The following is a 72,089-nucleotide window of genomic DNA, read 5'->3' on the forward strand; positions in this document are numbered from 1 at the left end:
ACATAAGATGTTATGTTCAATGTTCTTTTCGTGAAATATTCGTTAAATTCGTAGATTTTTTTAAGCGTTAGTTGGCAATTTTCTAATAGTTGACATCTTTTTGGTGACAAATTGGCAATATCCCGTATTTAGAGACTTGATTTACATGACATTACACTACAGTACGATACCAATATAACGATAACTTCGTCTACAACGATATTTTCTCGAGTCTTATTTGGAAATGCCTGTAGTTTAATGTTGAACAGCTGCCTTTCGAAACAACGATAATCCATCTGCAACGATAATTTTTCTTGGTCCGCAGAGTATCGTTCGTTATATCTAGAGATTTCGCTGCACATTATTTTTCTCTTTGATTACGGTGAACATACGAGACGTATTTCCCGAGACTTCCCGAATTCTTTTGTAGAAATGTCCGGCTTTTTCAAGCATTTTCTAACAAAGCCTACTTTAAATTCTTAATCTTTCTGAAATCACGGATTTAAATTATTTTTCAACTCGAAATTATATTATGATAAGTACAACAATTTATGTGTATATATTGATTATAATTTTTGTTAATTGCATTTTTAATTGGGTTGCTATATTTTTTTTGGAAATATATGACATCCATATTTTTATGGGCATCTTTTTCTCAGTCACCTCGTTGGGCATTTTGCCTGTTGTGGTGTTGTATTTGTATTTGTATCGTATAAATGTAAGAATATTCCTTTCATGTATTTGTCACGTTGAACGTTTCATTTTGTGCAATTCATTTCAATCCATTACAATTTGCAGCAATACTGCCGTAGGCAATTTTTAGAAGTTGGTAAATGTAGAAGTTTATTAATGCTAAATGAAAAAAAAAGGGGGGAAAAGTAGAAGAAAGGGAAGGGAAAAAACAAATGAAAGGGAAAACAGTATCTTAGATAAGCAAATAAGAGGTACAAAGAACATTTTTCTCCTTTCACCCTCACCTTATTTGTTCTCTTTCGCTCTATGTATGCATATAGTTGAAAGATACATCACATGTGTAGGAAAAAAATTACTAATAGGAGTGTAGATATAAACAGAGGTAAAAAAGAACAATTTTGTTTCGCAGGGTTACACCAAAGCTTCACGATGATGAGGAGAGACGAAAGAAAACAGAGAGAACTTGCTTAAATTTATTCCACTGACGTTTTGACGCAATATTATGTTCTTGATCGTAGAGTGGTTAGTGAGGAAATGGCTTAAGTGTGAATGGAAATTCATATTTAATGATCTTAAAATAAGTAAAATTCTCCATTAATGGCGGGCTCCCTACTTTCCCTGGGCCAAGTTGCCCAGTTCACCCGCTAAGACTCTTCTGTGAGGATCAAGATACTGTACTTGGCCAAGCTTCATGGAGTTTCAAGGATTCTAAGGAAGAAGGAGGAGAGGCACACAGGCTAATTTAAGGTCTGAAAAAGTACACAAAGAGAATTCTCTCCAAAGAAATTTCGAGTTTTAAACCTTCAAAAAAGAGTATCAAATTCACAGAAATTGATTAAAAAAAACAGCATTTAAATATTTTTTTTCAATATTTTAACTTTTTTTCACTATTATTATTATTTTTCAGTTTTCGATCATTTTGGGCCACATATTCGCCCTGGGAAGAAGCTCAGGAGATTTCTAATGTGAATTTCTACAACAGCGCGTGTGCATAAACCAATAATAATCATTGAACTAACACTGAAGAAATTATCAGTTTGAAACGACCTCATAAACCATTGGCTTTTTGCTAGTGACGGGAACTCTGATGAAAAAAATGCTTCAACCGGATTGTGTCGGGAAAAAAGTTGTTTGTTCAGATTTCGAAAACATGATTCGTCCGGAAATTAAACCGTTATGTGCGTTCGTAAACCGAGACTAGTTCATAAACAGAGTAATTTTTTGTTGTTCGTAAACTGAATTGTTCGCAAACCGAGATATTGGTAAACCAAGGGCTAACTGAATATCGCATAGTTTTCTGCATGCTATATGGTCATCTCAGTTATTATACTAGAAATCAATCATTTCGTACGTCAGGTATGGCAACGCAGCTCACGGACAATTTTTGAGCATGCGCGTGTTTACCCTTTTTTTAACATTTCATTGTTTGGAGCCAAATTCAAGTGGACATGGACGGTGCTATCAATGATCGCGTAAATATGAAATTTATATTACAATTAATTAATGAAAATTCATGTCTATAATGTTGTAAATCATCAAATACATTGACGTGATCTGTTTTAGCTCTTGCACACATGTTGATATTTCTTTACATGCCGATGTTTGTTTTTTAGAAATTAACGGAAAACGTGGAGGGAAAGGAAAATAGTTGAAAAGTTGTTTACAGGCAATTAATTCAACATGTATAATAACAGCATGTTTTGAATAGTGACCCATGTTGATTGCGTGATGAATGACAAGTACATGGAAGTTACTTTGAAACCGTTTCTTGAGAAAGAATCTCCTATAATGGGCACTTCAAGTTATTGGACAAAATTTTCGGTCCCCATGGGCAGGGTTTACAAGAAATTCACATACAATTCACCGCTAGGGAAATACATCGACGGAAAATTCACTGCTGCGAAAAATCACAGACAATAGTTCGACTATTGGAGTAATATTGGACTATTGGATAATACTATTGGACTATTCAATAGGAGTAAGTGAGCGAGGAATGACAGAGTGAGTGAATCAGTAGATGATGCAGTTGTCAATTACATTGGGTGAGTTTACTAGATATTTTCCGGCTAGTGAAGTAGCTGGTGAGTGAACTGGTTTCAACTAGCGTAGCAAATTTCAATAACACAGGACTAGTAAAATTGCTCACTAGATGATTTATTTCATTTTATTTTCCTTCCTTTTTTGCATATTGTCGTCTTTCTCTTTTGTTGCGAGCCAGAGCGAGAGAGAAAAAATTGCCACACCCATATTGTACCTGAGTGGTAACAAAAACAGTGGCATGTAGCGAGAAAAGTAGCCTACCCTTTAACTTTTCTCCCACTAGCAGAGCAAGTGGCGAGTTTACTTGATAATGTTATTATACAGAGCGAGTAAAACTGCAAGCGAGTAGTTAGTAAACTTGCCCAATGTAATTAAGTGAGACCCATAGACTTTAGTGAGTGACAGAGTGGTGAGTGAGCAACCTAGAGGAGAGTAAGTGACCTAATGAGTGAGTGTCATGGTGAGCATCCTAGTGGTGGAAGCATTTTTATGGTTTTCTAATGTACCCACAGTTTCACTCAACTCTTGTAGGAGGCTTTCATCCACTTATCGAAATGAGCACATGTAATACATAGCTGCCAAGTCTGAATTTCTACTCTATCTCTCGGATCCCCGAAAAATTCTTCCATCTCCCGAATTTCACCTGATTGTGTAAAATCCCCACATTTAGGGAAAAATTATTCCCAAGAATTTAGCCGGATAAAAAAACTTGTTTCATAAGCGTTAATTGTCACATTTTGTGAAATCACAAAGAAATATTTCATTTTTGGGGAGAAAACAAAAAATTTGCCAATCAGCAAGCATCAGTCTGGCCTTTTTTAAATCCAAAATTGGCATGCTTGCGTTATCTGCTTTATCATGTGTCCCGTTTTGGGCCTGACTGCAATTTTTTTTGGTTTGCAAGATTGATTTTTGAGAGGTACAGTAATTTCTCCTAAGGACTTTAACCTAGTGGTTGGCCATGATTAGCGATGGTTTGCATGGTGTGATGGTTTATGCAATGCGAAACTATCCCTAAAATTTCCCTTTTACCAATGAAAAATCCCTGAAATGTTTTTAAAAGATTTCTTTTACATTTATTTTTGTACAGGATTTGGATCTGCACGAAGACCTCCCAAATTCTCACTCTCTAAAGTTGGCAGCTATGGTAATATATTTTTGATGGATGGATAGCTTATACAATAGCCTATATAATTGTTTCTTTGATTTGCAGGTTTTCTCGAGCTCGAATGTCTCGAAAACATCAAAATTAATCTCTGTGAAGATGGAGAAGTCTCCTTTGCCAGTACATTCTTTGAAAAATAAAGAAAACAATCCACCGAAAATTGGGCTGAATGTCGCAGTTAAGCTTGAAAAAACCCTTACAGCGATGGGAAAACCAGGCAAAAGTATTTTTTTCCCTTCTCCTATCCATCCATTTTTTAAACATATTTTATTCTATGTATTTATAAATGGATATTTTAATAAATTTTTTTTTAGTCCGTCGCTACCTGTCACCTTATTATAAATTAATGCACATTCAGATATTTCATGTCTTTTATTAGAACCCACTGTTGAAAAAATGGCCCATAGATATGGACTCAACCTTTTTCCCCTCAAAATAGTGAAGTTCACATCTACAGATTGTTCACAGGAAGTTATGGTGCATAAATTCTGTACACATGTAAAGACCATAATATATGTAGCAACATATTCTGTTCATCCATGCTTGTTAAGAAAGCCTGCCTGTGAATGCCGCACTATTCAGGAATGGGAAATTAAGTTCTGATGAATGGGCGAAAAAATAATTCCCACTTTGATACCCCAGGTGTGATTATCGATTACAATGTATGTATGCATCAATATGAATGTTTTTAACCTTTGCTATAATATTTTATTGTTTCAAATTCTCAGTTTCTGTAATGTATCTCCCCATCGTTAGAAAATGTTGAAGATGTTCTTCCTCCCAGAAGATCTAAAAGACTAGCTGCAATCCGTGAGAAAACAATTCTTGTAGCCTGTAACGTATCACGCTTGGGTGAGTTTATGTAATTGTTACTAATGAATGTGTTACTATGTAGTTGTTATGAATGAATTTGTTACTATGTAGTTGTTATGAATGAATTTGTTACTATGTAATTGCATAGCTGCCAAGTCTCCTGAATTTCTACTCCCGGACTCCCAAAAAATTCTTTTATCTCCCAAATTTTACCCGTGATTGCAAAAAATCCCTACAGTTTGGAAAAAAAATAATTCCCCTAAGAAGAATTTACTTTGAAGAACAAAAACTGCTTCATAAGCTTTGTGTAAATTTTCGTCATTTCGTTAAATCACAAAAGAATATTTCATTTTTGGGAGGAAACACAAAATTTGTTAATCAGCAAGCGTCGATCCGGCCTTTCGAAATCCAAAATTGGCATGATTACATGTATCTGCTTTATCCATATGTCCCGGTTTCGGGCCCGATGGAGATTATTTGGTTTGCGAGGTTTGATTTTTTTAACCCAAGGACTTTAACCTACTGGTTGACCATGATTAGTGATGGCTTGTATGGTGTCACAGTTTTTGCCAAGGGAAAATATCCCCTAAAATTTTGCTTTTACCAATGAAAAATCCCTAAAATATTTTAAAAGATTTCTTTTACATTTATTTTTGTATGGAATTTGGATCCACTCGAAAACCTCCAAAATTTTCATTCTCCAAAGTTGGCAGCTATGCAATTGTTACTAATGAAATTAATTTTTTTCCTTGTATATGTCATGCTTGTTAATCAACCAATAAAATTTTATTTACAACAGTGATTCCCAACATGGGCGTTAACGCCCCCTTGGGGGCAATGGAATGTTCCAGGTGGGCGGTAGAAGCTACGGGTATAGCATGGGATCCTATGGGTTAGATTGCGTTAGGGGACGATGGGAGAAAAAAAATTCAGAAGAAAGGGGCGATGGGACAAAAAAGGTTGGGAAACTATGATTTACAAGATGTGGTTCTATTATGTTATTTTAGTACCTAGGTCCCTATGGCTCTATTGAATGTTATATCCCTATTTTTGATTTTCATTCACTGGATTTATCTAAAAACAAATGATCTCTCATAAAAAAAATCTAACCTTGAGACATTTTTGCGTTTAAAAAAAATCATATTTCCGGACTCCTCCCGATTTTATTTCCTATATTAAATTGTACTCTGTTTATAAAATGCTTTCCCACTTGATAGGCTTATGTTTCTTCTGTACGGTCGTCCCAATCACATTTTTATTCAGTATTCTTCAGTCTTTGTGCACCCACGGACTGGTAAAAATTGGTGAAGATTTCACAGATCAGCAATGTAGATTAAGTTATTTGTAGACTCGCTGATGGCAAAGACATATAAACATTAATATAGGGACATATTTTATTTATTAAATCTAAAATTCTGTAGTGGTTACATGAACTGAATGAAATGCTTACAGACTGGCAGAAAATATTCATAAATCAGCGGTTGAAGAACACTGATCTATTAATTGGCATCCACTTTAGCATTAGTATAATGCAGTACGTCTGTATTTCTTAACAGATTTAATGTAGGCCTATATTCATATATACCTAGAACCCTACTAATCGCCACCAAATGTTTATTAGCAAAAAGTTCAAATTACCAGGCTTTGTCTTTAAAAAACATAGCTTTTTTTCATAGATCAGATAATCTGATCAAATAATCTGTTTAACAATCACCGAAACGATTGTTGGGAAATTAAAGTGATTTCCTTTACCTTGCAATGTTATATCATTGCTTCAGCCAATAAATCAAGGGGCGTTACAATCCATCAAACAGGTGTACGGAAAATGTTGATTCAATATCTCATTGAAGATGAGAATGAGTTCCTTTCAATTTCCCTAAAATGGGATTGGTGAATATTGTCTCAAAAAGGAACCTAACTCTTTCTTTAGATTGGACACGTTACTGTTGCAACAGGAGAAGCTAAAGCCATAAAAGAAACAATACTTAATTTTTTTGTATCCAATACTATACAATTAAATGGGCTAACAGTAATTGGATGCGATGGAACACAAATGTTAATACTGGGCACAAAGGAGGTGTCATTTGCTTGATGGAGATGGAGCTCATTAGACGGTTACAGTGGTGCATTTGTTCGCTTCATACAAGAACCAAATTTTTCAAGAACCAAAAATACACTTCAAAGCAAAGGATTATTTTGAACTTATCAACAATAACTTGGACACTTTGAACCACCTCTTTTGATGAATGTGAGTGTGAAGAAATTGAGGCCATGGTAAAAGTTGGAAATACGGAGAAATGGTCAAAATATCCATGTCATACTTAAGCTGTTGAAAGATGCATTCGCTTAGTGTCTGAAGCTTCGAAAAGTGTATGTGGAGAAGAGAGAGAGACACACATTCATATTGAATAGAATAAAATCAAGAAACCATATGAAATATTTTAATACCAAAAAGAATTACAACATTTAGAAATATGTAAATCTTCAAACTAACAGAATTAGTCATTTTGTAAGTTCACTTTATATAAATTGTATGATTTATTGCTCTGATTTTAAAATTTATGATTCATGTATGATTATAAAATTATTACTTGTAAGTAACTAGTACATTTTAATACCTGAATACTCTGCCAAATTTATAAAAAAAATTTATTAATTTTCAATTTTTAATACATTTTCATAAAAATGTCAATTTTTAACTATTTTTGGGGCGCTTGGGCCACCAGAAGATATGAATGGATTTCAATAAAAAAATTATGTAAAGTAATATTCCCAAGACACAACTTTCCCACCCCATGCCAAAAGCCATTTCGGAAAAAAAAATTTCCTATACTTTTCGATCCACCCTAATGGCGACACAATTTTATCTAAAAAAATCCACAGTTTTCCCTGTTATTTGTATGGCATGTTTTCTTCAGTGCAAAATATATCATGTGATAAACTATAGATTTTTTTAAGTTTGTAAATTGGCACCTGTAAGAAAGGTTCTACTGTACTGTATGTTTATCAGTTTGGAACATGCAACCAATTCTCTCAGAACAATTCAGTAGTTTATACAATATTTATATGCAGTTCAGTATTAGTCATCTAGGGCAAGGGATTCTCAACCTCTTGTGTTTCCACGACTTGTACTAATTTTATAAAAAGGCCATAGACTCTGTTTCATACAGAATGATCCAAAAGTCACGTAATTCGTTCTAAAATGTTGTTCTAAAATTCTTTCTAATTCTGGATCAGTAGAGACGGGCACTCACTCTGCCTGTGGTCTCCACCATTTCTAGTTTCTCAAAAACAACACCAAACAGAAGATTGTTGTCTTATTATTGGGCACAGAAATATTTAAAAATTCATTTTTAAGTGCCACAATAGTGGTCTCAAATTAAGGCGTTGAAAAATATTATTTAACCAAAAATTTCTTTGCTTCTGGCAGAAAACCATCTTGATCATGCAACAAACTGAGCTGCTGAAAGTATCAGTACACATGAAAAATAAAAAATCAATTGCATCTTGAATAGTATAGTGTTTCTGTCAATCACAAAACTATCAAAAACAGTCAGTAAAATTTGATAAACAAAATATTTTGTAATTGGTCGCTTGACTTTTGGATCACTCTGCAAAATAATATTCAGTATATTTTACTATATAATAATGAAAATCAAGAATGTAATTTCTTTTTCATCCAAGCTCACAGACCCCCTCTGTAACCTCTCCAAGAACCGCTGATCTACAGTGCAAAAAATGACCATTAGAATTAGGACAAAAATGGTTATTCATTGTTATATATAACATCATTGTAAGTTCACTGGCAGCTTTTGCTACATCTAAAGTGAATCATCTGACAACAATTTCATGTTATGTTTACTTTAACTCTTACCATTTTGTTCTTTCTGACAGTTCATAATTATTGGAAGACGAGTATGTTTTATTAAATTAAATTTGTTTTACCATTAAAGAACAAATTGAATCCGCTTCTGCCATCAAGCAAACAAGGAAGAACAGATTGGCTGTAAGAAAGGTAAAGAAAGAGATTGATCTTGATGAGGGAGGATGCCTTTCCATGTCGGAATCAAATAACCCCCTGACAAGACAGCAGCACGGAACCAACAGTCTTGATTATATCTGTGAAGCTCTAAAATCTAATATTGTTCCAGGTAATATAGATTCCATTTTTTGGTTTTTCCTCTTTTTTTTTTTTAAATTTCAACAATACGACCCCTTTATATGTCTTTATATCTCCCCTTCCCCGATAATTAATCCCATAAAGGCTTTGACTTTAAACCATTAGAGGAAACCTAATGATACCCTGACTAGTACCTAAAAATTTGTGGGAAAAAAACATACTTAATTCTGGGTCATAAAAAGGCATTTGAGACAGAGTGGCGGGCCATGATCTGGTGAGGAGGAGGTCACAAAGCATTCAGTGTCACTTAAATGAAATTAAAATATGAAGTTTCTGTGTAACAAAATTACTTTTTTCAATCAAACAGTTTGTTATATAAAAATAAATTTTAATAAAAACTAAATAAACAGTGAGTGTCTGCATAAAAGTTTCTTTATATTGGAAAATTTAGAAGTTCTGGCATAAAATATAAAACTATGTTTATCCTCAAAAACATTTTTCCCCCTCTAATTTTTATTTTAGGTGTGTAAGCCTGTTTCTTATGTGCTTAGAATTGGAATATAGCACATCCACCTGTGACGTTTTTCATGATCTTGCATGCGTGGAAGCATTTTCCTCTTAGCAGTGTGGAGAAAACAATGCTCAAGAGTGTGTAAATTAGCTTTTTGTAATTAAATGTGGCAAGAAGTTTTTCTATGTTTTAGAAAACTTCAATACTCTAGTAAATACGTGTTTTCAAATGAAGATTTCACTAAACTAACGATTTAATAAGACAATATAGTGAAACCTTAGGTCCTATAAGGACCTAATGTTAACCCCTTATAGGTCCGACCGTCCATGTGCAGTCCTGATCAGTGCACACAAGCTCCAGGGAAATATTGAGATATTCATTGCTTTTATAGTCTAGTGGTCTGGGGCGCTCTCCCGGAAAGAAAGAGGATGTTTGCTCGATTCCCCGCAAAGGCAGTAGAATTTTCTTTCTTTCCTAAATATATCTTTGCATCAGCCAGCTGTTAAAAACATTCGTATAGTGAAACATCTCTACAATGATACTTGATGTAACAATAAATCTCTTTACAACAATATTTTTTTTACTCCTATGTCTATGACAATTCTGTTAGACACATTAAACATGATGCAGAATTTTATAGAGGGGTGCAGGTTCATTTATGTTACTATTTTATTTACTTATGCTAGTTTATTTTAATGTAATTTTCAATTTAATTTAATCCTATTGCTAATAAAGAACCAGATTCCACTCATGTAGTCGAACAAACAAGAAAGGGTGGACCACGTGTAAGAAATATAAAGAAAGAGAAAGTTACTGATGACCAAGAATGTTTTATCATCTCGACATCCAATCACCCTACGACAAGACAGCAACATAGAATCAGTCTTGGTGAAATCAATGGAGATCCAAGATCTAATGTTCCAGGTAAATGGAAATTCCACTTCCACATCTCAAAAATATTTTGTATCATTCTTGCACGAGCATTCTGATAAGCTTATTCAGGGTTCGCACATCCTTACAAACTCCTTAAAAAGTCCTAACTTTTCATTTTTCTCTGGAAGGGCCCTTATAGCTCCTTACTTTTTTGCAGCCACTCCTGAAAAAGTCCTTATTTTTTCTCTGAAAGGATGATCTTTCTTAGAATAGGCATTCCCCATGGTGATGAATAGCATTGCCTATAGAAAAATAAGAGGAAGCTTTCCTGAATATAAAGAAGGAGAAAAGAGAAAAACCCTCCTTTGTAATAGGAAATGTGAAAGCAGGGGATTGGAACATCCAATTGTTGTGCTTACCTGCCAACTGTTAAGATTTTATCGTATTTAGTATGATTTTAGCAAATTAATACGATTATACGTTTTTGCTTTTAAAAATACAATTTTTTACAGAATCGCTAATGTTGAAGTTTTCTGGCCTATGTCGCAAACTGGTCAACGTTAAAAATCGATGGTCCGTTGAATGACATCACTCAGCATCAACCAGTAGCCGAAAATTCCCCACTCCCAGTGGTGAGAAAAAGTTGAACACCGCTGGGAGTTTTTTATTTTTTACTGATGCGGCGGAAAAATGTTTCGAGCCGCCTATATTACACAGTATACTGAGTGGTGCCTCAATCCTTTAGCATCCATTTGATGGATCAATATTTTTCCGAAATTTGCATGCCATTCTAACCCTTTATGCTTTCATGAATTATACAGCATTTTATTTATTTTTTAATCCAGGCCGAATTTTGTAAATGAACTTGTGCCAAAAATTGAGTTCATAATTCACGCATTTTTGGTAGATTTACAATAATATACAATTATTTTCCGATATTTGAGTATTGTCAATTTTTTCATGTCTTAAATTTATAAAATTACTTTTTGGATTACTTTGGATTTTTGGAAATTTTCGACAAAAAATAATATTGCTCCTGATATAGTTCTATTAATATTGATCATTCAGGTGACTAGAATGTCTAATTTTGAATTATGAATATCAGTTTATTTTCAACCCATTAGCATCCATCTAATTTTGAAATTAGAATTTTTTTTTTCACGTGATCGGGCGACTGTGTCCCAGTGAGCGAAATCATATTTCATTTTAGATAAAACATTATGGTAGAACAAAAGATAGACACAAGCAAACAATTTTTTCGTTTTATTTTTTAAAATTAAACTATACCTTCTTTTCTCATGCAGAATTACTTTTCTAATTGTAATTATATAACTTCCTAATCAATTTTTAGGATCCCAACTAACATCTTTTTTCCGTGAATTTGAAAATGGGCTGTGTTACGCTTTTTATGAATATAGTAGCATTTTTCCTTCAGAGTTTGGCAGGTCTGGTTGTGTGTGTGGGAGGATCATGAACAATCCAATAATTTCCTGGGGGCTGGATGCATCTCATTGCTTTTTTTTTTACCACGTAAAATTTGCAACAACGAAAGCCTGAAATAAATGACAAAAATAAATTTTTGCCGCCTGGCAGTCCAGTGGTTAGGGAGCTAGCTTCTGACTGTGCAGGTCTGGGTTCGAATCCCAGGTCGGGCATAGATGTCTACTAACACTAACAAATTCCCTGGACAGATCGTAACGATCTCTTGGGAATGCATGCTGATTACGTTATTTAAAAAAAAAAAATCCAGTCAGGTGGCCCTGGAATTTGTTGTGAAATTAATACAAGTGAAAAAATTTTGTGACCCTCACGGGGGAAGTCGATATGGCTCCAGTTCGGGGTTCCCGATAGGGAAGTTGACAGGTTTCATTTCCAGGGGCCCTGGATGAATCTCAATTGTTTTTTGTTGTGTTACATTGTAAAATTTTCAATAGCGGAAGCCCGAGATAAATCCAGTCTGGGGCCTCCACTAAGAATCTGCAAATTGGGTCTTGGGTTGGGACTCTGGATTTTATTCCTTGGATAAATTAATACAGATGAAATTTTTTTTTTTGCCTTCACAGGACCCGCTTGTCTGATAGACCTCCAGGTTGGAGTCCCCGATGGCGAAGTTGACAGGTTTCATTTCGGGCCCTGGATGGATCTCATTGTTTTTGTAGCTTTAGCATGAATCCATGTATTGAGCCCATAAAAAATCTGCATATTGGCTTCCTGTGCCTTGGTTGGAGCCCTTGAATTTTAGTTGTTGCAGGGGTGCCAGAACTGTGCAAAACTGCGCCTAAACGGTTCTCTTGCATCATGGCGTGCCAACGTGCCAAATCCCTGCGCATCGCGTCAATTCTTGTTTGTGCTTCGTGGAGGTACCTCTAATGCATTGTAGTGCGTAAAATACCCAGAATTTAGGAAAAAGAAGCATGAAAATTTTGTTCACGGGATGCGTTCTTTTCGAGATAAGGAAAAAAGATATGGAGGGGGGAAAACTTCAATTTTTTTCACTTCCTACGATCTATCATAATTGCGCTATCTCATGGCCTTGGAAAGTAGTCCAATAACGGTCCTGTACTGTTATTGGTATAACCCGCAGTCTATCAAAATCCCTGAATGAATATGCCGAATTTTCCGATTTTTGAGTGAGTTTTTTCTGCTGTGGGTTATTACTGAAAATAACTAGTTTTGCCGCTACCAACCTGCATTCAAAGACAGCGTATCTACGCCGTAAATTCTCTTTATTTCCCACAAGATTACACATGTGCCTTTTCGAAGAATCGAAAAGGGGATTGGTGTACTCGTTTAAATTACCGAAATTTTTTGGAGATCGTTGGGAAAAAATGGGATCTGTAAAAACTCTAGCTAAAATATCCATAGTTTTGTCGTCCAGCCACTATGCGGTTGTGTGGTTATCATCGGCGGTTGCAGATCGTGAAAATTGCACATCGCGAAAATCGGGATTTGGGGAAAAGGGCGGCTCGAGAAAAAAAATCTCTACCCATGCAGAACCTATTTTTGGTGCTACTGACCACGTTTTTTTAGGTCGACCTTTTCTCCCTTTCAACTCCATATGACACCCTTCCTTGAGCGACGCCCAATATGGCAGCACGGTCCGCCCCTGCGTTGGTGGGGGAGGGGCATGCTCTTAAATTAATAGTCAAAGGAAGGAATTTGTACTAGGAGCATGCTCTCATTTTATATATACATAACTTCTGTGAGATACCTATTGTATATAAATGTCCTACCTTTCCAAAACATTGAGAGAATGAAATGTTTGCACCGTCTTATCCTTGTTTTTTGCTCTCCCTCATGTATTGCTGGGATGCTGCTTAACATTTTATCACCAACAGAACTATCAATTATGTGTGATGAATGGTTTGCACTACAATGCGAAGAATTACATGAAGTGAAATCGGTTCAGAGAATAAATATATATTGGGCAGACATATTCAAACTTTGTAACCGTGAAAGCAGCCCAAAGTTCAAAATTTTGCCAGTTTTGATGAAGGCTTTTTAATCTTTAGTACATGGTAATACAGACAGTGAAAGAGAGTTCTGTGTTAACAAAAGTATGTTTGAACAGTGAAAAATCTGTTCCATCAAATGCTTTTGGCAAAACTTTTGGCATTTCACAGAAAAATTACTCCTTATATTGTAGATATAGGTAGTTTTTAGTTCTGCTCCATTTTCAAAATTTTTGCTCCAAAAATTTAAGTTTGCTGCTCCAAAATGGATGAGGGGCACTTGCACCCCTGTCATTGGTAAAATGAATATGAATTAAAATTTTTTGTGGTCCTCATGGGGTGGGGAGTAAAACAGGGCTCCAGGCTGGGGACCCTCACGGGGGAAGTTGACTCGGTTTTGAAGGGTGCTTGATGAATCTCATTGGCTTTCTTTTTGCTGCTTTAAGATTGTAAAATTCCTAAGTAAGCTGAGGAATAAGTGCTTTCACATGCCACTTTTCATATCACTCTGACAAAGTGGGACGAAATAAACAAGATGTGATGTGACGAAAAAAAGGGTGTTGCCGCATTCACAAATGCAGATCATGTGAAGCTGTGATGATTTGTAGAAGAAAAAACTTTGAGTTTTCTTAAAAATACATTTTGTGCCTTAAATGAAAGGATTTGAATGAAAAATGAAGTTAGTTATTTTGTAGCTTTTTTATAAGCATATTTTCATAAACAGTTTACAGTGATTTAACTCTTATTTGGTTAACATCTGTTATCTCTCTCGCAGAAGTGGTCACAGCTAAAGCAAAATAAAAACAAAATTTATTGCAAACTCACTTGTACATGACTTCCGATTTCTTTAAATAATTTTAATACTACTACCACAACTCTCTCTTCTTTCTTACTACACTTCTCAATACCTAATCCTGATCATCATCATGCTCTGTTACTGTTCGAATTTGTGTTCTCAAACAGTCGCTTGTTACTCGTGCATTCAGTCACAGCATATCTCTTCCTTTTCAGCAGCTGAAATTCCTACCCATCATACTTTTAATTTTGAAAGTTGAAATCTTGGAAGCATTGAAATAGAAATTTAAAAAAAAAAAAAAAAAAGACATGAAAATCAATCCGCATGTGGGCATCTTTTGTTTTTAGTCTAGTGGTGCAATTTTTTTGGGGGAGGGGTCCCCATGACTCCTTAAAAACTCCATACTTTTCATATGAAAAATTTTGTATGAACCCTGCACATGCCGATCTTCCATTTGAAAAAAGTCTCCACAGAGAACAGGCAGACCTACACCATGATACTTACTTAACATGAAAATTCATGCATTTACCATCTTCCCTTCAAAATATGAAAGAAAGGTACGCGGCAACAGTGTAAAACCAAATAAGCATAAGATAAACAACATAAATATGTTAGGACCATGCACACACACAAAATATGTTCCTGCATGTACCAATTCATTAAAAATTCAACAGAAGAATGTTTACAAGGTGCATATGAAAAGTTGAGTTCTGATAATAAAAGAGATCAGGACTATCAAAACCGATGAACGAGTTCTTTTATTTATATATACACAAGGCTCCCACTCTTCCCACTTTTTGGTAAAATGTCCTAATTTTGTCATATTTTCTTGGTTTTGTTCTACTTTCTAGTTTTTGTCCTTATTTTTTTTACCAAATCTTATAAACAAAATTTGTCCAATTCATTTTTTTTACTAAATACCCTATTTTGAACAAAAGTTGTGTTTGTAACCAAGTCATTTTTGTAATTTTGCTTTGGCTCGAGTCAATCTTACAGGATACTGAAATAGTGTGCTATGTAGAAAAAAAAATTAATTGTGCATTTTTTCATAATTTTTTTCAGGGATTTTTAATATGCTATGATTATATTTGGGGGTACCCCCCCCCCCCCCCCCAATCTTACTTTTTCTCATTTTTTGAGTGGAAGCTTTGTATACATTACAGTTTGATATTTTTATTTTTCACACTAAGGTGGTTCAAGTAAAAAACCCTTTGAAGCTCTTTGGGTCAGCAACTTATCCAACATAACGAAAGCAGAAGAACTGAAGGCCTTATTCTCAAAGCATGGAAAGGTAATTCATTTTCCTCTAAGTTAGGCAAATAAATTGTTTGTTCATTGAATTAGTATTTTGATTCATGAGATATAATTTAATATTTAGTCATATAAAGTTAAATTATTTCATGAGATTAAGGTAATGCTGCTATTTCTAAAGTCAACTTTGGTTTGCTAATTTACTTGCATTGAGTTTCACTTAACAGCATTAAATTTTTTTATTAATGCTCGAATATAACATTTCACTGATACAAGGACATTTTCTAGGTTTAGTATTAGCAATTTTTTGTAAGTCTGTTAAAAAATTTGTGAATGGGATTGAGCAGCGGTTCTCAACCTTTTTTGACTCGCAGAGCCCTTTTAAGTAAAAAAAATTCCATGGTGGAACTTCCGTAGGCCAATTTTTTAATTATTCATCAAAGTTACTGATTTATTTTTACTATTTAAAAATATTTATAATTATTTATTTTTTTATTTTACTGTTTTTTTAAAATATGTTTTTGTCAAGCGGCCGCGGAGCCCCTGGAGAGGCACAAGTAGCCCCGAGGGCTCCACGGAGCACCGCTTGAAAACCGCTGGAATAGAGTTTTACCACTTCCAAGCTCTGTATTAAGAAGCAGCTAACTGAAGGAAGACAGAAAAAGGATTGTTCATGTAGTTGTGTGTACAAATACAAATTCCACAGCAGGTAAAATATTCAACAAGGTGGCTTAGAATGTTAAAAATAAAATAAAAAAATATGGAATGCAAATACATCTGAGATACAGCAGCCCAAAATAAAAGCAATTGTCACAGAAAAACTGAAAACTATGACAAAAATATAATGCATTGCTCATAAAAATTGCAGTGGTCTTCATGTAAGTATGGATAGGTTTTCGATTAATTCCAACATGAATATCATATTTCAAAATTTATAACATAATTTATGATATAAATAACATATATATAACATTTTCATAATTTATAAAAATTGATCATTCATCTATATGTGATAAATGTTCCTATGTTTTTTTATATGATCCATAGGTCTTAGTTGCCAAGATAGTCAAAAGCACTAAACAGCCAAATGATGATAGATTTTATGGATTGGTTGTCATGGCTTCCAGTGAAGATACTGAAAATTGTTTGAAGACACTCCGTGGAACTGTTTTGCAAGGACGGGTGATAAATGTTGAAAAGGTAGGTTTTTAAAAAATAAATAAAATTTAAAAAATTCAATATCAGGGGGACATTTCCTAAACTCATATTTTTCTCATGATGAGACAGACAACTTAATACAGAAAAAAAAAATTCGAAAAAAAGAATGATAGAATATAAATACATAAACAAATGGAAGAAATTTTTCATTTGTTCGTATATGATTGTAAAAAATACTGACATTGTCTGTTGCCTAACAAATGAAGAATCAATGTGTGTTTTATATTTGACTATTGTGTAATAGCCCAGAAGAAACATTGTGTAGCTTTCATATTGCAGCTTATTGTAGATTTATCATATTAATGTATGGGTGTGTTGAGTACTTACGGTAGAGCCTTGACTCTGAAACTCATGCATCCAGAACTCTCTTTTAATGGACATTGATTTCATTAGCGGGATATTTTCTTTGGTGTTGAGGAAATCATTTCATATGTTCAAAATTTTCTTTTGATGAAAATGGAGATAGAGCCTTTATAAGTTCACATTCGCAACAATGATGCTCGCCGCTGTGGTGGTCGAGTGGCTATAGTGATGGACTCGCGATGCGAGGATCCAGGTTCGAACCCCACAGTGGTGGTCAGCTGAAGTTGGTTTTCTGTAGTTCCCAACTTCAAGGCGCAAATGCGAGCCGATCTCCCCGTTAAAAAGTCTTGCCGCAGAGAGCAACAGTCCTACAATGATAAATCATTCAATCATAACACTTCACTCATAGTTAGAAAAACTGGTGGCAGATGACAGCACTACACATAACAAGCATTACAGAGAAACAAAAAACTTACATCAGGTTTCACTATACGTACATGCACATTCCCGCATGTACCGATTCGTTGGGAGTTCCGCGGGGGGGGGGGGGGCTGTGGACGGGGTGCATGTGTGGTGTAGCAGTAGTAGGTAGGGCCTCCAAAAAATGGCTCGGGGGATCCATGATGTTTAGTCAGCCACCTCGTTGGGCAATTTGCCTGTTGTGGCGTTGTATTTGTATTAAGTGATTTTATTAAAAGACATTACATTTCGTTGAAGCCGCAGCAACATTGCTGTTCATCAGAAGTAATATTGCTAAAAACTTTCAGTAATACACTAAAAGAGTGGTAAAACTGCAGAGAAAAAAATGACAGAATGGGTTTTTGTCTGTTGAATGTATATTCCATCATAATTAATTACTATACAGTGTTGTAAAAATTTAGTTAAAATTTATTTTAAAGAAATGATGAGCTCGGTTTTGAGAGGTTCTACCACCATTTAAAGAAATTGACACTTTAATGTTAGCAAAATGTATTTGCTGCACCCCCTAGTAAATTAATGTTTTATATCCAACCATATGCCCCATGACAAAAGAAAATTGTGTTGGTTAAATCCACAGCCTCTCCCTTTTCGAAGTCTCTCTCCCATAGTTTCGAAACACCCTGTAGATAATACTAATCCTTAAATCGATGCATATTATATCATTTGGAAGTTTTGAATTGGTAACATAGGCTCGTTTCAATTACATTGGACAGTCAAAGTTTTACTGTAGTTGCAGGAGCGACTTTTAGAAAAACCACAAGGATTTTTTTTCTTCAGAGAAGTTTCAGTTGTAACCTTTAAAAAGCATTTAAATTAACATTGATTAAAATAGCAAGAAAGGCATTTCCTCTTTTGAAATTAATATTTTTAAAAAGATATTTAGAATTTTTTTTAATTTTTGGTTGTCTTGGAGATGTGATCCCCTTGTGTTTCCCGCATATGCCTTTGTGTAGTTAATTGTATTTATATAGAAACAAATGACAGATTTGGTAGAAATTCCAGAGAGGATTGTGTATGAGGTGCATGTGTTGTATTTGTATGAAATAGTAGTAGAAGCAATTTGATTTGACCTGGACTCATCTTCATTTCCATTTATGAATTTTTTTTAAATATTTTTTATTTACTCAGATATTTGTGAGTATTATTTCTGCTTTCTCTTGCATTTACTGGTCTGTTTATTTTTGGTATAACAATAATGAAATACTAAATTTCTCTATTCATCAGTGTGCAGTTTAAAGTTATTTCTCAAGGGCCTTCTCAAATTATTTTTCAAATCAAATTTACAATGATCAGTGAAAAACATGTGTAGTGATACCCTTTCCAGCAACAATCTCCTATGTAACAGTATTACTCTCCTGTCTTAGTGCATTTCACATGGTATTAAAATACTGTCAATATGAGTAAATCCTGTATAACAATGTCTTTCTCTGGTACCTTGAGTATTGTTATACAGACAGACAGACATGACTGCTGACCGCCCAGAGAGACCATCTTAGTATTGTTATACAGAAGTTTCACTGTATGTGACAAGTTCCTCTCAAGGTTGGGTTTTGAAGAACCAGTTTTTGACATGATAACTGTCAAAAAGTGGTTGAAACTGCTAAAAACTGGTTTAAACCATCAAAAACCTAAATGAATGTTTTTGGATAATAGGTTAATAACACGATGAGAAACTTACTTCTTTTGCATATTACAATGTTTTACTTTTAAACACTAATTTATTAAAATTATTAAAACAAAATATTAATTATAATTTGTAATTTAGAATTTTTCGACACACAAAGAGTCTAGAACAGATATGTAATTTTCTGGTCCATTTTACATAAACTACTGTTTACCTGTGTTCAATTTGCTCAGCGAAATTGAGCTATTTATTCAAAATATGCATGATAGAGGATCAGGGTTAGGTTTTTGACCTCAGAAACTCAGTATAAAAATGTCAAAAAATTGTCAAATAGTTTTTTTAACCTGATATTAAGTAACAAAAAAAAACCCTTTTATGTGGATACCAGGGCTAGTATATAACCAGATATATAGTATATTAACTAAAAAAAATTTCTACCCAAAGAAAAGGGTCCAAAATAATGTTTCCTTTGATTTTTCCATGGCATAGTGACCCTCTTTCATGTTCGCAGATACGTTACTATAAATTCCAAACATTTTTTGTGCTGCTCTCAGCCTGCAATTAAGTAACTATGCTAAGAAAATTTTTGCCGCCCTGGATTTGTCCAGCCTTGGGTTTATACAGGATTTTCGCTGTACTACAAAATGTGAAGCAAGTGTTTACAATTGTCTCTGAAATTGACTTTATAACTAAAATATATGGTGGTGATTGCTGGGAAAAACTTGTTAATGCAATCGTAAAAACGTGTTAATGTAAACTATGTAATCACCTTTGATACACTGCTTTAATGAAATTCACAGTTAAACTTTATTTGATTTCTTGAATATTTTTAATTACACCTACTGTATCTTTAAAAGCACGCTGTTTGCATCATTTTTAAAAAAATTTATCTAGGTCATTATGGTGTGTTTTATGATAGAACTATTTTTTTGTTTTGTTTTCTATTCAATCTTGTTTCTTGTAAAAAATTTGTTTGGGATGAATTTCAGGGCATTCATGATTTTTATCTGAATTATCACGTTTTACCTTGAAACTTATTTTTTTTTATAAACTTGATAGAAATTTTGTGGATCATCATGCTCTCATTGGAAAAAGGAAAAAAAAAATTAAATGCAACATTGTCATATTTTATGTTTGATGATGTTGCCTTTCCCTGGACTCTTTTCAGACAAATAGGGATCTTACTGGTGCAAAAAAATGCAGCATGGCACAAGAACCTGAAAAAAAATCCAAGAAACCAGCTAAAAGTGAAGAAAAAGTTGATGAACAACAAAGAAGTGAGTGAAATATTTTTGGATATTTTTTTCATGTTCTTTATCAAATCTAATTAAATTAAAAAAAAATTTTAAATAAATCTTTTGATTAAATGAACTGAACTGCTTACATGTTCCCAATCTGAAAGCAGAAAGTTGCTGGATTTTTGACATTATTTGCCATGATTCTTTTCACAAGTAGAAGGACATTAATATGATAATGGCATAACCGAACTGAGAAAATTATAATTAAAATGTGAATTATTTGTTTGTTGCATTGTTTTTTTCTACTAAACCTGTAGATCTATGTTTCAACATCGAAAAATGGATAATATTTTGATGCAGGAAGAGGTTCCAGGATTAGAGGGAACCTGTGACTTAGCACATTCCCTTCAGAAATTTCATACTTCAGTTCTCTGCCACTCACACTACCTGGAACTTATCTCTTGATCTGATTAGAGCACATAGAAATTGATTTCTTTTGTAGCAAAGTTATTTTTTACTAATGTATTGTAAACCCCCCCCCCCTCCCCAAAAAAAAGGAGAAATTTGGGTATCTTGCTTTTATCCTTTGCTAATAGAGAGGGAAATTCTTAAAAACTTTGTCTCAATAGACCAGTTGGTTCTCAAAGTGTTCATCACAGCTTTTAGGGAGCATTACAAAGTTGATTTATTGAATGATATGAGAGGTTCAGAATACAAGTGGTGCAAGTCCATAAAAACTGTTTTTGAGATAGTTTAGTCTTAAAGTAATGTGTAGATAACAAAATCAGTACATACTTTTCAAATTCAATTAAGTTTCATTTTCAAACAGTTAAACTGTGGGCTTATTGCGCTGGTGCTCAGAATAAATCTCATATTGTAGAATGTGCTGAAACTAAATCCATGATGTTTTAAATTTTTAGACTTGCACCATTGTATTATTCTGAATGCTGCGTGTGTGCCCATTCAGTGCGTTGAAATAATTATTTTCTAGCATATTCTAGGGAGCCGTTATTAAATGATGATGAAGCCAAGAGAATAATGGGAGGGAAAAAAATTTGAGAACCACTGCACACTAGACCAGAGCTTGAGTATTCCTAGGTTGCAGATTTACCATGGCAACTAAAAAAATTGTTATTGGTGTATAAAATTTCCAATGTGTGATTACTAATTTTGTGGGAAAAAAAAAATGATGCACTTGGCTCCTAAAATATTTGGTTGGCATGTAGATTTTTTCTCGATTTGTCAAGCCCTGCACTAAACCATAGGCATAAGCTTGTATCAGGCCCATGGGTCCAAGTCCTTCTCCAGATATTTGCCAATATCTTCATAATACCTATAGATAGAAATATTGAGTTTGAATGTTTTTGAGCCCTCTCCATATTTCTAATGACTTTACACCCATGCACTGGAATGGGAAAGGTCCCAGTAACAAGGAGTGCTCATTACTGGAGGTTGCATTGTATACATATAATTCTTACACATTATCGACAAATGATACTGCATATGTCATATTGTAAAAGACAATACTTTGAAAAGATGTGTAATCCTTTAACGCAGTGTTTCCCAAAGTAGGCAATATGGCCCCCCCCTGGTGGGCGATGGAAAGGTCCCAGGGGGCGATAGAAGCCATGGGTATTACATAGGATCCTATGGGTTCTCTTGAGTTGGGGGGCGATGGGAGAAAAATTTCTCTGAAGAAACAATGGAACAAAAAGTTTGGGAAACTATGCTTTAACGGAACCTGTATTAAACAGAAACCCTGTCTTGAGAAAAAAATCGTGGTCCTGTGATTTCAATGCTGAAATACACATTAAAAACCTGGATTAAATGAAACCTGTCTAACACGGAAACGAAGAGCAAAACCGAAAATTTAACACATACATTGTGAGTGTTTGGCGATAGGACCAAAGGATTATAAAAAATGTTAAAGTGGGCCGCCAAAATTTTTTCTGCAATATGTGCTTGCAAATATGAGTTCTGCGTCATCCATCCTTAAATTGGCGAGAACCGTTTTTGTGCTTGATACTGTGATTTTGATAAGCCATATGTAGCAAAGCAGTTGCTTTCTGAAACTGTAACAAAATTTTTCGGAAAACAGGTTTTCACAGGAGAAATCGGTGCAAGGGTATAATTTCCAAATGATATGCAAGACTTACAAAATTGTATGTGAGCTGTATACATTCCATGATCGCAAGGCTGAGCAGGACTGGAATTAATTGGAGAGAGGCAAAGGGCAACTGCCCTGGTGACAAAAACACTGTCATAAAATCATTGAATTTTACAGTGGTAGGGGCGGCAAAATCATGTTGCCCTTTCCCTCCCAATATTCTTAGTTACGGCCCTGATGCTGAGGATAACATAAACATAGATGATTATGTACAAACTGAACCTGACTCGACAGATATTGACATCCTAGTTGAAAATTTTTGCTGAAGTTAAAAACAGGGTTGTTTGGTTTAAACACACACAGTTTTGTTTAAACCATGGTTTTAACCAAGCGGTTTTTAAAAAAAAACACGTAAAAGCGGCCTAAATATAATTTTTCTTTGAAAAATATCATATTTAGAGACATATAGATGGCTTCTTTCTCAGCCAGAGATATCAAGGAAACAGTTATTTTCCGGATATTATGCTGAGGTGAGCTCGGAAAGAAAAGTCATCACGTCTCTGCCGGGCCAGGCCCTCTTGCATACCGGGCAAGTGTAGATGGTAGCATGCTTGCCCGGTATGCAAGAGGGCCTGGCCCGGCAGAGACGTGATGACTTTTCTTTCCGAGCTCACCTCAGCATAATATCCAGAAAATAACTGTTTCCTTAATATCATATTTGTTCAGTATTAGCCAAAATTGTTCATTCTTACCCCAATTTCTATTCTTGGGGTTGTATTCTGATGGTATATTTTTAAATGGTGTAAGAGATGCAAATGTTTTTTTTTTTTTTTTTTTTTTTTTTTATCTCATAAAAGTGGCCTTAACTAAATTTCCTTTCATATTTAGCATCTTAATTGCTTAAAGTTATATACAGTACCACAATACCTTGTTCTAACTACATTTTCTAACTTTGTGTTACATTCTGATGCTCTATCTTAAACAAATTCATAAATGAGGATTGCATCATACATGTAAATATGTGGTGGAGGTGTATTATCTCACAGGCTTTTTTCCCCCTCATAAAGAAGCAGCAGCAGTAGTGACTTCACTGTCATGCTAAGGGCATGTGATCTTGTAATCCAATAAAGACACCAACTGCCCTTAAAAGACAAAGACCAGTGTACTAATAGTTACATTACCTCATAGACATTTTGATTTTCCTTCTATAGGAAGCAGCACATCTTGTACTGTATATCACCACCACATGCTGACTATTGAATTTTTTTTATTTTGCATATATTCAGCACTACCCCCAGTTAATCAAGGTTCTACTGTACGGTGGTAAAAAGCCCAAAATTGGGCAGTTCACTAAGTGGTCGGTGATCTCTTTCCAAATAATTTTCAGTTAGAAATTCTTTGGAATATGGATTGGGTCACTGTTTGGTTAGGATGTACATTATTAATTTATGAAAAATAAACAGCTATATACAGGGTGATTATAATTAAAGTTCTCAGACCTACTGACTCTCCGGATTTTTAACCCTGCCTCCTGCTCGCTGGATTTCGGCAGAAAAATGAGATTTTCCACGAGCTTTCGCGTTGTCGTGACATCAATGACTACCATCATAGTTAAGGAAAACACCCATAGAGGACAGCTGTGGTCATTTCTCTTGAGCAGCCATAAAATAAATATTGGTGATCGCATTTAAGCAACTGGCAAAGACATGACTGTTTACTTAGCATTTATCGGCAATCATTTATCAGGAGTATGACCTTGGTTGCTGAAATTCCTGTATAATCACTATTGTATTCCATTAGCAGCCATGCAATAAACATAATTAGTTGTATTTTGAGGTTTCTTAATTGTTTCCTCTGATTAAATATGTCCCCAGAAAGAAAATATAGAACTGCCTTTAAGAGTTTGTATACCCAAGATTATCAATCACTGATAGCATCCATGAAAGGAAACACTTATGTTTTATGAACAGTATGTAGATGTGATTTCTCTATTCTGCATGGAAAGACTGACATTGAATTATATTCTTCCGGGGTCAATGCAGAACCTGCCTGGGTAGAGGGTGGAACTTTTTCTTAATTTATGAAAAAAAAAAAAATTGTGAATTTTTGATCTGGTCTATAAGCGGCGGGGGGGGGGGGGGGGTATTATCCCCCTCTCGGGAGAATCTCCGGATTCCTCGATTCCAAAAGTTGGCCCGTCTGCTTAAGATTGAGCAAAATGAAGCCTTCTGATTTTTTAGCCTAATTTGGATCTCCCTGTTAGAAAATTTTTCCAATTTTGCATCTCTTTATAGAAAAATCCTAAAAAAAATCCTCAAATTATACTTCTCTTTAATGAAAAATATCGAAAGACTCTTTCAGTCTTTAAAATCCCAGGCTGGCCATGTTTTTTGTGTGAAAATTATGGAAAGCTATATGAATTCAAGTAAAGGAAATCAGCAAATGTCACTAAATATGATACCAAAAGTAAGCAAAATTGCCAATTAATGCTAAAGTAGCTAAAGCTAATCTGCCAATGGCTGGAAATAAAGTGCTACTGCAAATCGTGTTGGGTTGAAACAAAAATTCTGTAAAAAAAACTTTAATTATTATGACAAATACATGAGGTACAATATTTAAATTTGTAGTCATAGTTTTCTTTTATAAGTTGGCGAGATAATTTTAGTCCTTGATTTTATTGAAGGATAAAAATTCAAGTAGGCTTTATTGAAAATACAGCAAAAAAGAGACATTTTAAAAAATGGATAGGGCCATACAGTCATTTCATGCAATCCCTAAAATTCCCCAGTTTTCCTTTTCGTTTGTATGACATATTTTTTTCTATGTGTAATATCTCCTCATGTAATAAACTACAGATTTTTTAAGTCTGGGATTCAACATCTATAGATATGTCTTTAAAAGAAGGTAACTGATTTGACAGACTGAAAACTGAACATTAGTGATGAGTAACATAACAAATAATGTTTGCACTATAAAAGCTTATACAGTAGATATCTCTATGTCAAAAAACTCATTATCTTGAAAGATAAAAAAAAATTCTTTGCATTTGCTGTGTTAAATCAATCCATTTTCACTTGGGTCTTGGAGCATTTCCTTCAAAAGTACTCTGCCTGGAAAGTCTAATTGCAAATGGAAACAAGGAAATTCTTGTTCTTTTGTAAAAATCTAGTTTTCTACCAGATGGGGAAGATACAAAGCACACACACGAAGAATAAGAAAGTGTAAATCCTATAATGAAAAAAAAAAGTAAAATCGCAGCAGGGATTGAAATATTTTATAGTACTTTTTCAATAATAATCAAAGACAGATGCATGGTATGTGTGTAAACTTGTAGCCATGTAAATGGCATGGCACAATGTTTTGTTTGTGTATGTACATTTATTTTGTTCTAGTTTTAAATTGCATTTGTTTTCATTCCGTAGCCAAATTAACGAGGAACAGCAGATCGCCTGTAAGAAACTTAAAAAAAAAGAATGACCTTGATGATCAAGAATGTCTTATCATCTCTCCACCAAATTACCTCCCAACAAGACAGAAACGTAAGATCAGTCTTGTTGAAATCTGTGACGATTCAAGCATTAATATTCCAGGTATACATTCTTTTCATTAGTTTTTTCAACCTCAGTTACATGACTTTGTTTACTCTCAAAAAGGCCTTGTACAAGTGCTACCAACCTGTTACATTAGTGAATATAAGCGCTGGATGAATGAATGTCAGAAAGCTGCCAGCAGACTTATCTTATTACAAAGATCTCTTCCAGCCCAGCTTCGTGGCAGAGTTTGGAACACTCCTGTGTTTATTGAATACAGTCAACACTCATTTTTACAAACCTGTACAGACAAAAAAACTATTTCGTAAAATTGAATATTTGTTAATGGGAAAGCCATTTTAAAGAATATGGTCAAATCCTGTTTTAACAAATACTGTTATAGCAAAAATCTTGTTTTAGCAAAACTTTTATAATCCTCCACATAAGTTTACATAGGAACGATGCAAAAACCTGGAATTCCCTTATAACGAATAACGAATCGATTTCTCCTGTCTCTTGGAGTTCATTTGTTATACAATACTGCAGATTATAGGCACAAAATCCCAATATTAGAAGGGATGTATTTTTTTTACATGTATGGTAACTGAATTGTTATTTAATAATTTCCTTTCATGGTAAAAGACATACTGATTCTATCTCTACAGTCAAACAAATGAGAAAGAGCAAATCACCTAAGATAAAGAAAGAGAATGTTCAACATCTCGTCTCGGCACAGACTCTGTCTTTGACAACACAGCAGCAGCTTATAACTTGTCTTCGTGAACTTCGTGTAGATTCAAGATCTAATATTCCAGGTATATATAACATCACTTTCCATCCTTTACATCCTTCTATCTGCCTAAACAATATGGAAACCCTTATTTTCACATTCTAATGAAAAAAGTGACATAAGTAATTATATGGATTTATCCAGTGTTTCTCAAAGTGTGCGTCACGGCTCCTGGGGGCATTGCAATGACCTGGAGATATAGATTTTTTAGCCTATTTATGCTTTGAGGTGGTGTTTTTATAGGTAAAAATATCTACTAAACTTTTTTGGGGAGCCACAGATGAATTATGAATTGGGCAAGGGGGCAATGGGGACAAAAGTTTGAGAACCACTAGACTAACCCTTTAATTGGCAAGCATTGAAGAAATGAATTGAGAAGAGCATTGAAAAAAATCCAGAGAAGAAAATTTTTGAGAGGCAAATGAGCTATCCTGAATGTTATTACATGACAAAAAAAATGTATCTTCAATACCTAAAAAATATACATTATGTAGCACTTACATAATTATACATTATTTATGTAGGTTTAAATAGTATGAAAATTTCATTTATTGTTTGTCAACTCACTTTTCTATCATTGTTGAAGAATGCACAGCAACATGTCTCCTTCACACACTTGGTATTTCCATCCATGCGTGAGAGCTAAAAATTGCTCTTGCTTAGCTTTTCAAGAAATGGGAGATGTGTACCTTTGGTACTTAAAATGGTTCAAAAATTTTCAGAAAGGTAAGTGGATATTTGGAAAGAGATTCATAGCTGGACTTGAATTAATTGGTCTTAGATGATAGTAATTCGTATGACAGTTGCCATTAAAATCAAGCTCACGTTTGCTTCATGTTAGCACGTGCATTCATATCTATGTGAATCAGGGCTGGCCAAATCCAAGGCACAAGATTACCATAGTGACTAAAAAATTGGTATTGGCACCTAAAATTTTCTTTGTGTAGTTACTAAATTGTGGGCTGAGAGCAGCACAAAATGTTTGGAACTTATAGCAGCATATCTGCCAACATGAAAGAGGATCACTATATCCTAAAAAAAGTCAAAAGAAGCACTATTATGGACCTTTTCTTCAGGTAAAAAAATTTTTCTAGCACCTATTTTTTTTGGGGGGGGGGGAGATTTGTCCAGCCCCAATGTAAATGTTCATTAGCAGAGGCAGAAAAATCCCGGAAAACATTCATTAGTCAAAAAAATTTTAAACCAAGGTGTGTTTGTCAGTCAATGTATCGCTGTATATACTGACTTATGCAAGTTTCCTTTTCAATTTTTTTTTTTTTTTTTTCATGTTAAAGAACAAACTGTTTCAGCTTTGGCAGTCACAAGAAAGAGTAAATCACCTAAAATAAAAGTAAAGAAAGAGAATGTTCAAGAACATTTCATTGCACAGAAACGTTCCTCGCCAAGACAGCTTGGGGGAATTAGTGAAGCTTCAACATCCAATATTCCAGGCTCAACACAGAAACGCTCCTCACCAAGGCTGCATAGTGGAATTAGTAGAGCTCCAGGATCAAATATTCTAGGTGTTACTGGTTCATTGCAGAAACACTCTTCGCCAAGACAGCATGGTGGAACTAGTGTATTTTCAAGGCTCAATATTCCAGGTTCATCACAGAAACGTTCCTCACCAAGACAGCATGGTGGAATTAGTGGAGCTTCAAGATCTAATTTTCCAGGTATTGCGTTTCCTTTCTCACAGCAGTGTGTAATTCATACTTCCATATTATTTTGAAAATTATTAGTAAAATTGCAAGTTCTCTGGGTCTCAAATATACAGATTCCACAAAGAACAACATTTCCACAATAGGACTGAACATAATGATGTCATTTAGATTTTGAATTTTGCATTTAAAAAAAAAAAGCTTTCATCTAGTTAGGTTCAATGTCACATAACTAGTACATGAGTTTCAAACAAAGTACAATAAAAGTTTGTTATAAAGACAGTTATCATTATGAGGAAAATTGTCGTTATAATGATATTATAAGCAAACTAGATTATGATACATATACTGAAAAGATTAAAGAAGCGACAAACCATTGTAAATTCATATACATGTCTGAAACGCATTGCTAGGGAACCATAACTAAAGTAGCATTCAGGAAGTGATTGTTGAGGTCCAAGAACCATTGTTGCCCAAGAGTTTTTTTGGCCGTTTCTGGCGAACTTTTAAAAGAGCCTATCATTCAAGTTGGGTCTCATTTGGTATATATGCAAAATTTATGTCGACGATAAATCTGAAATTGTAGATTTGTATAGAGAATATGCAAACACACTCACACACACAAAATCAATTATATATATAGATAGATTTAAATTTTTTGTTCTGTCAGATTGTAAAATTTTAGAAAATTGTTGTTTTTTTATCTGTATGTAAATGTCTTTTGAGCATTTTTGTTCCAATATTAATGAATGAACAGAACTCTCTAATCATGAGGTCTCACAGCAGTTAATTCTTTAAGACATAATTATTAAATCTTAATTTCTTTGTCTCAATTATTACAGTAGATTCTCGCTAATCCAGAACCTATCAGACCAAGAGGGTGTGGCAGATTACTGGAAGTTCGTGGAAAAAGCCTATTTTAATAATATAAACTTCTGTGCACAGACATACAGTGACATGCTTTCCTCTTCTATACTTGACGAAAACCCACCTAAAAATGACAGATTACTTTGCGAGCCTGATTAGTGAGAGTATACTGTATATCACATCTCTCGCTTTTATGGCTATACTAACTCAACATTTTCCCCAGCTAATCTGAAGGTTTTATAGCATGATTTTTTTCAGTCATTTAAAAATTACTTCAAACTTTGACTATAAAGTTCTGTTCCCAGCATCTCCTAGTCACTGAGAAAGACAAAATCATCACATAATCAATGTGTATAGTGGAGAAGCCCAAAACTAGGAAGAAGGGGTTAAAACACTTGGACTTTTCTGTTGTCTATTCTTTGTTAGGTGGACTTCAGAATAATTTTTATGAGGAGCATGTGCCACAATAAGAGTCATCATATTCAATTTTTGAAGTGAGAGAAGGAAAAACTAGCATTTTTGGGAATTTTATTTTGACGTTTAACGAATTCTTAATTTTCACTTCGACATAACAGAATATTTTTGTGTCTTTAACATTAGTTATTCCACAATAACTTGTTATGAGATGCTCATTATAAGCTGTACTTGTTGTAACTGACTTTTACTGTAATAGGAACATAGGTAGACAAAAGTTTTATTGAGCGTTACAAGTGAAGTTGCTTTACATCCTTTCAATGTAATTGTCATTAGCAAAGTCTAGTGCCTTTTGCTGATTGTATGGGATTGGTTGGATGCTATCAGCGAAGTTGTTGCACTAATCCAGTGTGCAACACTTCCCTTGAACTGCATAGCATGAAAAACTGGATACCAAGCAAAGATGATGGATATTGGTAAGAAAGTTTATATGCTTGTGCCAAGAGTTGAACCACAGTTCTTTCCCATCTTTGCTTCGTACCCAGTCTCTCAATGTTTTGAATGAAGATTGATATAGTTTCTTTCATCCGTGAACTGTTTGACTGATAAGATATCGTCCATGTTTAATAAAATATATATTTTTTGAAGATGTGTGTGTGAACTCCTGTTTTTCTTGTCTGTTTATGCTAAGTTATCTTATTTTAATTTTCATGTGAATTTGTTTCCATGCTAAAGAATACGCCAATTTTTCTTCTGCAATCCAACAAACAAGGAAGAGTAAATCTCCCAAAATAAAGAAAGAGAATGTTCCAGAACGTTACTTTGTCTCAACACCAAATCGCTCCTCACCAAGATTGCATGGTGGAGCTTCAAGATCCAATATTTCGGGTATTGCAATTTCTCTTACATGTTTTCTTTTATCTCAGTCATGCATGGCTCGCACTTCAATATTATTTTGAATATTCTTTGTAAAAGCATTTTAAATATAGGAAATATTGGGAAATAAAAAAAAGAAATGGGCAGCCGAAGAGTCATTAATGCAACAAAAACTATACGAGAAAGCTTGAGGCAAAAATGTTCTTTTTCCCATCAGGCTAAATTTGTATGATTGTTTAGGGAAACACATAGCTGGAGGTCTCTGCTGTTCTAAAACTCAATAAACAAGTTCTCCAATAAGTTGATGTGATAAAAAGTAACACTTTTCAACAGTAAGATTTCACCTGATTATATTCTTAGAATAATAGAGAGAGAAAAAAAACTGCTTTTTGCTAAGTTGGGTTTAATATCACATGCAATATACTGTGAACCCCCCCCCCCCCCCCACTTTTTGTGGACCCTGGCAGAAGAAAAGAATTGCCAGTCAAAAGCATCATAAAATAGGAGGTTCCTGCTTTAGGAAGCCTTTAAACTAATGTGTCATTTTGAAATAACACATATGAAATAAACATGCCCCCCCCTCCATCCGGCTACACATTCATGCCCCCCCCCCCTTCAAGTCTATCTCCGCCTGTGACACAATTTTAATACTATAATCAGAAATTATATTTAAAACTAATGATTTTTTACAAACACGCAACTTAATTTGCAATTTAACATAAAAGAAATAGTAATTTCCAGTAAATATGGTTATATAAGGGGGGAAGTTTTTGTCAAAAGGTGGCTTTTTTATATGCCCTATCTTTGTATAAGCTGCCCATTGTTTTCATTCCAGAACTGGTAGAACACCTGCATTTGGAAGTAATCAATTCAGCATGTTTGAGATTTACCATTTAAGTTTTCATCCAGAGTTTTATAACAAGTCTGATTAAGTGTCAGGCATTATCAAGGAGTTGAAAACGAATTTTTTTACCAAGATAAAAATTAGAACATAAATTTTTTTTCAAATAAGAATTCATTACAATCTCCCAGAACCATCTGTTATTGAATATGGTGCGACTTTTAATTAGCCACAAAAGCTGAAAATCAACTTTTGAAGCTGTGTAGGCATGTTTTATTATAGTAAATTCATTGGAGCAATTAAGGAGGGAGGAATATTTAAACAAATAATGTTAGTGTCTGTGCTGGTTTTAACTCAATGTAATGATTGAGGAAAATAGTGTCAGTGACTGTGTCTAAGAATGACTTAAGCAGGGTTTCGAAATTAATACTTGAAATAGGGTTTCTCCTGGAAATTATCATTCGTCCACACATTAAAGTGGGAGTGGCCGTTCAGAACAGTTTCTGTTTAAGAGAACTGTAAGTAAAATAATAGGAACATAGGTAGAACAAAAGTTTCGTTAGATGTTACAAGTTGTTTTGCATCCCTTCATTGTAATCATGAGCAAGGTCTTGTAACTTTTGCTGATTGTATAGGAGTGATTGGATGCCATCAGCAAAGTGGTTCCTATTGATCGTAGAAATGGAGTTCCCCAATGGAGAGTGAGTTCAGTCTTGTCCCAACCTATACAAAATGCATACTAACCCATCATGCAACCATCCTTAAACTGTTCACCCAATGCGATATCATCCATGTTTAGTAAAATATTCCTTTGCAAGCTCTTTTTTTCCCATGTCCATATGTGTACGCTAACTTTCCTTATTTTTATTTTCATCTAAATTTGTTTTCATGCTAAAGAACAAACCAATTCCACTTCTGCAATCAAACAAACTCGAAAGAGTAAATCGCCTAGAGTTAAGAAAGAGGATGTTCCAGAAGGTTTCTTCGTCTCAACACCAAACCGATCGTCGCCAAGACTGCAAATTAAAGCCAATCTTGGTGGAGCTAATGGAGAGATATCAAGGTCTAATATTCCAGGTAATAAATCTACTTCCATCTTTTTCATCAGCTTTCTTTTTACTGCGGCCATGTGCATTGTGCTGAGCAAAAGTATTCTTTAGTTTAGAATATTGACAATTATTTTTCTTTACCAAAACTTTTTGAAACAGTATCTTTCTGTCACTTTGGCTTATTTTTGCAATAAACCGTTGTTTGCATACCATGTTTTTGGAATTTTGGACAAAAGAGCTTGTTATGACAAAGACTAATCTAATGTTTCGTTACTTTGAAAAGAGGTTTGAAAATGATTTTTTTAAGCTCTTTTGATTCATGGCTTCATTTTCACATGGCAGTCCACTGACAAGTTTTGAAGTATGATACGCTTAAGAAATTAGTGAAGAGATTGTATAGTGTGGAATGAAAAAAAACAAAACATGAATAGACATTAAATCCTGACCACTGTAAAATACATTCAGATTTTTGATGCCGATTGTATTGTGCACTAAATGAATTCATTTTATCGAAAGTATCAACAGCACTCATTAGTAGAGTAATAAAATTTCATAATTTCTAGCAGAAATTTCCTTTGTCCATGATTTCAATTTTGCACGGTGCTCAAGACCTAGATGTTCTCTGCTTATCAACTGCAGAATTGTTTTTTGCTCAATTGGAAGCGTGATATGTCGTAAGATAATGGCTCACCACATCATCCAGAAGAGCTCCTAGGTTGGGATCTTTGGTGGGGTCCTTCAGCACCCCCTCTATAGTGAATTTATGAAGCAAAAAAAGTGAAGAAGCTTCTTGTGTGCAGAAGCAAAAAAAGCTCATAATCGGCTGGAGCCCTGTCCATGGGTGAAATAGTGAAAAATATTTTTTGTGTTGTGCAGCATTGTAGCAGTGAAAGCAATGCAGTAAAAGTGCAAAGATCCATAAAAACGCTAAAAAATATTGTTAGTGCCAGAGCAACTAAGGTTCAGACTACTAAGGACAAGCTTTTTTTTCAAAAGTGCATCTTTGAATGGTACAGAATAGGTGCTGGTTCTCGAAAGTTGGCAGCTATGCAAAATGTTGTTTCATGATATAATTGTGCAATGTAAGTAGTTGTTTTTCGGCTGACATTGCCATAATGTATTAAAAATTATATATATTTTTTTAAATTGTGAAAAAAACATGACTAAAATGGCCTATGATCAATTTTTCAGTGATGCCGATAAAGGTAGTGATTCTTCCAGTTTTCAGTATATATTTACTTATTTCAATTAGTTAGATTATCTTTCTGTTGCTTCGAGTTTTTATGTGTAAATTTCTTACAGGATTCTCTGAAAGGTACCCCATGTTTGGTAATGTTTCTTCCATCTACAAAAATGACAAGAAGGCAGACAATGCTATGAAGCGAGAAGATCAATCAATGAAAAATGAACTTATTTTCTATAACTCGTCACAGTATGCAACTGAAACTTTGCCTAGTAGATCAGGTGGTCCCATGAGGCGATCACGACTAGGCCCCCAACGCTTTGACCCATTAACCAGAAGAGTGAGCAGTAACTCATGCAGCTACAGAAGCACTTCTGCGGCTCAAACTGTGAGAGGTGACGGTTGTGAGCTTTTTGTCTGCAACATAGGTCCACATACAATTGAGAATACCTTATGGCAGATTTTTGCTCGGTATGGAGAGGTTAAAAAAGTCCGAATAATTCGAAAAGGATTGACAGGAGTTAGTAAGTGCTATGGCTTTATTGTCATGGGGAATCGTGAAGAAGCATTAATAGCTAAAGAGTCATTAAATGGCATAAACTTCAATGGGAAACCCCTGCATGTGGCATATAGCCATCCTAAATTTTGATATGTTACTATGTATGATGTTATATTGTCTTGTTTTCTTTTTCCTCTCTTTCCCGTCCTTTCGTTTAATTCATGTCTATCGATTGTTTTATTTTGATTTTCTCATATTCAAGGTGCCTTCATGATAACTGAGAGTAAAATCATGTAATATCAAGAAATATAGGCATAGCAAAATTTATTTATTCTTTTTCAAAAAAATCTTTCTTTAAATGATATGCAATGGAGATCTAATGTTCAATCAGTTTACGGAAACTTTGCCCCTGACATTTCAGACCCTAGTAAGTTTTGTCCCCGGTACATTTTGCTCCAGAAATTTTGCCTGCCCTGACCATATGGGCGACCAAGTGAGTAGTAATCGAGTGACTGTATAAGTCACAAAGTGAGTGGGTGAATCACCATGGTAGTGATTGTAAGAGCGATCAAATGAGTTGAAAATTTACCTATTGTACATTTCACCCTGACATTTTGTCTGCCCTGACCATATGAATGGCGGTATGAGTGACCTAGTAAGTTACTGTATGAGTGATCGTGTGAGTTGAACATTTCCCCTGCCCTCACTGTATGAATGACCAGACACTCACCTGGCCAATCATTCTGTCACCCACTAGATAATTCACATGGTCATTCATTCAACTATACAGTCATTTACACTCACGTAGTCACTCATACAATCATGCACTTGGTCAGTCATATGGTCACTCACTCATAAAGTCAATTGCACACTCACATGGTCTCCCTATCATACAGTCATTCATCCACTTATATGGTCAGGTCAAGTGCAAAATTTCTGGGTACGAAACATTGGGTGCAAAATTTCTGGATCCCTGTTCAATTCCACTTTTCATACCAAGTAGAGAAGGCATTTCTTGGAAGCTGCCTCAGTGAACCCTGCTCTGCTGAAATAACATCAGCATCTTCATTGAATTTTTCCGCAACAGAGCTTCTCTTTCAACGTTGGAATCTCTATAAATTGCATGGTGGGAGATCTGGACTGTAAAAGTGATCATGGTTTGATTGTAATAATGCACTTATTGAGATAAAACTGAACAGATGGAGCACTATGCTGGTGGGTATTATCATGATGTAGCATATCAAATTTTCTACCAGTCCATGATGCTTTCCCGATATGTGTTGTCACAAGAGTTTGAAAACTGAAACTTGATATAAACTATTCACAGTAGTTTTTGGACGCACAGCATGCTTGAACTTGAAATATCAAACAGATACCCATGTTAATATTCCTTATGGAACCTCGAAAGTGAAGGGCATCAGGTGCAAAAGTAGCAAACCCTCCCATAACTCACCTATCTATCCAAACCTGGTGACCACCCCACCTGGCCAAACATGAGAAGAATGCTTATGAGGTTAAAAAATAAAAAACAAAAATATATTGTAAACCCAACGGAAAGCAAAAATTAAGTACCTGTGGTAAGCACAATGTATGTCACAGTCTGCTGATAGATTAGACCTTTATAATCAAATCACTTTTTTAGCTGATTTGTCTTGGTTGATTTAGTTTTTGAGGCGAAGGGTCACTGTTTCCGAACTTTGTAAGGAAATCAACATGATGCGTCCAAGTTTCATCTTTGAATATTACTGCCTTTAGGAAATTTGGATCATTTTCAACCATCTGTTTAAAATAATAGACATAAAACAAACATCCTTTTTTTGAAATCACTGTACCGTCTAAAAATTGTGGACTTGCCGAAACATTTGTCTTCGCACATTTTTTTCATTAATTTGTGTGGTATTGATGAACTCTTGTTTGCATTTATTATTTAGTAAGTTGTGATGATGGACTCATCTGGAACAAACACTGAGAAGCAGTAAATTCTTGTGTAAAATACAAAATATTGATGCTTTTGAAATATTAGTTGCCACAGCCAGTGCCGTAATGGTCATTCCTGTGCTCTGTGCAAAAATTTGCATTTAGGCCCCCTCCCAAGTGGGCCCTGTTACAGCATAGGCCACAGCTGTCTTTTCACATGATATTTACAGATTTTCTTTGAAAAGATGCTTTCAAAATATTAGTTGTCATCAATGTCTTTTCACATGGCATTCATTGATTTTCTTGTAATATTGCTCAGACACTATTGACATTTTAATTATTCACACCTTCATGTCGACCAGATCTAGGAACCAGTTCTGCTGACAAACATTTTTTTTTTTTTTTAAACTGCTGTGCCATCTAAAATTCGTAGACTTACCCAAACAGTTGCTTTTTGCAAGCTTCTTTCATTAAATTAATGGCGGTATTCATAGACAGTGTTTAAACTACAATCGCTGGCTAAAGGATTAGAGATCGACATGGATTGGTTTAAATCCTGAATTTAACCAACCATTTCGATCTCTAATTCTTTAACCAGCAACTAGTTTAAACGCTCTCAGTGAATACAGCCATTAGTGTTTCAGGAGCTGTTTTGCCCAAACAAGCGAAATTTTATTGTGCAACCCTTTTTATTTCCTAACTTTGAATCACTCACCTCCATTGCTATATGCAAGGAACAACAGTTCCGCTCACTTTGAAAAATAGAATAGTCTGCTTCGCTTGAAATATTTTGATTCACATTCTTTCTTTAAATAAAAAAAAGTCATCTGCACTTTAATTATTTAGTTTGGCATTACTTGAAATTTCTCAGTTTTGATGGAATGGTCTTTGTATATGACGAGCCAATTATAAATATAAAGATGTTTGATTTTGAAATGATGTTCTCATTATTGAAATAATGTACAATTTTTAAAAACATAATTCCAGTGCTAAAAAAAAGATTAAAATTTGATAATACATACTGCCTTTGATATGTGTTGTTCATACTTAATTAAAAAAATATCGTCTGGTTCTCTTATGTCCAGTGTTGGATGCTCTATGTCTGTGTTTCTCAACTTATGGTCTGCAAAGATGAGAAAAGTGGTTTGCAAACCGACTTGAAAATTTTATTTCAATTACGGGAAAGTTATTCAATTAATGCATCAAATATTAATTATACTCTTATAGGTTCAAATAAAAAAAAACCAGATCCTACTTACTGTAAGTTAGTGATCTGTTGAATTTTTTCAGTAGTATTGATTGTTTTACAACGTCCATTGCAGATTTCTGCATATTCTGTTTTGCGCTAGTCTTTTTGAGGTCAAAAATGTTGAGAAACGCTGCTGTACATAAAATGTTTGTTATTGTGCATTGGTAATGGGATGATTTTGATGGGGCAGATGGGTAATTTGGAGCTCTGGGTGCTTTATGCAAGCCTGCTTTTCACAAATAGTAGCAGTTCTTGTGAGACTGATAACTTTCACTAATAACTGATATTAGTTGTTCATCTAATTTAACATATATTAATTCACCACCTAATGTTTCACGAGGTTCCCAGAGACCTGGAAAGTCAGTGAAAAATGGTCAGAAAAAATGTGAAATATTTGGCAAAAGTGTGAATGAAAAAGGAAAAGACCTCGTTAAAAGAAAAGACATGATTATTAGGCAAAAATTATTAAAAAACAAAAAGCTATTGCCGAATATTTTTGTTGTATGTGTGTGAAATACCGTAATATTTTTAATTAAATTTTAACCTTTTTTCTAAATATATTAGTTTAATCTTTATTTATTTTCAGAATACCTATAATATAGAAAAATGCTTATCGTGTATGTAAATTATGCTTCGTTGCACTTGAACGCATCATTTTCAAAACCGGAATGGGGGATATAACGAAGTTCGTGTGTAACAAACAGTTTCGCTGCTTCTTCCGACTTCGTTATAAGCTGGTCCGACTGTAGTATTACTTTGATGATATAAGGGACAAAAAAACTTTTGTTTAAACTTTTTTTTAACACAGCCAGCAAGCAAAGCAAAACAACTAAAATTCCACTGGAAATGATTGAAATCTTCGGTATTATTGCATAGGTGCCAATGCTTCCGAGTTACACGGAAGCCTTCCGAGATTTTTCAGCCTAATTAAAATCCTCCTGTCGGAAATCTAATTCTTCCGATTTTTTGTATCTTCATAGAAAAATCCCTAAAAGTCTTCAAATTACAAATAACAAATTCAACGCCACAACAGGCAAATTGCCCAACGAGGTGGCTGACTTAAGAACATCATGGATCCCCGAACCCTTTTTTACCCTACCTACTACTGCTACACCACACATGCACCCGCCCACAACACCCCGCGGAACCCCCAACGAATCGGTACATGCGGGAATATGCGTGTAGTGAAACCTGACGTGAAGTTTTTTTTTTTGTTTCTCTGTAATGCTTGTTATGTGTAGTGCTGCCATCTGCCACCAGTTTTTCAAACTATGAGTGAAGTGTTATGATTGAATGATTTTTCGTTGTAGGACTGTTGCTCTCTGTGGCGAGACTTTTTAACGGGGAGATCGGCCGCATTTGCGCCTTGAAGTTGGGAACCACAGAAAACCAACTTCAGCCGACCACCACTGTGGGGTTCGAACCCGGATCCTCGCATCGCGAGTCCGGCACTATAACCACTCGACCACCACAGCGGCAATTGAGCTTGTTTGAATGGAAAATTCCCTAAAGAAAATACTCTTTCAGTCCTTGCAATTCTGTATAAGATAGCAATTAGACCGATTCTTCTGTATGCTGCGCCTGTCTGGTTGTTCTCGAAGAAAATGAATATCATCGCTCTGGAGAGATTTCAGAAAAGATTCTGAGGAGATACACCGGACTACCTTGGTACGTTAGAAACGTTAATATCAGACGTGATTCCGGAGTAGCTGATGTAACGTCATATGCAAAGAAAGTGGCAAAGAACTTATTTGATAAATTGAACGATTCTGAATTTCCACACCTTGCGAAGATTTCATCATACGACAGTAGACACAAAGCACGATTAAAAAGACCAAAAAATTTTCTACACATGCCTCGACCTGTGTTGCCAGGTCTATGAATATTTGAAAACTTTTGAAAGAAAGAAAAAAAACACCCCTTGGGTCTCAGGTGAACCTACGTCTTCACCCACCTTATTAGAATCTAACTATCATTGCAAAGCGCACTACTGCACAGTCATCGCCCAACTTATTAAAAGGGAAGTTCTACAATTCCAGTGGTGTCACGGGAATAAAGGTAATAAACTGTTTTTGCCCGACACAAAACGTCCAAACAGCCCCCACCCGAATTTATTTTTTGCGAATCTCTATTGACATCTTTACCCCCACAGCTCTCGGAACTTCATCATAACATGTCATTCTACGAAACCGGTTTTGAGGAAAAAGAAAGCGTTCCATTTTTATAATAAATTTTCTTTCCTTCACAAAAAGAAGCGTTCCACTTTCTGTGACGGATTTTCTTTCCCTTATATAAACTTTCACTCTTACGTCTCCAAAGAAGTTTCACTTCGCAAAAAAAAACTGCCCAAAGCAAGGGAAAAATTGTCAGGCAAATAAAGTTGTCAGTGGCAGCCAAAAGGACTGTCAAATTCAAGTAGTTGCCAATGTAAGTAAAGTTTATCATTTAAGCTTACCACGTAACAGCCAAAATAAATTGTCGGAAACAAGTAAAACTAAAGTATTGTCAATGGAAAGTAAAGTTGCCAGTGATAGCCAAAAATATTGTCAAAGGCAAGGAAAGTTGCCAGTGATAGCCAAAAAGTATTGTCAAAGGCAAGTAAAGTAGCGGACTGTCGCTAAAATTACGAAAAAAATCGCCAACGACGTGAAATTGAGGGTTATTGCAAGTCGCAGTGGGGAAGATTGTGGTTCAAGGGGCGAAAAAACGTAGATGTTTGACAAATACTGTACGTCTATACATACTTATATGATTTAAATATTTTTATATGACTACAGTTATGATAGAGCGTCATAACTAGCATAATATAATTTAATGCCATGAAAATAATCTTTATTTTTGGTTTCAAAAATCTGACTGAGCCTTATTGAAAATGAGGGGAAAAAACGGGACATTTTATAAAAAAAGTTGGGACGGCCAAAATTACCGGAATATCCCGTTAAGTACGGGTCATACGGTCACGCTTTATTTACAGTTTTCGGCCCGCGAGTGGCGGAAATATCGCATATCTGGTCTACAGACCGGAAAGGCTGTGCAGCTCTGCTCTTGAGTGTATACTGTATTGCCCGCGTTATCCGGCATGCCGGGGAAACTCAAGGGACACCAGCTTTTTGAATGTTTTGATTCTGCCGGGAAAAGTAAGGTTTAACAAGGTTATGCCTTTAACTAATATTCAATGGATTTTACAGAATCTGTGACTCGAATTTCCGGTCATACCGAAAAAAAAACGGATAGCACCATCATTCCGGTCTCCTTCAGTATTTCTCGGCATGCCGGTTAATGCGGGAAACACAGTATTTGTAGAGATCGTATTGCTTGTGGAAGACATTTGATTTTTTCCGAAACAGAACGACGCAGAGACCCTTGCACGCCTGAACATCCAAACGAAATTCGATGTTCCCAGAACATTCGGTAGTTGGTTTTTTTTTTCCATAACATTCTTGAGCTTTCTGTCATCTCAAGCTGAGCTTCTTTTTTCCCTCTTCGTTCGGAAATCTAAGCAATTAAAAGCAGAAATGTCACACCTGACGACCGCGATCACTTTTGCCAACTTTATGATGCTGTTGATTGGGTTTGGCGAAGATTTCCCCGAATATCTAAGTTACGCCAAAAATCAAGAGGAGTCCAAAGTACCGGACGAGCTTGACGTACCCTCCAGGATGATCGAGCTTCATTTCGATTGGCGTTTCGTTTTAGTCTGCGCGATATTCCAATTCCTGGTGATCATGATCGCGATAATGGTGGTTAAAAATCGGTCGAACCCTAGACACCGGACAAACCGTAGACACGAGGACCAGCGTCTCAACTGCAAGTGTGTTGCTGGTAGCTCGCAGCCCAGCGATGCACCCGACGGTCGCGGGTACTGGACATACGAACCCGATGGATATTGGTATTGGACTGACTATCCACCAGAGCCACAAGAACAACGCGATGAATCCACGCCTGCCGACCGTAGTGAGCCCAACACCAACGAGAGCAACTTCGAAACTCTGCACCTCAACGAGCACGAAAGTTTGCTTCAGAAGCTCGACAAGGACCTCGGAATTCTGCGCCACAAGCTCGACCATGACTTCGGAGCTCTGCGCCAAAAGCTTGACCACGACTTCGGAGCTCTGCGCCAAAAGCTTGACCACGACTTCGGAGCTCTGCGCCAAAAGCTTGACCACGACTTCGGAGCTCTGCGCCAAAAGCTCCACAACGACTTCGGAACTCTGCACCAAAAGCTCGACAACTACCTCGGAACTTCTCTCCAGAAGCTCGACAAGGACCCCGGAACTCTGCGTGACGAGATGAATCGCCTGAAAACTTTGGTGGAGGGATTAGTCCAGCGTATGGCGGAAAACCCCCCTGAAGTAATGTCCAACAGTTCGTGGATCATCGAGGACCCGGACCTTGGCCAAATGGAAGAGGACATAAACCCGTAGAAGAGGGGCGAGGAGGTATTGCTGGACACTGCTCGATATATTTCCCCTATCGTTAACCCCATATACTTACCCTCATTATATATATATATACTAAAAAATAGTGATGGTAAGGACCATGTTTATAACGTCTTTTGTCTTTAAAATTAATTGTCGTTAATTATTAATTCAAGTCGCATTTTAATACTGATGTATTCACTGTTCATATAATATACATATTCATTTTTATGCTGTTGTATGGCATTTATGAGAGTTTTCTTTAATGATTTATGTCACTAGAACAGTTCTTCTCAAACTTTTGTCATCCGCGGCTCCATTGACCAATCCATTGTTCATTTGCGGCTCCCCCATGATAGTTTGGTATAGATGTTTTCTCCATGTAAAAGAACCACTTCAAAGCATAAAAAAAAAAAAAATGGGCCCACAAATTAATATCTCCAGCTCGCCGCGACGCGTCTGACAAAGGGCGTTGACGTCCCTAGGAGCCGCGACGCATACTTTGAGAAACACTGAACTAGAACATACAGATTTCTGTATTAAGAGTGCTCAACATTTTGAAGAGTGCGGGCAACTTAAGTGGTTTGAAACGTGTAGCGAGCCACATAAGTGATCTGCGAATGTGCCGCGGGTCACTTAAGTGATCTGAGAATGTGCTGCGAGCCGCTAAAGTGATCGAGAGAACAGTACTACAGGTAACATAATTGATCAATAAATTTCCGCAAGTCACGTAAGTGGTCTGTAAATGTGCAGGAGGGGGGATCATTGAAGTGATCTGAGAATGTGCCACTGGTCAATTAACTGAGGTAAGGATGCACCGCGAGTCAATTGAGTGATCTATAACAGTGCCACAGGTCACTTAAATGGTCTGTAAATGTGCCCCTTGTGCACATTGTCACCAATAAAAAAAATTTAAAGGCGAATGAAGCTTCAAGTGAAATATGGTAGCGAAAAAGTGTTAATACACTTTCAGAATGAAGCAGAACTGCCCATAGAGTCAGGGCCGTCTTAATACATTCCCCACCTGAACACAGCCCGGGGCCTTGAATAAATAGGTTGGCCCAACGAGACTATGATTTGATAATGACATTTGATTCTATTTTTTTTAAGAATAAGTATACAATAAATATACAAGACTTATATTTGTATACAGGTAGCCTACTCCCAGATGGTAGGAGCCCCGTGATGCTGCTAAAATGGCCCTGCATAGAACCAGGGCCATCTTAAGAAAGGAGTCATCCAGGAATAGCCCTGAGCCTGATTTGTATGGTGGGTTCAAAAATTTAGGATGAGCGCAACAAGTAGTTGTCTAGAATTCGTGAAAGTTAGGGTAAATGAAAAAATTCTAGAATTCATGAAAATTTAAGATATATATGAAATACTTCTAGAATTGAGAAAAATTCATGATAAATGAGAGAAACTATTTCAGAATTGATATAAATCTAGAATAAATGAAGTAACTAATTCCAGTATTGATTTAAATTCTGAGAATTCAGCATTTATTTCCAGATGAATAAAAGATAATTTAGAATTCCAGAAATTTTGCATCCCTAAATGGAGCAGAATTGGTGAAAAGAGAGAATTTATGATAGAAGTTATCATTACCGGTGAGGGATAGGGTAGCCGATTCGACATCACTTATCGCACACAGGGAGGCTCTACACCAGTGAATAAGGACAAAATGGCCTCGTCCTAGCATCAGAGGTGACTCTTCCTGTAATTTTTTTTTTTATTTTTTTGATTTTTTTACGGCTAATTTCGCCATCTTTGCATTCTAGACGATTATATTCCGGCTTTGAATATATTTCAAGATTTCGGAGATAAATTCTCCCACACAATTGCCGTTTAGTTATTAAACGGACGACACAAGTTAATGCACGAATGACGTGCAGATACGTCACAATTGGCTTACACGAAGCCGAAGAGTAAGCACAGCGCACAGTCTATAGAGCCACTTGAGCCAGGACGAAGCCAACAGGCAACTCCTTCTAGTATTTACATATACCTCTCCTGAAAAATCTTTCAATTTCGATTGACTGTTAATGATATTGACTAAAATACTGTGATTAAATTATTTTTAATTAATACTAGAGGCACTAAATATGTTTCTTATTAATTTAAATTACTTTTTAATAAAATTGTTTATGTGTGCATCAGTGTGTGTGCACGTATCTATAGGTGGCAGCACATTTTGTTTTTTAGAATTTTTGATATATTATTCCTGTGTGATGTGGAATGATTCACTCATTGTTTCTTAACGATTTAAGCATTGACGCGTTATCTCGTTTCCTGGAAAGCCCCTCAATTCACCATTGACGAACCTAGACACTTCGGGTATATGGAAATTTCACCCTCGACGTTCCGCATTAGCACGTTTTGTTCCCCGGTTCATTTCGCCAGCTCAGCTCTGACTGTATGAGTGAGGGAGTTAGTGACTGTACGAGTGAATGAAATACCGTAAGATTGGCCAAGTGCAACGGTTACTGACCATCTGAGGGAATGACCGAAAAACTGAACAAGAGAGTGGGTGGGTGACCAATCGAAGGGGTGGAGTGATCGTATGAGTGAACAAGAGTGAGTGGGACAATAAAGTTATTAAGACGGCACTGTTTCAAATATTGGAACAAGTCATTTGAACTGGTGTTCTTCAGCCTTTTAACACTTGTAGACCAATGAAATTAAGTGAGCAATTTTGCGAAATAACATAAGTGAGAAATGATTTGTAAACTGTAAAAGAAGAAAAAAATGATAGGAGGAAAATTTCCAAATCTTCCGACTTATCATATCGAAGGTTCCCAATCTATGCTCTGAGGAGCATCAATTGCTGCGCCAATGATTTCTTGGGTACTCGGCGAAGAGATCGGAGAATGAATAAATAAATCATGAAAATCCGCAGGATAAATAGAAGTTGGCGAACACGGAACACAGTCTATGGAAGCACTTGAGCCAGGGAGATGCCGATAGGCAACCACTTTTAGCCCTTACCTATACCTCTGCTCGAAGATCTTTCATTTTAAAGTGACTTTTAATGATATGATATTGATTAATATATTCGATTTCATTTTGTATCAATATTAGTTAATGGTTTCCTCTTGTAACTTTAATTATCTTTTAGTAAAATATAGTGTGCGTGTGTGTATGCGCACATCTATAGGTTGAAAATTCAGAATAAATGAAAGAAATAACTCCATAAAATAAAAAATTTAGGATGAGCGCAACAAATAGTTGTCTAGAATTCGTGAAAGTTAGGGTAAATGAAAAAATTCTAGAATTCATGAAAATTTAAGATATATATGAAATACTTCTAGAATTGAGAAAAATTCATGATAAATGAGAGAAACTATTTCAGAATTGATATAAATCTAGAATAAATGAAGTAACTAATTCCAGTATTGATTTAAATTCTGAGAATTCAGCATTTATTTCCAGATGAATAAAAGATAATTTAGAATTCCAGAAATTTTGCATCCCTAAATGGAGCAGAATTGGTGAAAAGAGAGAATTTATGATAGAAGTTATCATTACCGGTGAGGGATAGGGTAGCCGATTCGACATCACTTATCGCACACAGGGAGGCTCTACACCAGTGAATAAGGACAAAATGGCCTCGTCCTAGCATCAGAGGTGACTCTTCCTGTAATTTTTTTTTTATTTTTTTGATTTTTTTACGGCTAATTTCGCCATCTTTGCATTCTAGACGATTATATTCCGGCTTTGAATATATTTCAAGATTTCGGAGATAACTTCTCCCACACAATTGCCGTTTAGTTATTAAACGGACGACACAAGTTAATGCACGAATGACGTGCAGATACGTCACAATTGGCTTACACGAAGCCGACGAGTAAGCACAGCGCACAGTCTATAGAGCCACTTGAGCCAGGACGAAGCCAACAGGCAACTTCTTCTAGTATTTACATATACCTCTCCTGAAAAATCTTTCAATTTCGATTGACTGTTAATGATATTGACTAAAATACTGTGATTAAATTATTTTTAATTAATACTAGAGGCACTAAATATGTTTCTTATTAATTTAAATTACTTTTTAATAAAATTGTTTATGTGTGCCTCAGTGTGTGTGCACGTATCTATAGGTGGCAGCACATTTTGTTTTTCAGAATTTTCATATATTATTCCTGTGTGAATTGGAATGATTCACTCATTGTTTCTTAACGATTTAAGCATTGACGCGTTATCTCGTTTCCTGGAAAGCCCCTTAATTTACCATTGACGAACCTAGACACTGCGGGTATATGGAAATTTCATCCTCGACGTTCCGCCTTAGCACGTTTTGTTCCCCGGATCATTTCGCCAGCACAGCTCTGACTGTATGAGTGAGGGAGTTAGTGACTGTATGAGTGAGGGAGTTAGTGACTGTATGAGTGAATGAAATACCGTAAGATTGTCCAAGTGCATCGGTTACTGACCACCTGAGGGAATGACCGAAAAACTGAACAAGAGAGTGGGTGGGTGACCAATCGAAGGGGTCGAGTGATCGTATGAGTGAACAAGAGTGAGTGGGCCAATAAAGTTATTAAGATGGCACTGTTTCAAATATTGGAACAAGTCATTTGGACTGGTGTTCTTCAGCCTTTTAACACTTGTAGAACAATGAAATTAAGTGAGCAATTTTGCGAAATAACATAAGTGAGAAATGATTTGTAAACTGTAGAAGAAAAAAAAATGATAGGAGGAAAATTTCCAAATCTTCCGACTTATCATATTGAAGGTTCCCAATCTATGCTCTGAGGAGCATCAATTGCTGCGCCAATGATTTCTTGGGTACTCGGCGAAGAGATCGGAGAATGAATAAATAAATCATGAAAATCCGCAGGATAAATAGAAGTTGGCGAACACAGAACACAGTCTATGGAGTCACTTGAGCCAGGGACATGCCGATAAGCAACCACTTTTAGCCCTCACCTATACCTCTGCTCGAAGATCTTTCATTTTAATGTGAGTTTTAATGATATGATATTGACTAAAATATTCGATTTCATTTTCTATCAATATTAGTTAATGGTTTCCGCTTGTAACTTTAATTATCTTTTAGTAAAATATAGTGTGCGTGTGTGTATGCGCACATCTATAGGTTGAAAATTTAGAATAAATGAAAGAAATAACTCCATAAAATCAAAAATTTAGGATGAGCGAAAGAAATACTTGTCTAGAATTCATGAAAGTTAGGGTAAATGAAAAAATTCTGGAATTCATGAAAATTTAAGATATATATAAAATACTTCTAGAATTGAGAAAAATTCATGATAAATGAGAGAAACTATTTCAGAATAGATAGAAATCTACAATAAATGAAGTAACTAATTCCAGTACTGAATTAAATTGAGAGAATTCAGCATTTATTTCCAGATGAACAAAAAATAATTTAGAATTCCAGAATTTTTGCATCTTGAAATGGAGCAGAATAGGTGAAAAGAGAGAATTTATGAAAGAAGTTTTCATTACCGGTGAGGGATAGGGTAACCGATCCGACATCACTTACCGCACAAAGGGCGGCTCTACACCAGTAAGGATAAGGACAAAATGGCCTCGCCCTAGCATCAGAGGTGACTCTGCCTGTACATTATTTTTTTTCATTTACGGCTAATTTAACCAATTTTGTCTTTGAGATGATTATGTTCCGGCTTTGAACATATTTCAAGATTTCGGAGATAACTTCTCCCACACAATTGCCGTTTAGTTATTAAACGGACGACACAAGTTAATGCACGAATGACGTGCAGATACGTCACAATTGGCTTACACGAAGCCGACGAGTAAGCACAGCGCACAGTCTATAGAGCCACTTGAGCCAGGACGAAGCCAACAGGCAACTCCTTCTAGTATTTACATATACCTCTCCTGAAAAATCTTTCAATTTCGATTGACTGTTAATGATATTGACTAAAATACTGTGATTAAATTATTTTTAATTAATACTAGAGGCACTAAATATGTTTCTTATTAATTTAAATTACTTTTTAATAAAATTGTTTATGTGTGCATCAGTGTGTGTGCACGTATCTATAGGTGGCAGCACATTTTGTTTTTCAGAATTTTTGATATATTATTCCTGTGTGATGTGGAATGATTTACTCATTGTTTCTTAACGATTTAACCTTCTAAACGGTGAAGTCTCATATATGAGTTCGAAGACAACTACCGTCATTTCGGCCTGAACTCATATATGAGTCCGAAGACAACTACCGTCATTTCGGCTCGAACTCATAAATGCGTGCGCCAGGAACCAGTTCCTTCCCCCATCTCATTGTACGGTTAGTGACAGGTACACAGTGTCGTCAAACCGCCCCTTCCTGCAACAATGTAGTCCTCTCCTCCCCAAACTCATCAATGTTTGAAAAGAAGAATAGCTTATTGAGAAAAGAAGGATTACTTGGTTTGAAAAGGGCACAAATACCCACGTTGTAGTTGAAAAAAAGAAAGAAAGAAAAGAAAAAAGTTTACCAGTAAATAAGAGGTTATTAATTTATTTATTTGACAAACAAAATATGATAAATCAATTAAAATGAGAGGCCCACGGGGCTCCGTGAGTCAAAAAAAAAAATTAAGAACCTCTGGGTTAGGGTATCTTCGTGTATATTTTTTAACGAATATTCTATTTACCATTTGTTTTATGTACTATGATTCTTGTGTAATTTAATGTTTTACTAAAATTAACACCAAATTATTGACGGGTTTGAAAAGTTGAAATGAAGGCCCTGCTCTTTTGTCCCTCTTTGATACCGATTGAGAGGCATGTTCTGGTTTGTTAGCCAATATTGTATGTATGTGTATACACAAAGCATACATTTCACTTAAACATGCCAAGTGAAATCGACTGGGTGTTTAAAATTTTTGAGCTAGTTATTCAGCGACAATTTCCCAAGTTTTTATTTTAAAAAAAATCTCCTTTTTTTTTTCAATTTCATTCAGCGGCATCAACAGATGGGGCTAATTTGAAGACATTTATTTGAACCAAACATTCCAAGGCATTTGTAAAAAGCTTGCTCGATGGGGCAAAACACACTCGTTGTCTTCAGGTTTGCTTCGTATTGTTAAACGTGAACGTATCCAATTGTTCAGGGAAATTAATTTTTTCACATTTTGTTCTGTATTTTTTTTTCTTCGTGTTTTGCATTTATCTGGGTAATAATAGTGCCGCATTCACTCAGGAAGAAATTTCTGTCGCTGAAGCTTGGTGGTTTCGCCTCGACGATGATGATGACGTGATAGTCGAGCGGCTTCTTATATTTTTATGGGCCCCAGGGCAGCATGATGGAAAAGGGCTCCATGAAAGCTGTGATATCCTGTTCAAAGCTAATTTAACATTTTTTCACGCTGGAGACATGGGTGCTTGACTTGTCATGAAAAAAGATTTAGATTTCTGAATTAATTTGGGGGTGCTAATACTTTTGCTACAAAATAGTTTGGGTGATCGTGCACCAACCACACCCCTGGCTCCGACGCCGCTGCTTGCCATCAAAAGCCAGCAAAAAAAATTCGAACAGAGCAAGAACTTTTTATATGGTTTTTTTTGCGGCTTGCTCTATCCGTACTGAACTATAGTTTCGTGCCTTTCTGTACCCGGTTGACCTATTTTTCGGGTTGCTGAGATCCAACTGTATATTGCACAAAGGAACATCGAAGAAAAAAACCTGAGGGAAACTATAAAAACTTAAAATTACTAGCGGAACCCAGAGTTGCGCGGAATACAATATGAGAAACACTAGACAAGATTTCTGGTACTGGAGACCTCATCATCATTGTGTCATCTTCTCTCCCCCCCCCCCACAGCCCTTCATGTCTATCTCAGCTTATGATCTATAGGTAGCAACATTGTCAAAGAAATACTGAAATTATGAGGAAAGAGCATACTCATATACATATATACTTATCGAGGGTATTATTATTAAGCTTTGTCTTGCTCAAATTGTTTTTTAGACAGTTTAATGTTATTCGGTAATACGTCGTTCTCGTTGGCATCGTTTTAAAAGCCGTCCGTTGAACAACGTTCTAAAGGGGGTTTCGCTCTTTTTTGCTTTGAATTATTATTATCTACTCTATAATATAAAATCACAAACTCGAAAAGGGCCCGTTTCTAAGCAACAGAAATTAGTGACGATTTTATGTCATGAAAATCTGTTACGTTTTTGGGTTACGGAAGTCGTATTCCCCATCGGGACTAAGTTATGTGTATGTACCGAGAGGCTCCCAATTCCTACAGCGGGGGCCCCGTAGGATGGGATAGATAGCGAGCCCCAAACCAGCTTTTTCACGGGCCCTCTCTGTGGTTAATTTATAGTGTGAAAAATCAAAAAGTGATAAGAATCGTTCCAGCCCCTGTCAGCCCTGCACTTGTGGGGGGTCATGCCGTCATTGTATAATATACATAAATCACCAGTGCTCCCAACACACAGGGTCTTGGTACCTGGGAGTGGCATTGCACATATACCTTCATGGGGAAGTTGAAAGGTTTAATTTCCAGAGGTCCTTGATGGACCTCATTGTTTTCTTGCTGCTTTAAAACTGAAAAATTTCTGATAGCGGAAGCCCAAGATATATCCAGTCCCGGGCCCCCCATAAAAATCTGCGAATTCGGTCCGGAGTAATTGCGTGGGGCGCTGGATTTTATTCGTTGGTAAAATGAATACAAATGAATATTTGCCATGCCTCTCACAGGGGTATACCCGATAAGCTTCCGAGTCGGGGACCCCGTTTCATTTTGGGGACCCTGGATGAATCTTATTCTTTTCTCCGTCCGGCGTATTTTGTTGGGGGCGATGAGTTTTATTCGTTGGTAAAATTAATGCAAATGAGAATTTTTCGTGGCAGTCGCAGCTGTGGACGTCGGAAAAGCTTCGAGGTCGGGGACCAGGGCCGTCATTTCAACTTTGACGGGCTCAGCTTTGACCAATGACGGGCCTGTTGGGGGGCCCATGTGGAAATTGATAGGTTTCATTTTGGGGGCCGTGGATGAATCTCATTGTTTTCTTTTGTTTAACATTGTGGAACTTGCAACAGCTGAAGTCAGATATAAATATAGTCTGGGTCCCCCACTAAAAATTTGCGTACTGGGTACCCGCGACTGTATGTGGGGCCCTGAATTTTATTATTTGTAAAATTAATAAAAATGAAAAATTTCCGTGGTCCCTCACAGTGGGGGGGGGGTATGTCCGACAAGCATCCAGGTCAGCCCCCCCCCCCCATGAAAAATTTGACAGGTTCCATTTCGGGGGACGCTGGATGAATCTCATATTTTTTATTATTTGATAGTAAAATTTGCAACATCGGTAGCCCGAGATAAAGCCAGTTCGGGGGCCCCCCACGAAAAGTATGCGAATTGATGACCCGGATAATTGGTTGGGAGCCCTGGATTTTATTCGTTGGTAAAAGGAGTACAAATGAAAATATTTCATAGCACTCGCAGCGGGGGATGACCGACAAGCTTTCAGGTCGGGGGCTCCATGTGGAAATTGACAGTATTAATTTTGGGGGCTATGGATGAATATCTTTATTTTCTGTGAAATTTTGCAACAGCGGAAGCCCGAGATCAAACCAGTCTGGGTCCCTCACTAAAATTCAGCGAATTGGAGTCTGGGGACCCTCATGGAGAAGTTTTCTGGGGTTACTTGATGAATCACATTTGTTTTTTGTTGCTTTATTATTGTAAAATTCGCTTCCTCAGTAAGCTGGTGCTTTCACGTGTCCCTTTCCATAGCACTTTGATGAAGTGGGACGAAATAAACAAGATATGTTATGAAGAGGAAAAGGATGGGGGTTGGATGCCAAAGGCGGCAGAGGGGCAGAGCTCCCCCCCCCCTTTCCCGTAGTAATAGTATATTCTTATACAAGGTGCATGTAATTTTACTTGCGAACCAGTAAATCCAGACTCGTAAATACAGGTGCTTGAGTTTAAAAAAATCTCATCTCTGTTGTACTTTCAATTGTCTATTGTGTGCCAATACAACAGCTGTTTTATCGGACTTCTTAAAACTGGCTATTTTTCTAGTGCCCACAGTAGGTACAACAGATAAGTGTGCACAAAATGACCACGGTGCTACAAAAATAAATCCAAAATGAAAGAGAGAGAACTAGTGAACGCTTTTTCTCAGAAAAGGAACTTGTATTGTATCAAATAAATGCCGAGCCAAGTTGGCAAACCCTTTTTTTTTGTCAAAATGGTTGATGCAAAGATGGAATGCCCTGTTTTTTCTCCTTTGTGATGTCACTAATAGTTTTCTTTGTAAAGATTCGCGATCCCCAAAAAAAGGTTGAGGAGTGTAAACTTCCTAGAAAATGTGCAGAAATCTCTCTTGTGAAAAGATTATCTGCCTTAGGCGGAGATAAACTTGGAAGTCTGAGGGGCACGGTCATTATTGCTGTGGGGGCAAGGTGATGATGATATCAATTCATATATACTCATATACATTATACTAGTGGACTTCACCTTTGACGTTGGGGGGCGCAATGCCCATGCCACCCCTTTATGTCCGCCCATGTGATCTGCTATTTTTTAAATTCGAATTCAGCAGGCCCGTCATTTGGGGGGGGGGCAGGGAGGCCGGCCCCCTAGCTTTTGAAAATACACTAAAAATGGTATATATATATGTATATATACATACATTGAGTACATTTGCTTTGCCCCCATCCCCTGGAAAAAGTTGAAATGACGGCCCTGGAATTCAGTCATTTCCTTGGATTCCATGCCATTTTGCACAAAAATTAAGAAATACGAAACCATGATTCTCGAATAAAATGACTTCCCTCATTCAGTTTCTCGCTCAATAATCAGATAACTCAATAATTCTTTTTAAATAAAGTATTTCAACATTGACTATTGTTCATTTTGAGGGAAATTTTTCTGGATATTTTTGCAATATAAATGCGTTTTCTTTTTTTATCATATTTTTCATTTCTGACTTATTTCTGAATTCCGAAATGAACGATTTTTCTTCTTTTTTTTCTTTGTGTATTTTCTCTCTAGGGAAATTTCCGCACTTTAAATACATATATAAATAAATAAATAAATAAATAAAAATATATATATGTATATATATATTAATTATGCATATATTTTTCAATACTCCTACATATTCTGAGCCTTTAGGGCATATTAACGCATTTTTAAGGCACATATTTTTATATTTCATGCATATTTCGGCATTATAGTATGAGTATTTTTGCTTCTTTTTTTGATTTGCTGGAACATTCCAAAGCATAGTTTTTCATTTTTTATCTCTTGCAAATGCATATATAATTTTTTTTTCAATTTTGCGTGCATTTTTCATTTTTGATGCCATAATTTGGGATAATTCGACAATGGTTTCAATTTTTCGCATATATACAACCTTTCCAAAAAATTAGAACACCCAGAAATTTACGAGAGCAGTTCGTGAAATATTCAAGTTGGAAAGCGCAATTCAAGGTTGTAGCGCAAGTACATTTGTATAATTTGCATTTTCCTTCTCTATCATGAGCATATATGAGCTTTCATATCTTGAGCATATGGGTGGCAAAAAATTTGCACAAAGTAGATTAAACGCGTTGTAAAATACCAAATTAATTTTTTCCTCTTTGTTTTAAAAAATTAGAACACTCCGAAAGCTGTTTGAGAAAATTAGAACATTTGGCTTAAAACCTATTACTCTATTACATGAATATTTTCATGCAAATTTACGTCAACTTCATCGAATAAGTTTCATGTCTTTCCTCGTTATGTATGGAAACCTACAATCATTCAATCTTCGCAATACGGGTAGAAAAACGGGAAATTTCTGAAAAACGCAGAAATTACGCATGTATTTGCTAGGACAGGGGGGGGGGGAGGCGCGTGCTGATATTGTACGAATACATTGTACTGTGGCCATCTTTGGTCTTGGCCATGGATTTTATGCATCAAGACATTGGATTTATGAGTGTCCGACACAGACCCGAATCGAGCCTCAGCCATAAATCCCATCTTCGCTATCGGCTCCCCGATAGCGATTTGCAATTGATCGGTTTTTATTAATTTATTTATTTTAGCTCGAGTCCGCAATCTCTTGATAGGATTAGTAGCGGGTACAATCATCAGATATCACGAAACCATCGAAATATCGATGAGGTTTGATACACATTGGCGAATTCTTGATACTATCTGCGGTTTTCATCTTCAAACGAAGAAGTTGAAGACGTATGGTATGGAGAAATAAATTGCATTTTCCATCATGATTTTAACTCTTTCTTAGAAGCTATTACTTAATTGCTGCAACAATTCACATAGGTGGAAAGATGAAAATGTAAATTACAACCATACCCTTAATTTGAGCTTTCCAACTTGAGCTCTTTATGAACTGCTCTCGTAAATTTCTAGGGTGTTCTAATTTTTTTGAAAAAGACCGGGTATTTTTATTTCATGGTGTATTTCGACATTTTTAAACATGCAGATTCATCTTTATTTTTAGTGCATGTTTTAGCGTCTAATCCGGGCTCTACTTACAACTTTCTTTCACGTTTTGAATTCCAGCGACTTTATTTACTTCGAGTATTTGTGTATTTAAAATTTTTTTCAGTATGTTACTTGCTTTCATGTATTTTTTTTTTTTGTAAGATGATTTAATGCACGAAATTTATATATTTCAGAGAGAATTATTTTATTATATTCCGATGCAAATGACTGTATATCTAATATGCGTATTCAATCTCACTAAACCTACGCTCATTTTCGAAATTAACTCCACGATCATAAGATATCATGAAAAAAAGACATGAATATTCAAAAACAATGTGAGTAAAGCAATGAGAAGCAGTTTTATACCCGAAAGTTTTGATAAATTAATTATTTAATGATATTCCTCGGTTGGGAAGTAGCTGTAGTTTTGCTCAAATAGATTTGTAACAACTGATAAATATCAGTTGTTACAATGCCTTGCCTCAAATAGTAGTAATTCCAACAACACTGATTTAATCAACGCACATTATTTACGAAAAAGCTTTTCGATTTTAAAAAATAATTCACATTTTAGGTGAACCTCAAAATCGCGAGAACATACTTCAACACTATCAAATTTAAAAAATACAATTAAAATATTAAGGGGCATGGAATGCTTCTCGAGATTCAGAATATTTAGAGTGTTCAACTTGAAAATATTGGGACATTTTAAATACCTGGTGGATGGATTAGTAATTTTTTCTTAGTATACGTTCTGACATTCCGTTAGGGGCCGTTCAAGTATTACGTCATCGTCGATGGGTGAGGGGGGGGGGTGTCCGGTTTGCTGACTTTTGATGACAAGGGGGGAGTTTGGATAATGCTTACATCATCAACCACCATTTATGAAAATATGAGTTAGGATTCAGAGGGGGCAGAGCTGATGACGAAATTTTGCTGACAAGGGGGGGGGGGGTCAAAAATGGCTAAAAATTTGCTTACGTAATACTTGAACGGCCCCTTACCAAGTTAATCATATCAATATTTCACAAGCGAAAGCAAGTAAATTTTATTGCCTGTTAAAGCTAATCTATATTGATAGAGTTATTTACCATAGAATGCTGAGCATCTATAAACACACTACAATCATTTCGTTCAAAATTTTGGGTATATACCGCCTTTATGTGTTTTTTATTTAGTTTGGAAAATAGAAAAACTTTGGAGAAAATGAAAGGAGAAAGTACATTTCGGGGAAGAAAGGGTCAATCACCGGGCGTTACCAGCCTGTCACTTCGGTTCAGCCCCCTCTCGACGGATTATCATACATGCCAATTACCCATTGTCACATATTGGGGGGAAAGCATTCTAGAATCACGTGACACTGTGGTCATTTTGAAACGATTTTGTGAAAATAAGTAGCTTTTTTTGAAGAGGTTTTGTGTTCGACCCTGAGCCGTCGATAGGGTTTTAAGCATTGACGCGTTATCTTGTTTCCTGGAAAGCCCCTCAATTTACCATTGACGAACCCAGACACTTTGGGTATATTTAAATTTCACCCTCGACGTTCCGCATTAGCACGTTTTGATCCCCGGTTCATTTCGCCAGCTCAGCCCTGACTGTATGAGTGAATGAAATACCGTAAGATTGTCCAAGTGCATCGGTTACTGACCACCTGAGGGAATGACCAAAAAACTGAACAAGAGAGTGGGTGGGTGACCAATCGAAGGGGTCGAGTGATCGTATGAGTGAACAAGAGTGAGTGGGCCAATAAAGTTATTAAAATGGCACTGTTTCAAATATTGGAACAAGTCATTTGGACTGGTGTTCTTCAGCCTTTTAACGCTTGTAGACCAATGAAATTAAGTGAGCAATTTTGCGAAATAACATAAGTGAGAAATGATTTGTAAACTGTAAAAGAAGAAAAAAATGATAGGAGGAAAATTTCCAAATCTTCCGACTTATCACATCGAAGGTTCCCAATCTATGCTCTGAGGAGCATCAATTGCTGCGCCAATGATTTCTTGGGTACTCGGCGAAGAGATCGGAGAATGAATAAATAAATCATGAAAATCCGCAGGATAAATAGAAGTTGGCGAACACGGAACACAGTCTATGGAGGCACTTGAGCCAGGGAGATGCCGATAGGCAACCACTTTTAGCCCTTACCTATACCTCTGCTCGAAGATCTTTCATTTTAAAGTGACTTTTAATGATATGATATTGATTAATATATTCGATTTCATTTTGTATCAATATTAGTTAATGGTTTCCTCTTGTAACTTTAATTATCTTTTAGTAAAATATAGTGTGCGTGTGTGTATGCGCACATCTATAGGTTGAAAATTCAGAATAAATGAAAGAAATAACTCCATAAAATCAAAAATTTAGGATGAGCGCAACAAGTAGTTGTCTAGAATTCGTGAAAGTTAGGGTAAATGAAAAAATTCTAGAATTCATGAAAATTTAAGATATATATGAAATACTTCTAGAATTGAGAAAAATTCATGATAAATGAGAGAAACTATTTCAGAATTGATATAAATCTAGAATAAATGAAGTAACTAATTCCAGTATTGATTTAAATTCTGAGAATTCAGCATTTATTTCCAGATGAATAAAAGATAATTTACAATTCCAGAAATTTTGCATCCCTAAATGGAGCAGAATTGGTGAAAAGAGAGAATTTATGATAGAAGTTATCATTACCGGTGAGGGATAGGGTAGCCGATTCGACATCACTTATCGCACACAGGGAGGCTCTACACCAGTGAATAAGGACAAAATGGCCTCGTCCTAGCATCAGAGGTGACTCTTCCTGTAATTTTTTTTTTATTTTTTTTATTTTTTTACGGCTAATTTCGCCATCTTTGCATTTTAGACGATTATATTCCGGCTTTGAATATATTTCAAGATTTCGGAGATAACTTCTCCCACACAATTGCCGTTTAGTTATTAAACGGACGACACAAGTTAATGCACGAATGACGTGCAGATACGTCACAATTGGCTTACACGAAGCCGACGAGTAAGCACAGCGCACAGTCTAAGAGCCACTTGAGCCAGGACGAAGCCAACAGGCAACTCCTAAATCCTAAATCCTAAATATGACATAGTGGCCTGTGGGTTCCGACTGAAATTGGCAATCAGTGCATACCCCTGAGTCATTTCTTAGCCATCCTGGACTAGTAGTGCTATTTTCGCCATGGTTGTATATGTTTTATTTTTAAACTACTTAGAGTTTAATATTACCCATATTGGGTTATTAATCTAGGGGGAAAAGAAAGCTTAAGTAGGCTGGAGGAGAAATAGAGAGCAGAAAGTGTCACTCAACAGGGCAGTGACAGAATGTCACTTCATCAGCCTGTTAGGACGTCATTAAGTTATAATTAATGCTATTCTTTTAACATTAATCATTCATCATAATGCATATATTACCTACTCTCATTTTTATGTTCAGCGTCAACTATAGATCATATTAATAAATGCGATTATATGTTATTAAATGCAGTTAATTATGATTATTTGATTAAATATATATTATCTACAAATTTGATATTTTGCAGTTGGTCTAATTATTTACACTATATATAGTTGCTTATATACACTTTTCACAATCCCGGTACCTCCGGTCTTTTCATAACCAGAAAGTTTTTGGGTCTGGAAAAAGCTGATATCTGATCTTTTGGGTAAGTGGATATTTCCCTAAGATGTTGGTATTCTGACTCTTCAAGAGTTTGGAAGAGATTATTAGCCAGCTTTTGAGCAAAGGCGTGTATGGTGGGCATTCCTATATCGTTTCTTATACTTCTATTCCTGATGAACCAATTGGCTCCCAGCATAGCTCTTATTGTTTTGTTTTGATATTGTTCTAATTTAACCATGTGTTGATTGCTCGAGTAGAGCCACACTGGTGCAGCATATAAAAGTATGGATCTGATAGCCATTTTGTATACATTTAATTTGTTCTTGATATTCAATGTTGATCTGCTTGCAAGTATGCGTTTTAAAGTGTGTTTTGCTACGTCTGCTCTTCGTATTACATAATTGCGTTGTTGCACAAATGTCAATCGTTTGTCAATTATTATTCCCAGGTATTTAGTACTTATAACAGGTTCAATGAATTTCCCCCCAACCACTATTCCGGCATCTGGGGGTAGATCTAGTTTTCCTGTGATCCACATAAATACTGTCTTGTCTGCATTAAGTTTAACTCTGCTGTTTTCGCACCATGTTTCGACTTGATCAATTAATTCTTGTAAATTACTTAATGCCTTCTGTGGTTTTCTATCTGTACAAATTATCATTGAATCGTCTGCGTACAGCGCAGTAATACCCTTAATTGCCACTGGAAAATCATTCATGTGATAATTGTGGAGGCAAGGTCCTATAACACTGCCTTGCACTATAGATGATCTAATTCGTCTAGTTGTAGATATTGTGTCATTGATTTTTACATAAAAAGTTCTTGCTGCAAGATAATGACGTACAATTTTAATTATGCTAAAGGGTAGGGCCATTCTAATCATTTTATGGAGCAACCCCTCATGCCACACTTTGTCAAATGACTTACTTAAATCCAACAGTGCAACTGCAGCTGTATCATGATAAATTCTAGCTTCTTGGAGTGTTTCTATAACTCTTAATAATTGTGTGGTTGTAGAATGACCGTCTCTAAATCCATGTTGTTCGGGCCCAATTGTTGGATGAGACTTTTCGTAAGTGTTGATACGTGTTACCACAACTCTCTCGAATAACTTTCCAAAATTACTAAGCAATGAGATGGGTCTCCAATTGCTTGGAAAGTGCAAATCTTGGCCAGCTTTTGGTATAATTTTAACAATTGCTGTTTTCCAGTTAGATGGGAAATATTTGAGCTCCAGCAATCTATTAAAAATTTTGACGATATATTCTAAAATATTATTGGGCAAATTCTTCAGTGCCATATTTGAAATTAGGTCATGCCCAGATGCTTTCCGAATTTTCAAATGTTTTATTATTGTTTTTAATTCATTGATATCTGTTGGAGTGAGAGCTGTTTGTGTTTCAGGTGGAGGATTATCAAAATATTCATTAATAGTTCTAAGCACTCTCTCGACCTGAACATTTGAAGTATTAGTGTTTGGTGAGAATTGCAGTTCAAAGGTATCTGCAAATACTTCTACCTTATCTTCATCTGCATATACCAGTCCATGCGGGCCATGTATAGATGTAAGTCTTTGGCTACGGGGTTTTTGTGCTCTATAAATTTTATAGAACGACCCATCCTCACAATTAGCATCTTCTAGGAACCTTAGAAATCGTTCACTTGTAAATTCCCTGATTTCTCGACGTGTATTGTTTCGTAATGTTGTATATCTGAGCCTATGTGTAGCATCTCTGGTTCTTTGCCACCTTCTTCTAGCTCTATTCTTTTCTCTTATCATTTCCCTCAGATATCTGGGGAGTGCTAATGGGTTGTTTTCGTTTGACCTTTCCCGAGTGGAATTATTAACAGTGTCCTGCAATTTTTGTGTTAATGAGTTTATTTCATTTTCTATATCTATGGTACACTCACTAGCATTATCTGGTGTTTCAATTCCTGTAAGCACTTGCCTATATAGTGGCCAGTTTGTAATTTTTTTGATTTTTTGTTGTATGGGAATTTCGAAATCAACATCAATAATTGTTGGAATGTGATCTGATGTAAGTGCAGATATTACCTCTACCGCTAAAGGAACACTGAGGTTTTTGACCAGTGTAATATCTAGGACGTCTGGTGTTCGGTTGCTGTCATCCGGATAGTGTGTCGCAGCACTTGGCCCGTATGTAATAATATTTTTATTTCTGCAATACTGCTCTAATATACGTCCTGCTGCATTGTAATTATTTGAATTCCAAATTGGTGATTTAGAATTTAAATCACCGCTAAGAATTGTTGCATAATTGCAGTCAAATATATGATTTAACAGAGAGATATCAAATTGATTATTTGGTGGTTTGTATAAAACACAAATTCGGATTTTTCTAGTGCTAGTGAGGTGCAAATCCACTGCCAACGCTTCGCAATCTCGGGAATGTGGGAGGTCAACAATGTCATAATTTAAATGCCTTTTGATATATAAGGCTACTCCCCCTCCTCTTTCGTGCGTTCTATCTTTCCTTATACAATCATAATTTGCTATCTTAGCTGTATAACATGGTTTTAAAAATGTTTCGCAAATCAACATCAGATCAAAATCTTCATCTGCAACAATTTCTCTTAATTCTTGGTGATCACGAATAATACCTCTGGCGTTCCACGCCATGATCTTGAGATATTTTATTTGTTGTGAACTATTATTGAACATTGGTGAAGTTTACCGATAATAGTTTCATAGATATTTCAGTAAAGCTATCAATAAATACTGAGTATTTTTCTTGATATGTCTTAGCTTGTAATATGTTATTAAAACATTTTCTCATTAGACCCATTAACTCCTGTAAGGGGAATGATATCTCATTATTACCGGTATTCACAATCTGGGACACCTCCCCATCTATCCTGTTGGGAGGGATCTTTGCGGTTACCTCATTATTTACACTTTCCCTACGTTCAACTGCAATAGTTGATGTGGGTATAACTTCTGGTACAGAGTATACATTATTGTTTGTTTCAGTCATGTTAACATCTTTTGATGTCATTGTGTTTTTGTTAGTTTCTATTTTGTTATTTTCCACCTCTTCGTGGACATTTGCAGCTTTTGCATATGTCTTATGCCTTCTTGTAGGTCTATTATTTACTTCTGTTGGTTTTTGCTGTTGAGGTAATTCCTCAGCTTCAATGTCTATTTTCTCAATTTCATCGTCACTTGAACTTGTGACGGAAAAAAGCCTGGGCTTTGGTGGTCTAAGTTTTTGTGACCCAGTAATTGCTTTAGGACCAGATTTTTTAAGGTTCCCCGGGTACCTTTTACATCCTCGGAAACTCGCCGGATGATTTAAGGAACAGTTTATACACACTGGTAAGTCCTTACCCTTTACCTTATCACACTGTGATGTGTGATGTTTTTCTGGACATTTGACACAGCGGGCTTCGTTATAACAATTTCGGGCTGTGTGCCCATTCCAGGCTTGACAGTTGTAGCACTGCGTGTACCCCTTCCTTCTTTTGTATGTTTCAACCCTTATCTTTAAGTAATTTAATGAAGATATTTGACATATTTCCTTGCTTTTATCTGTTCTTGGCAAATCAATGAGCCATAATGGTATTGGGACCATAATCTTTTCACCATCTTTATGACGGGGGCTCTTTAGCTGTACCACACTAATAATTGTGTAACCCAACTCCTCGAGAGATTCTTTGATCTCATCGCAAGATGTTGTTGTATCCAAATCCCTAATAACCACTCTTATGTTTTTGTCTGACTTTAGTGTGAATGTGCTAAAATTTACTCCCTCTTTTTCAAGCATTTTAGTCACAGCTCTATGATCATTTTCTGTTGTTACGTGTAATTGCAATGTTGTGCCAGTTTTTTTGGCATCAAAATTTGATTCGCAAACACCCCTAATTTTAACTGAGAGTTCTTTCCAGTTCTTGTATTTTGTCAGATTTAATGGGGGTATTCTAACTTTTTTCTTCTTTTTTTCAACCAACTGCCACTCATTTGTGTTAGTGGGATCTGGATCATTTGTATTTTCTTTTTCAACATTTTTACTTATTGACTTTCCATTAGCCCTATTGGGCAAACAATTATCAGGTTGCTTAGATGGGCCAGCCACCTGATCATCTGCTATGATTTTTGTTTTTTCTTGTTGATTGTTTTGGGAAGCCTGGGATTCATCCGCAGTCCGAGTTTCCTTTTCAACAATTACCTTATCGTTGACAATAATGCCATGAGTTACTTTAGTTTTCTTTTTACTTCGCGTCCCTATCGGATATTTTTTGTCATCCCTATCCTTACTTAAATACAATCCACATTTCTGGAAATCACAATTGTATAATTTTTTCATACTACAGAGAATTTCGGTACTAATTATTTTATCAGACGCAGCATCTTTTGAATTTTCGTAGTCTCCAACTAATTTTATAATGGTACGTAAGATACCATTAGTTTCACATTCACTATCAATTTCACATAGCCATTCACTGAACTTATTATGATTTATGAACTCTTGAATAATTGGATCCAGTTCATAAAAAATAAACTCTAAAGTGTCCTGAAGAGGTAGCTTTTCATCATCTACAGTTTCTTTGATCTTATCAATTATGTTACTAACATTTAACTTATCATTATCTAGCAATACACTATGCGCAAAGCATACCATCATCTTATTTTTACCAACCATGGTCCGCGACATTTGCACTACTATTCACAGATGAAACTCGGCCAAAAGAAAATGACAACAGAAGCAGCACTTACCATTTTGTCGCCGCTAATACAGTTATCCATTCATCTAGCCGATATATATCCAATAGGCACTAAATGTCTCGGACGTGGAATCCAAAGTATCAAAATTTGCAGAAATACGTTGGTCTCGTTAAGACCTTCCCGCGCAAACACTTTTCACCGTTACAATCTCTTAGTCACCCCGCCACACACACACACGGGCGTCACTGCCGTCCCCACGCAAGCTTGACCTCTGCTTCTTGCGATGTATATAACTCAGCACTTAAGTTGACAGCACTGCCCACGCACATCCGCTCTCTCCGAAGTTCACCTGTCCTCTACCTCCACAGGCAACTCCTTCTAGTATTTACATATACCTCTCCTGAAAAATCTTTCAATTTCGATTGACTGTTAATGATATTGACTAAAATACTGTGATTAAATTATTTTTAATTAATACTAGAGGCACTAAATATGTTTCTTATTAATTTAAATTACTTTTTAATAAAATTGTTTATGTGTGCATCAGTGTGTGTGCACGTATCTATAGGTGGCAGCACATTTTGTTTTTCAGAATTTTTGATATATTATTCCTGTGTGATGTGGAATGATTCACTCATTGTTTCTTAACGATTTAAGCATTGACGCGTTATCTCGTTTCCTGGAAAGCCCCTCAATTCACCATTGACGAACCTAGACACTTCGGGTATATGGAAATTTCACCCTCGACGTTCCGCATTAGCACGTTTTGTTCCCCGGTTCATTTCGCCAGCTCAGCTCTGACTGTATGAGTGAGGGAGTTAGTGACTGTACGAGTGAATGAAATACCGTAAGATTGGCCAAGTGCAACGGTTACTGATCATCTGAGGGAATGACCGAAAAACTGAACAAGAGAGTGTGTGGGTGACCAATCGAAGGGGTGGAGTGATCGTATGAGTGGGACAATAAAGTTATTAAGACGGCACTGTTTCAAATATTGGAACAAGTCATTTGGACTGGTGTTCTTCAGCCTTTTAACACTTGTAGACCAATGAAATTAAGTGAGCAATTTTGCGAAATAACATAAGTGAGAAATGATTTGTAAACTGTAAAAGAAGAAAAAAATGATAGGAGGAAAATTTCCAAATCTTCCGACTTATCATATCGAAGGTTCCCAATCTATGCTCTGAGGAGCATCAATTGCTGCGCCAATGATTTCTTGGGTACTCGGCGAAGAGATCGGAGAATGAATAAATAAATCATGAAAATCCGCAGGATAAATAGAAGTTGGCGAACACGGAACACAGTCTATGGAGGCACTTGAGCCAGGGAGATGCCGATAGGCAACCACTTTTAGCCCTTACCTATACCTCTGCTCGAAGATCTTTCATTTTAAAGTGACTTTTAATGATATGATATTGATTAATATATTCGATTTCATTTTGTATCAATATTAGTTAATGGTTTCCTCTTGTAACTTTAATTATCTTTTAGTAAAATATAGTGTGCGTGTGTGTATGCGCACATCTATAGGTTGAAAATTCAGAATAAATGAAAGAAATAACTCCATAAAATCAAAAATTTAGGATGAGCGCAACAAGTAGTTGTCTAGAATTCGTGAAAGTTAGGGTAAATGAAAAAATTCTAGAATTCATGAAAATTTAAGATATATATGAAATACTTCTAGAATTGAGAAAAATTCATGATAAATGAGAGAAACTATTTCAGAATTGATATAAATCTAGAATAAATGAAGTAACTAATTCCAGTATTGATTTAAATTCTGAGAATTCAGCATTTATTTCCAGATGAATAAAAGATAATTTACAATTCCAGAAATTTTGCATCCCTAAATGGAGCAGAATTGGTGAAAAGAGAGAATTTATGATAGAAGTTATCATTACCGGTGAGGGATAGGGTAGCCGATTCGACATCACTTATCGCACACAGGGAGGCTCTACACCAGTGAATAAGGACAAAATGGCCTCGTCCTAGCATCAGAGGTGACTCTTCCTGTAATTTTTTTTTTATTTTTTTGATTTTTTTACGGCTAATTTCGCCATCTTTGCATTCTAGACGATTATATTCCGGCTTTGAATATATTTCAAGATTTCGGAGATAACTTCTCCCACACAATTGCCGTTTAGTTATTAAACGGACGACACAAGTTAATGCACGAATGACGTGCAGATACGTCACAATTGGCTTACACGAAGCCGACGAGTAAGCACAGCGCACAGTCTATAGAGCCACTTGAGCCAGGACGAAGCCAACAGGCAACTCCTTCTAGTATTTACATATACCTCTCCTGAAAAATCTTTCAATTTCGATTGACTGTTAATGATATTGACTAAAATACTGTGATTAAATTATTTTTAATTAATACTAGAGGCACTAAATATGTTTCTTATTAATTTAAATTACTTTTTAATAAAATTGTTTATGTGTGCATCAATGTGTGTGCACGTATCTATAGGTGGCAGCACATTTTGTTTTTCAGAATTTTTGATATATTATTCCTGTGTGATGTGGAATGATTCACTCATTGTTTCTTAACGATTTAAGCATTGACGCGTTATCTCGTTTCCTGGAAAGCCCCTCAATTCACCATTGACGAACCTAGACACTTCGGGTATATGGAAATTTCACCCTCGACGTTCCGCATTAGCACGTTTTGTTCCCCGGTTCATTTCGCCAGCTCAGCTCTGACTGTATGAGTGAGGGAGTTAGTGACTGTACGAGTGAATGAAATACCGTAAGATTGGCCAAGTGCAACGGTTACTGATCATCTGAGGGAATGACCGAAAAACTGAACAAGAGAGTGTGTGGGTGACCAATCGAAGGGGTGGAGTGATCGTATGAGTGGGACAATAAAGTTATTAAGACGGCACTGTTTCAAATATTGGAACAAGTCATTTGGACTGGTGTTCTTCAGCCTTTTAACACTTGTAGACCAATGAAATTAAGTGAGCAATTTTGCGAAATAACATAAGTGAGAAATGATTTGTAAACTGTAAAAGAAGAAAAAAATGATAGGAGGAAAATTTCCAAATCTTCCGACTTATCATATCGAAGGTTCCCAATCTATGCTCTGAGGAGCATCAATTGCTGCGCCAATGATTTCTTGGGTACTCGGCGAAGAGATCGGAGAATGAATAAATAAATCATGAAAATCCGCAGGATAAATAGAAGTTGGCGAACACGGAACACAGTCTATGGAGGCACTTGAGCCAGGGAGATGCCGATAGGCAACCACTTTTAGCCCTTACCTATACCTCTGCTCGAAGATCTTTCATTTTAAAGTGACTTTTAATGATATGATATTGATTAATATATTCGATTTCATTTTGTATCAATATTAGTTAATGGTTTCCTCTTGTAACTTTAATTATCTTTTAGTAAAATATAGTGTGCGTGTGTGTATGCGCACATCTATAGGTTGAAAATTCAGAATAAATGAAAGAAATAACTCCATAAAATCAAAAATTTAAGATGAGCGCAACAAGTAGTTGTCTAGAATTCGTGAAAGTTAGGGTAAATGAAAAAATTCTAGAATTCATGAAAATTTAAGATATATATGAAATACTTCTAGAATTGAGAAAAATTCATGATAAATGAGAGAAACTATTTCAGAATTGATATAAATCTAGAATAAATGAAGTAACTAATTCCAGTATTGATTTAAATTCTGAGAATTCAGCATTTATTTCCAGATGAATAAAAGATAATTTAGAATTCCAGAAATTTTGCATCCCTAAATGGAGCAGAATTGGTGAAAAGAGAGAATTTATGATAGAAGTTATCATTACCGGTGAGGGATAGGGTAGCCGATTCGACATCACTTATCGCACACAGGGAGGCTCTACACCAGTGAATAAGGACAAAATGGCCTCGTCCTAGCATCAGAGGTGACTCTTCCTGTAATTTTTTTTTTATTTTTTTGATTTTTTTACGGCTAATTTCGCCATCTTTGCATTCTAGACGATTATATTCCGGCTTTGAATATATTTCAAGATTTCGGAGATAACTTCTCCCACACAATTGCCGTTTAGTTATTAAACGGACGACACAAGTTAATGCACGAATGACGTGCAGATACGTCACAATTGGCTTACACGAAGCCGACGAGTAAGCACAGCGCACAGTCTATAGAGCCACTTGAGCCAGGACGAAGCCAACAGGCAACTCCTTCTAGTATTTACATATACCTCTCCTGAAAAATCTTTCAATTTCGATTGACTGTTAATGATATTGACTAAAATACTGTGATTAAATTATTTTTAATTAATACTAGAGGCACTAAATATGTTTCTTATTAATTTAAATTACTTTTTAATAAAATTGTTTATGTGTGCATCAATGTGTGTGCACGTATCTATAGGTGGCAGCACATTTTGTTTTTCAGAATTTTTGATATATTATTCCTGTGTGATGTGGAATGATTCACTCATTGTTTCTTAACGATTTAAGCATTGACGCGTTATCTCGTTTCCTGGAAAGCCCCTCAATTCACCATTGACGAACCTAGACACTTCGGGTATATGGAAATTTCACCCTCGACGTTCCGCATTAGCACGTTTTGTTCCCCGGTTCATTTCGCCAGCTCAGCTCTGACTGTATGAGTGAGGGAGTTAGTGACTGTACGAGTGAATGAAATACCGTAAGATTGGCCAAGTGCAACGGTTACTGATCATCTGAGGGAATGACCGAAAAACTGAACAAGAGAGTGTGTGGGTGACCAATCGAAGGGGTGGAGTGATCGTATGAGTGGGACAATAAAGTTATTAAGACGGCACTGTTTCAAATATTGGAACAAGTCATTTGGACTGGTGTTCTTCAGCCTTTTAACACTTGTAGACCAATGAAATTAAGTGAGCAATTTTGCGAAATAACATAAGTGAGAAATGATTTGTAAACTGTAAAAGAAGAAAAAAATGATAGGAGGAAAATTTCCAAATCTTCCGACTTATCATATCGAAGGTTCCCAATCTATGCTCTGAGGAGCATCAATTGCTGCGCCAATGATTTCTTGGGTACTCGGCGAAGAGATCGGAGAATGAATAAATAAATCATGAAAATCCGCAGGATAAATAGAAGTTGGCGAACACGGAACACAGTCTATGGAGGCACTTGAGCCAGGGAGATGCCGATAGGCAACCACTTTTAGCCCTTACCTATACCTCTGCTCGAAGATCTTTCATTTTAAAGTGACTTTTAATGATATGATATTGATTAATATATTCGATTTCATTTTGTATCAATATTAGTTAATGGTTTCCTCTTGTAACTTTAATTATCTTTTAGTAAAATATAGTGTGCGTGTGTGTATGCGCACATCTATAGGTTGAAAATTCAGAATAAATGAAAGAAATAACTCCATAAAATCAAAAATTTAAGATGAGCGCAACAAGTAGTTGTCTAGAATTCGTGAAAGTTAGGGTAAATGAAAAAATTCTAGAATTCATGAAAATTTAAGATATATATGAAATACTTCTAGAATTGAGAAAAATTCATGATAAATGAGAGAAACTATTTCAGAATTGATATAAATCTAGAATAAATGAAGTAACTAATTCCAGTATTGATTTAAATTCTGAGAATTCAGCATTTATTTCCAGATGAATAAAAGATAATTTAGAATTCCAGAAATTTTGCATCCCTAAATGGAGCAGAATTGGTGAAAAGAGAGAATTTATGATAGAAGTTATCATTACCGGTGAGGGATAGGGTAGCCGATTCGACATCACTTATCGCACACAGGGAGGCTCTACACCAGTGAATAAGGACAAAATGGCCTCGTCCTAGCATCAGAGGTGACTCTTCCTGTAATTTTTTTTTTATTTTTTTGATTTTTTTACGGCTAATTTCGCCATCTTTGCATTCTAGACGATTATATTCCGGCTTTGAATATATTTCAAGATTTCGGAGATAACTTCTCCCACACAATTGCCGTTTAGTTATTAAACGGACGACACAAGTTAATGCACGAATGACGTGCAGATACGTCACAATTGGCTTACACGAAGCCGACGAGTAAGCACAGCGCACAGTCTATAGAGCCACTTGAGCCAGGACGAAGCCAACAGGCAACTCCTTCTAGTATTTACATATACCTCTCCTGAAAAATCTTTCAATTTCGATTGACTGTTAATGATATTGACTAAAATACTGTGATTAAATTATTTTTAATTAATACTAGAGGCACTAAATATGTTTCTTATTAATTTAAATTACTTTTTAATAAAATTGTTTATGTGTGCATCAATGTGTGTGCACGTATCTATAGGTGGCAGCACATTTTGTTTTTCAGAATTTTTGATATATTATTCCTGTGTGATGTGGAATGATTCACTCATTGTTTCTTAACGATTTAAGCATTGACGCGTTATCTCGTTTCCTGGAAAGCCCCTCAATTCACCATTGACGAACCTAGACACTTCGGGTATATGGAAATTTCACCCTCGACGTTCCGCATTAGCACGTTTTGTTCCCCGGTTCATTTCGCCAGCTCAGCTCTGACTGTATGAGTGAGGGAGTTAGTGACTGTACGAGTGAATGAAATACCGTAAGATTGGCCAAGTGCAACGGTTACTGATCATCTGAGGGAATGACCGAAAAACTGAACAAGAGAGTGTGTGGGTGACCAATCGAAGGGGTGGAGTGATCGTATGAGTGGGACAATAAAGTTATTAAGACGGCACTGTTTCAAATATTGGAACAAGTCATTTGGACTGGTGTTCTTCAGCCTTTTAACACTTGTAGACCAATGAAATTAAGTGAGCAATTTTGCGAAATAACATAAGTGAGAAATGATTTGTAAACTGTAAAAGAAGAAAAAAATGATAGGAGGAAAATTTCCAAATCTTCCGACTTATCATATCGAAGGTTCCCAATCTATGCTCTGAGGAGCATCAATTGCTGCGCCAATGATTTCTTGGGTACTCGGCGAAGAGATCGGAGAATGAATAAATAAATCATGAAAATCCGCAGGATAAATAGAAGTTGGCGAACACGGAACACAGTCTATGGAGGCACTTGAGCCAGGGAGATGCCGATAGGCAACCACTTTTAGCCCTTACCTATACCTCTGCTCGAAGATCTTTCATTTTAAAGTGACTTTTAATGATATGATATTGATTAATATATTCGATTTCATTTTGTATCAATATTAGTTAATGGTTTCCTCTTGTAACTTTAATTATCTTTTAGTAAAATATAGTGTGCGTGTGTGTATGCGCACATCTATAGGTTGAAAATTCAGAATAAATGAAAGAAATAACTCCATAAAATCAAAAATTTAGGATGAGCGCAACAAGTAGTTGTCTAGAATTCGTGAAAGTTAGGGTAAATGAAAAAATTCTAGAATTCATGAAAATTTAAGATATATATGAAATACTTCTAGAATTGAGAAAAATTCATGATAAATGAGAGAAACTATTTCAGAATTGATATAAATCTAGAATAAATGAAGTAACTAATTCCAGTATTGATTTAAATTCTGAGAATTCAGCATTTATTTCCAGATGAATAAAAGATAATTTACAATTCCAGAAATTTTGCATCCCTAAATGGAGCAGAATTGGTGAAAAGAGAGAATTTATGATAGAAGTTATCATTACCGGTGAGGGATAGGGTAGCCGATTCGACATCACTTATCGCACACAGGGAGGCTCTACACCAGTGAATAAGGACAAAATGGCCTCGTCCTAGCATCAGAGGTGACTCTTCCTGTAATTTTTTTTTTATTTTTTTGATTTTTTTACGGCTAATTTCGCCATCTTTGCATTCTAGACGATTATATTCCGGCTAAGAATATATTTCAAGATTTCGGAGATAACTTCTCCCACACAATTGCCGTTTAGTTATTAAACGGACGACACAAGTTAATGCACGAATGACGTGCAGATACGTCACAATTGGCTTACACGAAGCCGACGAGTAAGCACAGCGCACAGTCTATAGAGCCACTTGAGCCAGGACGAAGCCAACAGGCAACTCCTTCTAGTATTTACATATACCTCTCCTGAAAAATCTTTCAATTTCGATTGACTGTTAATGATATTGACTAAAATACTGTGATTAAATTATTTTTAATTAATACTAGAGGCACTAAATATGTTTCTTATTAATTTAAATTACTTTTTAATAAAATTGTTTATGTGTGCACGTATCTATAGGTGGCAGCACATTTTGTTTTTCAGAATTTTTGATATATTATTCCTGTGTGATGTGGAATGATTCACTCATTGTTTCTTAACGATTTAAGCATTGACGCGTTATCTCGTTTCCTGGAAAGCCCCTCAATTCACCATTGACGAACCTAGACACTTCGGGTATATGGAAATTTCACCCTCGACGTTCCGCATTAGCACGTTTTGTTCCCCGGTTCATTTCGCCAGCTCAGCTCTGACTGTATGAGTGAGGGAGTTAGTGACTGTACGAGTGAATGAAATACCGTAAGATTGGCCAAGTGCAACGGTTACTGATCATCTGAGGGAATGACCGAAAAACTGAACAAGAGAGTGTGTGGGTGACCAATCGAAGGGGTGGAGTGATCGTATGAGTGGGACAATAAAGTTATTAAGACGGCACTGTTTCAAATATTGGAACAAGTCATTTGGACTGGTGTTCTTCAGCCTTTTAACACTTGTAGACCAATGAAATTAAGTGAGCAATTTTGCGAAATAACATAAGTGAGAAATGATTTGTAAACTGTAAAAGAAGAAAAAAATGATAGGAGGAAAATTTCCAAATCTTCCGACTTATCATATCGAAGGTTCCCAATCTATGCTCTGAGGAGCATCAATTGCTGCGCCAATGATTTCTTGGGTACTCGGCGAAGAGATCGGAGAATGAATAAATAAATCATGAAAATCCGCAGGATAAATAGAAGTTGGCGAACACGGAACACAGTCTATGGAGGCACTTGAGCCAGGGAGATGCCGATAGGCAACCACTTTTAGCCCTTACCTATACCTCTGCTCGAAGATCTTTCATTTTAAAGTGACTTTTAATGATATGATATTGATTAATATATTCGATTTCATTTTGTATCAATATTAGTTAATGGTTTCCTCTTGTAACTTTAATTATCTTTTAGTAAAATATAGTGTGCGTGTGTGTATGCGCACATCTATAGGTTGAAAATTCAGAATAAATGAAAGAAATAACTCCATAAAATCAAAAATTTAAGATGAGCGCAACAAGTAGTTGTCTAGAATTCGTGAAAGTTAGGGTAAATGAAAAAATTCTAGAATTCATGAAAATTTAAGATATATATGAAATACTTCTAGAATTGAGAAAAATTCATGATAAATGAGAGAAACTATTTCAGAATTGATATAAATCTAGAATAAATGAAGTAACTAATTCCAGTATTGATTTAAATTCTGAGAATTC

General features: G+C 35.9%; 1 protein-coding gene across 3 annotated transcripts; it reads left to right on the plus strand.

Moving 5' to 3' along the window:
* Positions 1 to 2,075: 2,075 nt before the first annotated feature.
* LOC149087338 (uncharacterized) lies at positions 2,076 to 37,368 on the plus strand. 3 transcript variants are annotated; one of them, XM_089231393.1, is made up of 14 exons: positions 2,076 to 2,144; positions 3,926 to 4,100; positions 4,634 to 4,729; positions 8,644 to 8,841; positions 10,057 to 10,245; positions 15,633 to 15,733; positions 16,741 to 16,893; positions 20,487 to 20,595; positions 26,086 to 26,253; positions 26,859 to 27,008; positions 28,279 to 28,659; positions 30,661 to 30,813; positions 32,540 to 32,719; positions 33,994 to 37,368. In XM_089231393.1, the coding sequence occupies exons 1-14, from the start codon at positions 2,121 to 2,123 to the stop codon at positions 34,521 to 34,523; spliced, it is 2,607 nt and encodes an 868-aa protein (XP_089087519.1). In that variant the 5' UTR covers positions 2,076 to 2,120; the 3' UTR covers positions 34,524 to 37,368. The 3 variants fall into 3 exon arrangements, with proteins under 3 accessions (XP_089087519.1, XP_089087521.1, XP_089087520.1); XM_089231395.1 differs by having other exon boundaries at positions 10,078 to 10,245; positions 33,994 to 35,889; XM_089231394.1 differs by having other exon boundaries at positions 10,063 to 10,245; positions 33,994 to 34,645.
* Positions 37,369 to 72,089: the final 34,721 nt, after the last annotated feature.

This window comes from Pholcus phalangioides, unplaced genomic scaffold (assembly GCF_987345545.1).
Source record: "Pholcus phalangioides strain wild (caught in Gottingen) unplaced genomic scaffold, Ppha-v1.0 ptg000004l_1, whole genome shotgun sequence".
Taxonomy (NCBI): domain Eukaryota; kingdom Metazoa; phylum Arthropoda; class Arachnida; order Araneae; family Pholcidae; genus Pholcus; species Pholcus phalangioides.

Bases quoted from the DNA above. Each gene is read 5' to 3' on its own strand.
- LOC149087338 (XM_089231393.1), top strand. From the start codon at position 2,121: ATGGACGGTGCTATCAATGATCGC. The intron at 8,842-10,056 runs GTAATATAGATT...TTGCTAATAAAG, and splicing joins AAAATCTAATATTGTTCCAG to AACCAGATTCCACTCATGTA. The intron at 30,814-32,539 runs GTATTGCAATTT...TTCATGCTAAAG, and splicing joins TTCAAGATCCAATATTTCGG to AACAAACCAATTCCACTTCT.